This window comes from Rattus rattus, chromosome 8, assembly GCF_011064425.1.
Source record: "Rattus rattus isolate New Zealand chromosome 8, Rrattus_CSIRO_v1, whole genome shotgun sequence".
In the NCBI taxonomy this organism is placed as follows: domain Eukaryota; kingdom Metazoa; phylum Chordata; class Mammalia; order Rodentia; family Muridae; genus Rattus; species Rattus rattus.
Window position 1 is genome coordinate 91027858 of NC_046161.1, and position 71942 is coordinate 91099799.

Genomic DNA, 71942 nt, shown 5'->3' on the forward strand with positions numbered 1-71942 from the left:
AACGAGTTACACTCTTAGCCTTGAGGGTCTTCTTTAACTACGTTTGTAATTTCACATACTTAAAATTGAGTGTAAACGTTAAGAACTTTAATTATTTTACATTAAAATCGTTGTCAGTTTTCTTTGAGAACTGGGAAAATCTCTTAGGTCCTCTCTTCTGTACCATATGCTGTTTGGTAATTAGAGAGACCCAGACATTTGACCTCTGGAAATTTTCTTACTATTCAGGTCCAATCTAAGGAGCGAGAAACGAGACAACTACACTCATGCCCAGGCTGGCGGCCCTAGTTAAAACTAACGAGTCAAAAAGCAAAAAACAAACAAACAAACAAAACAAACCGTAAGAAGATGGACCGTGGGCGTGGGGGTGGGGGGTAGGAAAGGAGGGAGGGGAGTTAGAGGGGTGGGGCGGGGGATGAGTGTGACCAGAATCTTTTACATATGTTCATGCAATTGTTGAGGAATATGTTAATTATACAAATTCATGTAGAGAAATGAGGTAAACAGCTTCCTCAGGACTCGTTCTGCCTTTTGGCTGGGCACCCCGGACTAGGCTAATGTCCCAGCTAAGGAGGTGGCTTTGGAATGGGGAATGATTCACAGTCCAATGGATTTTGTCAGGATTTCTTCTGTCCACAAGGGCTTTCTGCCTGCCATATGGTTAATGCTCCGACACCCTTAGACGGTCTTCTCCGGAAACAAAACAGAGAAGAAAAGAGAACTGAGGTGTGGGGCAGAGCAAGGTAGCTATGCCTGAGCCAACCTTGGTGTCAGCTAGCCTGCGTGTATAAGCTAATATCCTGTTTGTCTTAAAGTTGTGTAAGTGTGCACCTGTCCTTTATGAGGGACCCGAATGTGCATTATTCCGGAGCCCTAATTACCCACACTTTATGGTGAGGGAACGGGATTCAGGAAGGTGAGATGCTTAGACTAACAGCTGGGAAGTGGCACGACCTGAGGTGGAGGCCGGCTGTCGTGACTTTGCAGCTCATTCCGTTTCTATCACCGGATACAGATTCAGTGGCCTCATCTCATCAAGCTTTCATTCCAGCCATAAGTCAGGCTCTCTTGTTTCATGGGGCTGCGGACAAGCCAGCGATATAGACTTAAGGCTGGTGCATCCCCGGTCAGCCAGGCTAAGCTGTCTTAGCGCCCTGCGCTTCCCCTCTGCTTGTTCCGACATTCTTTAGGGCTTCTGAGTGCTTAGAAACCATTAACCTGGCTGGGCCCAGACCTAAGTGGCCTCTAGGCACCCAGGCTTCCGCTCTGGGACACGGATTCAGCACTCAGTTACAATTCTGGGAGGATGCATTCATCTCTGAAGTAGTGAAACTTTTAACATCCGCACCTCAAAGCTTAGGGGGGAAGAAAAGGGACAATTATCCAAACGGAAGTCAACAGTGTTTTAATATTTAAGTTACAAAACATGGAGGTTAATACTCAACGCATACAATGAGACAGCAATGGCGACAGATGGCGAAGCGCGGTGTAGAGGGGAGCTTTGAAACAACCAGGTGCCACACAGAGACCCACTGACTGAAAACAGCTGCTTCTCACTGCCTCTAATTTGACCAGAGACTTCCTGGTGGGTGGGCACGTGGAGGGGCACACCGTGGCCATGGCCTCAAAGGGATGACCTTCCATTCAGACCCCATAAACCCTAACAATCTTTATGCCTAGATTGCTCATTGTACCTCCTTTCCCCTCCCCCATCCCCTTAAATTGTTTGGTCTGTTCATGCTTTACCCCATTTCAAATATTGAGTTTCAGGAGGGCCTTCTTCAATATAAGCTAAAACCACTGGTGTCCCAGTGGGTACGACTGTGTATTATCCCAGCTCTTGGTTAGCACAGCTCCTTAGATGGTCTGTGCAGACCAGAGCCATCCCTGAGTATTCCCCCAAAACCCCCCCGCCCGGTCACTTAGATATGCACTATTAATGTAAGGACTGCCCCTTTTCTCCATAGCAACCCGATGGCCAGACTCTTACAGCACTAGGGCTGTTCCAGGCTCAGGTGGGTTTTAGAGAGCAACCTCTCCATTTCCTGGGAGTATTCAGGCTGTACACTGAGATGGAGTTCATGTTTTCTCCTTAACAGGGTAGTCTTACAAGCACAGAGAAGGGTGTGGTCTGCATATTAATGCCTGGCACAGCTGTCAGAACCACAAAACTGACCGCAGGGCCCTGTTGACTGGCCAGGACTGTAGCTATGTCCAACACACAGGATCACTTTTTTTTTTTTTTTTTAAAGAACCAGTTTTAAGCTACTTTCTAGGATTTGATTTTTTTTTTCCTTTTAAACAAAGGCTGTGTCTGTGGGTATTAAGGTTGTGGAGACCTCAAAAGAAAGCAATTAGGATCAGTTGAGCTTTTGTTGAAGTTTGGATTTATGTAGGATCTTACACTATAGACAATGTCAAGGGGTGATTCTTTTCCCAGATTTTTCTATATGTAAGGCTGAAACTAATTCACTGAGATATCATACCATTTTTCTAATACACTATGTAATATTATACGTAGGACTCAGGTTACCAAAAGAATTTATTTCTTATTCTTCTAGGAAGAATTTCTGACTTCTGAGAGGAAGAGGACTTCCAGTGGAAAGTTCTGGAATGGTCTTGTTGGAATCAGCAGATGCCAAGAGAAACAGACAGGACTTGTTTGCCTCCTTTGAAGATCACTGTGGCTAATAATGTTCTAGATCACCATGTATGAGGGGTTCAGATGACAGACTGGGGCGACCACAACCATCTTTCCTCTAGCATTCTTTCTCTAATCGGTGTTCATTATTATCAGTGAAGTTGGTAAGGCAAAATTGAGTAGTAAATAATGCCTTTTAATCTATTTTTTTCCCTTTTAAAATTTCCCTGGGGGGTGGGGTCAAACTGGGAAATAGATCATCATCAGGCTTAAGTTTCTAGAAATTATCAAAGTCGAATTACATTCCATCACCAGATTTACTATGGTAAAAAAACAGAGGATTGGGAAGGGTGGGTGTGACAGTCTCTTAACCCGTAAATGGTAACTCGGTTGTTTTGTGATGGAGTATTTAGAGACAGAGACGTGTGGCCAAGACTGTCTAGCCTCCCCACGGATGAAATTAAGGCTTTACCAACTTTCAACCATCAGTCAAAAGCAACAAGGGAACAAGGTAGAATCTCTTGCTTTGGGGTGAGCTCTTCTTGGGGAAGGGTTTCTTCTGCACACGTGTTGGGGGGTCTTAGAGCACTACACATAGTCGTACTTGGTAGGATGAGATTGTTCATCGTCTTCTGTGCGGGCACCCCCATCGTATATCTTCTTGTTTCTGGCGTTGGACCCAAAGCCAGTGCTGGCCTTAAAGCCTCCAGGCTTGTAGGCAACATTTTGGCCAGAGGCGTGGTAGGACACGGCTTTGAAGCTGAAACGAAGGGAAAAAGCCCATGAACACTGGTGCAGTTAGTAGGAGGACTGACTTTCCCATTTCCTCCTGACGGCTTCATCTCAGCAGGGGACAGTTCAGTGTTTGAAGAGGTGTGGCAGTCTCCGTCAGACTGAGGTTGTTGGTCACCATGTTTTTAGGGACATAAGCTTTCTGTGGTGGAGCAAAATTTCTTGCTTTTACATCAGTCCTTCAAAAATGAGAGGAGACTTGGTAGGGGGAAGGGAGAGAGGAAGGGTGTCTGGGAAGGTGATGGAGTACATTCATGAATGCACAAGGGAGGACCAGTGGAGAGAAAGGGGGGATCAGCAAGGAGGGAGGGGAGATGGGAAACGTGGGGTGATTAGAGAAATAAGGGCAAAATTGGGCACTTGTCTGGAAATGCCATAATGAAACCTGTCATGATTTTATGTTTCGTGCAAACTTAAATGAGATTGGCCTGTTCTTGTTCTTTTTTCTCCTTCTTACCTTTTCTCTTTTGCCCTTTTCTATCTTTCTTTTTTCTTTTCCTTCTTTTCTATCTTTCTTTTCTTTCTTATCTCTTTTCCTTTCTTCCTTTCTTCCTTCCTTTCTTTCCTTTCTTTTCTTTTCTTCCTTCCTCCCTCCGTCCGTCCGTCCCTTCCTTCCTTTCTTCCTTCCTTCCTTCCTTCCTTCCTTCCTTTCTTTCTTTCTTTCTTTCTTTCTTTCTTTCTTTCTTTCTTTCTTTCTTTCTTTCTTTCTTTCTTTCTGACAGTAGCCTACATAAGACAGGTTGAGCTTCTAACTAGCTGTTTAGCTAAGGAGGACCTTGAACTCCTGACTCCCCTGCCCCCACCTCCTCAGTGTTGGAATTACAAGTGTGTACCTCCATGGCTTTGTTTGTTTTTGGTTCTAACCTAAAAAACTAATAAAAAATTCTGTCTGTCTGTCTGTCTTATACACATATATGCTAGAGCTGTAAGGAGATGGTTGTTATTGACTACAGAGTTGTTCTGTTGTTAAAATGAAGGTGACACTGTCCAGTGGGATCTTGTTTTGATAAAGGACCATGGAATCTGTCGGCTGCAATGTGCATATGTGTAACGTCTAATTTGCTTGTCTTATGGACAAGTTATCAGAGTCTACTGTGGTGTGAATTTGTGTCCTCCAAAATTTACGGGAAAATTTAATCCCCCAGTGTGATGGTGTTAAGGAATGGGCCTTTGGGGCGGTGGTGTCACACAGCTTTAATCTCAGTGCTCAGAAGGCAGAGGCAGGCAGATCTCTGAGTTTGAGGCCAGCCTGGTCTACAGAGTAAGTTCTAAGACAGCCAAGTCTACACAATGAAACCGTGTCTCAAAAAACCAGGGGGAAAAATGGGCCTTTGGAAACATGATTAAGCCATGAGAGATCTGTGCTTTGTAAAAGGCTCCAGGGGTCTTTTCCTAACCCTTCCGTTTCTTCTCCCGTGTAAGCAGTCTTCCTCTCCAGCAGACAATACGGGAAGGTCCCATCCCAGCAGCAGAGACTGGGCTCTTGCCAGATGTCCATCCCAGTGCCTTTGTCTTGTACTTCCCATCACTAGAGCCATAATAAATACATTTTTGTTTATAAATTAGCTATTGTAGGGTGTTGTGACAGAGTCCTAATGCTCTCCATCAGAGGGTGGGAGAGCAGAAAAGACCTGTTGTGGTTACAGGGCTGGTGAGTAGTTAGAACCACCACACAATCCTGTAGGTATAATATTTTTGAGCATTGTCTTAAGGTTATCCTTGTGTTACTCAAATGTAGATTTCTCTATCTCATATCTTGTTTCAATCTGGACGCGGCATTGTAATGTCTATGTCAAGAATCTCCTGTTTCAAGTTTATGTGAATGCTGATTACCCAATGGCTGGGAAGAAGAGGGAATAGGGACTTCTGTCAGTCAGGGAGAAGGGAAGAAAGATTGGAATGAGACCCTATGAGGAGAGAGTCTGAGAAGACACTGTGGGAAGAAATATCTGAAGCAGAGGGAGCTGGAACAATATTAAACAGCAAGCATCTTGGGAATGGCTGGGCCATAATCCAATTAGCATAGGGGGTTAAGGTAAGTCATTCAAGGCCCAGGTATTGAAATCTTAGTTTCTCTGTGTGGTTATTGGGGTCTAGCAAACGTAAAAAAAATACAGCCGCTGGATTAATTCACTGATTACATTTATATTAAAACAATTCATTTACCCAATCTGGTTCTACCAATCCCAGGTCCTTGACAAAAGTTCAGAGCAGAGTTTCTTCACAGCAGGGCTGTTGATATTTTTTGAGCAGATCCTTTGTGGTAAGGGTTGCTCCTGTACATTGCTGGATGTCCACCCTCGACATATATACCCACTAGAAACCAGATTCCTTTTCCCTATCATTGCCAAAGCAACCAAATACTTTTAGATGTTGCCAAATATCTCTGCAGGTGCTAGTGACACAAAGATCTTTTCCAGGTTAGGATTACAGAGTTAGGAGGTATTGGAACTGGAAGGACCTTAGAGGGGTTTACTCCACCCCAAGTTTCAAAGAGTATCCACATTAAACACTCCCTGGGGGATCTTGTTCTATTTCTTAGGTTCCCTATAAAGGAGAAAGTTCAACCATCCCAGTGGCCAGTATCAATCTTCCGTGTATGTGGACCAGTTATCTGGCTACAAAGTATACATCAGTTTTAGCTGCGACGAAGGGAGGACTCACTTGCGGTCATCAGGTGTCAGGCCACGGCAAGCGATGCACATCATCACACCTCCAATTAGTGTGAGGCCTCCAGCGATCCAGCCCACGAACAGAGCTGCACCAAAAGTGTACCTGAGAGGAGAGATGTTGTGAATAGAGTTGACTAAACCTGTTAGGTTCTTCCCCTTCCTTACAGTTATGCTCGTTCCTGTTTAGTCCCCATGTTGTCTCTCTGCTGTTCAATGAGAGAGCCTGCAACACTTGGCCAGAGGTGCTTAAGAGTGATGGAATCACCTCAAGTTGCTTCTGAAGGAGTTTTGGCATTTTGAGTTCCCATAGTGGACCTTATTTCGGATGGCGTTACATAGAGACTTTTCCCTAAGGGCTCAAGCATTAAAGACTGGTGTCCAAGGCAGTACTATTGGGAGATGGCAGAACCCTATGGAAGACTTTAGGTCATTGAGGGTATGCTTTCAAATACCCTAGGACGAAATTTGAGAGTCTCAGGCAATCAGGAATGACTTGCTCTGCAACTTCCAGGTCGTTCTTTTTTCTTCCTTCCTTTCTTTCTTCCTTCCTTCCTTCCTTCCTTCCTTCCTTCCTTCCTTTTCTTTTTAAGAATATTTATTTATTTATTCTCTAAATATGAGTACACTGTAGCTGTCTTCAGACACACCAGAAGAGGGCATCAGATCCCATTACATATGGTTGTGAGCCACCATGTGACTCCTGGGAATTGAACTCAGGACCTCTGTAAGAGCAGTCAGTGTTCTTAACCACTGAGCCATCTCTCCAGCCCCAGAGTGTTCCTTCTAACCAAGAGTCTATGGGAGAGACATGCAGAAGAGTAATGGCAGCTTGTGGGACCATTTTCCTCCTCAGTCTTGAAACAAAGCAGACATATGACTGGTACCTGGAGTTCCAGAGAGTCAGATCATGATGGCTGCATCCTCTCCATACCCTGTCCTTTCCTCTCGTTGGGTGGCTGGAGAAATACCAGTCACTTCCTTGCACAGGGATATATGCCACCCTCCTTTGGGTTTTGACTGGTGCTTACTGATGAGATGCATCAATCTGATACTTGGGCTAAACAAATATAGGTATTGGTGTTGCCAAATATAGGTATTGATACTGCTTTTCCATTAAACATTTTTCTGGGGCTGGGAAGAGGGCTCAGTGGTTGCTTTTCCAGTGGACCTGGGTTCAATTCTCAGCACCCACATGGCAGCTCCGAACCATCTGTAACTCCAGTCCCAAGGGCCATGACACCCTCTTCTGGTCTCCTCAGGCACACAATGTGGTATGTAGACACACACAGAGGGAAACACTCATACACATAGAATAAAAAGAAATAAAATCTCAACAATTAGAAAAGGTCCTGCTCCCTTTCCTAGGTCTCCACATGAGTGGTGGAGTTCGTTTGTCTCTTGCACTCTGCCTTGCGGTGCGTTTGTCTCTGCCTGGACCATAGCAGGTGTTCAATATGTCTGCTGGGCAAATGAATGAGAGAGAGAGCAAGGCAGCAGCACAGGAGGAAATAGCATTTTCTATTTCCTTACCTGAACTGCACCATGCTCCCTTCTTTCCCCACTCCCACAAAGCTGCCATTATAGACCGTGGGTCTAAGTTGATGCTCATTTACATCCTGGGTTAGCCAGGCCTGTCGTATTGCCACCACGATGGAGCCTGTCTAAGCCTGCTAGATAAATACTGTGAACGTCGCTGCATTTCAGTGCAAATGCCAGATCAACCTCAAGCCATATCAGCAAGGGTATTTTATAGAAATGAAGTTTATGAATTTACAGATCAATGTTGAGTTACGATATGGCGTGGTTGCCTCTGATAAATGCTTGCTATTCCAGGCACTGACATTAAGCACACGGCTTACTTGTCCTCTTACAATATTCACGGTGGATCACAGGGACATGGACTCGGAGGTTACCTGGTCTGAACGGTCTGCACCATCCCACCCATGCCGCTGTACATGTTGGCCGTGGACATCCAGAAGTTGGTCACCAGCATGTTGGCAAACACAGACACACCAATGATTGCACAGACTCCTGCGGGTGAAGAGCAAGAACTAAGGGATCGCACTGTTTCTGTGGCAGTTTATGCTGAAGTGAGACCAGATGAAGACCGTAGGATATTCCATTCCTGTAACAGAATGGTCAACCAACCACTGACAGTTGAGTTCCTACTTTGTGCTAGACAGTGGGCAAGGTCCTCCTCTCATATTTAATTCTGGAAGGATCCATGTGTGTGTATGCAGAAAGAGATGATTCCACACACCTTGGGACCAAGGGTAAATAACCCAAGTATTTGGGGGCTGATCTTTGGTTACCGGCAAGAGCTTTCCCCTTAAAACCACTTTCAAGAGTCTCACCGAGAAAATGCTATTTTTAAGGGTCCAGACTCATACTTGCCTTGCGTCAGTGGCAGTTAAGAGGGACCTTAGAACTGGTTATAGTTCTGTGGAGTGTAATTTGGTTTACACACACTCAGATCTCAAATCCCAGGGTGAAACACCTTGAGCTCTGTTCAACAGTGGGGAGGGGCCACGTTTCTTCTATCGGAATAATTTGTTCTGGGCTGGAGAGATGGCTCAGTGGTTAAGAGCACTGGCTGCTCTTCCAGAGGTCCAGAGTTCAATTCCCAACAACCCTATGGTAGCTCACAACCATCTGTAATGAGATCTGATGCTCTCTTCTGGTGTGTCCAAATATATATGAATAATTTGTCCTACCATTTGCAGTGCATGAGAGGGGGAATGTGTGCTTACCTGAGATGATGAACATAATCCCAGAAGTCAGAGTCATCTTGGCCTTGGCAGAGTCATCCATGCTGCCAATGCGAATGCACTTCAGGGCGAAGATGGACACGAGGATGCCGATGACCCCCAGAACAATGCCCACGATCATCAGGGCTCGCACTGCTTGCAGCATGGCTGTAGGGGAAGGGGCATGACACAGGCAGACCATAACTACACGGATTAGGTTTTATTAGGTTGGCAAAACACAAGCAACTCCAATTAACCAGCGCTGAACATTTGGGGACTTCAAGACCATAAACTGTTTTCTTTGACATTGTGCAAATATATGGAGTTGTGGGAAATGTAAGAAGGCATCCCTTGTAACTTTTCTGAGGGATGAAGGACGTGCTCAGAGATTCCCATAGAATGAGAGAATGATGGCTGTGTGCGGTTAAGGGAGCTCTGGGTATTTATTAGCAGCATTTCAAAATTTTATAATCTGAGCCCAGAAAGGGAAAACATTTGTCTAACTCGACCAAGAAATTATTTATTGAGCTGTCAGGAAACTCAAGTAACCCAAACATCGTTCTGCTTGTCTTTGCATAGGAACCGAAAGCAAATTGTACAGAGACTCAGCACTAAGCCTGGCACAAAGAAATCTGGTACCAAGACTATACCGACAGTGCTTTATTTTCTCTGTATGAAGCCTTTCAACGTGACCACAGTTCATCCACAGTGTCCCCTTTCTAGGACTCGATTGTTGCTGTAGGTCCTACTGGATCCTGCTATAATGACCTCACCTCCAGACATGCAACACAGTTTGTCACTGAAAGACGGCGAATCATCTCAACAGTCACATTGGGTATGGGATGTCAGTAATGAGCACTTGATGAAACATCAAGAGACGTGCATCAAGCTTGCCCATGCAGGAATTTTATAAGGAAGACAGATTTGTCCCTGGTGTCTTCCAGTAGGCAAGTCCCCTAGAGGGGGTCAGTCTGGTGGAGTTCAGCTGCTGAGCTCTGTACCGTGTGTACATATGTTTCATATGTTTGGTACATCTAAGACACCAGACACGATTGCTTTATCTTCCACACATAGCCCCTTCTTCTCTCTATTACACAAAGCATGAACTGCCCTGTCTTATACCAACCAGTGCTTAAAAAAATCTTTTAATTTTAAATGCCTTAGGTTGATGTCCTGGAAAATAAAGAATCACTTGATTGAGTGTCACGGAAATGTTGAATTTTTTTTCCTACTTCTTCTCAATTTAGGAAGCCGGACTGTTTAGACGAAAAGCAAACAGCTTGTAGGACAGCATGACCCACTGACCCACTTTGAGTTATCTACCAATCCCAATCTTTCAGGCTAATGACTTGTCTCTTCACCACAATTACTTAATCCAGCATGGGCACGTGACTGGAGCGTGGCAGATGAGACCTTCACGTGCGATGTTCGTACTTTGGACACAAATTGGTCTCTCTCAAGGGGTGTAATACGTGGTCCAGGGACGTCAAGGCTTTCACCAGGTGGAGAAGCTGCCACATAATGACCAGAGGGTGACAGTTAAGAGGGAGGTACAGAGTTCTGACAAAGTCTGAGCGGTGGGTTACCATTACTTAAGAGGGCTAAATACCTTCTTTTCTTGGGATCAAGGAGTTATTCTGACATTGCTAAGAAACATATTTTAAGCTCATTCCTGTTGAGACTGTTAGTTGAAATCAAGAGAGTCTAAAGTATGCGAGATATTTCCATCACTGTAGGTCTTTACAGCCCAATTGTTAGACAGTTTCCAAAGCATGATCACTGCTGAAGGTCCTTGCTGATGGGAGGGGATGTAACGTCACCGGATATCACAAGCACAGGCCCAACATCCTACACTGCACTGAGATGTCAGAGGGCAGATCGACCTTTTCTCTCTTGTTTGAAACCACTGAAATTGTTTCATAATGATATAACCAGGAAATGGTCATCTCTGAGCTACTAGGAACCTCCCAAAGTCTTTATCTCACTTCTTAGGGGAGGGGGCAGATAACTATCTGTGAGTCATTTTTCTGGGAAATATTTCTTCTTAGAGAAGAAAAACAAAGCCCCAAACGAGGGTCACCCTACTGTTTATACCCAAGGCACCAATCAGGAGCCAATTAGAGATGTATAAAGAGTTCTAGGCCCTACAATGTTCTAATGATGAGGGGGTCACCTGAAAGAGATGTTATTCTTAGTGTCAGTGAAGTTGGTTAATAATTTCGAGGTGAAATTCAAATTTGGAAGTATAAAAGAAACAGCAGAAAAGCTTCCTGGTGGCCTTCTCGCCATGACTCTGGTGGCCTTCTCTCCATGGCTCTGGTGGCTCTTTCATGGCTCTTGGTTGGCTGAGATGAGATCGCACCAACCCCAGCTCAACAGTGCAGACCTCCATCTACCTTGTTCTAATTCTCCTCTCCCTCAGGAACTCGAGGCTTATTTTTTAACTTTGCTTCTCTGCTGGGTGGAGTGTTTTATAAGTCACCGTCACTATCTGTGGTCTCGCTAGCAGGTACATTTCCAGCACAAGTTTCTGTGAGCTGTCATTCTGATCATTCTCGGGAGAGCTAAGAAGTTTGGCATCCTGAGGTTGCAGTTCGGTTCTGTGTTAGTGCAATCGACAACTCCAGTGGGACACAAGGAACACACGAGCGTTGGAGGGGCACTAAGACCTGTGTACTTGTAAAATATGATGTTGCTCTTCTGCCATACCTATATTCCAGAGCCATGTCCAGTGGTTTTGCTGGCCCTGCAAGGTGCTGGGAGCAAACACATTGTATTCCTTATCAACACATGTAAATGCGTTGTGTATTTGTTTCTGTCTTTGTGCGTCTAGAGGCAACACAGATGAACTATTATAGCCATGAATTAATGACGACTCGACATGCTCGTCTGCGAATTGGTTCACTCATCATGCTTTAGGGATTTTTTTCTTTTGCTTTTTTTTGTTTACAGTTTCATTGTGTTTTCAAGGATAGCCCTGAACTCACTATGTAGCCCAGGTTGGCTTCGAATTCTCAGCAGTTCTTCTACCTCAGCCTGCCGAGTATTGGGATTACGTGTGCTCGCCATCATCATGTACTTAGAGCTCAAATCCTTTGCAAAACTTCCCCCAATCACTGTGGAGGAAGTGAACTTTCCAGAGAAATGACCTGTCTTCAAGGCTTTGGCGTTCTGAGATTAGTTATTTCCACAGTCCTAAGCCTTATATTTTTCCTTACCTTGGGAATGCTCTAGCTGAGTAAATGCCAGAGAACGCGGAGATAGTAGCCCATGGCATGGGTCTTTGCACACACAGTTGAATGGCACAGTGAATTTGTGGTTCAGAACTGTGACTCAGAGGACATTTGTGAGATAGCCCACACCCTCCGGAAATAAATATCCTCAGACTGTTCTGCTTTCACAAGTTACCATCAGGAAACTGGACGTTTGGAAAAAAGGACTGGAGACGTCACCTCTGTCTTGCTCCCCTTGGCCTCTTAGAAGTTTTCAGTCTACCCAGGATCCTACTAAAAGTTTTAAAAACTGCTCTGGCTTTCATCTTTCAAATCCTAAGCTACTAAAAAGTACAATATAATTTATTCATGTTGAGAAACACTTGGCCAAGCATCTGGTTGAGATAAAACAACCAGAATCAACTGAGCACCAATGAACTAATCAAACAACTATGAAGGCCATCCTTTTCCTGGTCCGATGAAAGTTACATTTCTTCCACCCTCAGCAAGGAGGAAGCCCCTGACTCCATTGAGTGGCTTTCATAATCTGTTCCCAGGAACATACCCCATGCGTGCTGTGCCAGGGGGCTTCGCTCATATTATTGGATGAGGAGCAATGTGGGGAGGGCTGGCAGACAGAAGGTAAAAATGCCATGGGAGTGACTGCTAGTGTGCCCCAGGAACCCTGGGGATGGGAGCCCTGGGCAGACAGCCACATCAGCTTTTGTGCCAGGCTTTTGAGTTCTTCCTTCTTGTTTGCTCTCTCTTGACCTGTGATGTGGGTAGGACTTGCTCTGAGTAAGAGCTCCAGCATGTCCCCGAGCCCCTTCTTGTTTTTCAGAACCTCTTCGTTTCTTCTGTCCCCTCTTCTTCTATGGCGTTTGAAGGGGTACAACATTGATTTGTGACATGGGGTTTAGGAACCTGGGCTTGAATGGATGGAGCAAAGTCTTCTCTGCTTAGAAACTCCTAGTGTGATGGAGGCAGGTGCCAGGAAGTGCGTAGACAAGTGATGCACCATCTTTAATGACCTTGGAGAGACAGGAAGGTGATCTGAGCTTCTCTTTTAGACTGAAGAGTCTTCCTTCTGGAATCCAAGCCCTTCTCCATATACAGAAAGAGGAAAATTACCAGGAACCATAGGTTCCTCTTTTTGCCAACGAGTCTCTTATTTGATATTTTGATCAAGCGACACAGGCTTGTGGAACGATAACGCGTGAGTCAGTAGGCTCTGTCCTCTGATCCCCTGCACCAAAGGTGTGACTACAACATTCTTCCCAGTGAATAATTAGCCTTATCAGCCAGAAGGGCGGGCAAGACTCTGGGCTGATAAAAGCAAACAAAAAGGTTGGAACTCCGAGTTCCCTCCCTGTTGCAAAATATCTCATTCAGAAGAGTAGCTGTGGGCTGATGGGTGAGGGGGCACCGAGGTGTGGGTCTCAGTGCTGGTTGCAACTGAGCGTGCTCAGAACCTTCAGAGACATGACAATGGCCTGGCCTCATTCTGAGCCTGTCATTGGGTTGTTCCACAGTGTAAGACTTTTAGAGTACAGCGTGACAATGGTCCTGAGGGATGCTCAGAGAAGAGAGAGTGCCCAGAGCTGTGCACACTTAGCTGGCATCAGAACACCTCTGTGAAGACAGTAGTTCGCTGAGAACCAAAGACCACGGGCTGGGACTTGGAGGAGCAGAGAGAGAAGCCACAATTTCAGGCAGCTGGGTCTCTGGTTGGAGACAGGAAGGGCTAGAGGGGGAGTCCACACAGGGAAGTCTGTGGCTGACTTCAGAGGGGAAGCTTCAGAACAAAGCAGATCTGGGTTCTCCCAAGAGCTCCAGGAACCCATAGGAAGGCCCTCATGTCTCTGAAATTCTGCCGCACGGTGATGCCAGCTGAGTGTCCCCAGGTAAGTCATTTGACCTCAAGGATGCAGGTCCCTTGACTCTGGAGTTTGAAATAAAGCTGCCTCTTGCAGAGAGATGTCATGAGGACTGGGTACCACTTGGTATCTTCATTAAATTAAGCCAGGCTTGATAACTATCAGCTTACTTTCCCTAACAGAACCGTTTCCCTGGCAACTCAACATGACTTTGGCTTGTACAAACTACCCAGGAACATGTGACAGAACGGCCAAGACTGTGTGATTGCGATGGCCGAGAAGAGGGAGGCTGGACCTAGCGGCAGCCAAGGAGGGTTAAAAGCACAGGCAAAGTGGGGGTCAGGGACACAGGACCTGGCCAGCAGTGAACGGAAGAGCAGAATGAACTCAATCCTGAACACAGTAGGTATAAATAGTATGAAGGGTTTCAAAGAAGCATGGTTATACTCGGCCCTTCCTTCCTTTTACTGTGTGAGAACTCAGCAAAAGGTTACTCTTTCAGGAGGAAGCAGATCTGCTGTCACCTTGACCTTGGACTTCCCAGCTTCCAGAGCAGTAAGAGATAAGCAGAGCGGCTGTTGTTCCTACATCTCCCAGTCTACAGTACTTCTGTCTTAGTATTCTCTCAGCCTTTCAGAAGAGACCCAGCTGTATAACTCTAGGGATGCGCCTCCCACCAAGAAATGATGCTGTACCCTGACCCCACTTTGTGGTAGCTGGCCCTGCCGTGGGGACCAGGACCACCAGGGCAGCAAGCTGAGCATACATTCTGGTCCTTAAGCCTCAGCTTTACACCTTGAGAAATGGGGGCAAGTGGCCTCATTTTAGCCCACGTTACAGGTCCTCAGGAGCTTTGTAGACATGGGCTCAGCTCCCCGCGGCATCTCCTTCACTTGTGCGACGATGTGTAAACATTGGAGTGCTTGTCCTTGTAGTAAAAGACATCCTGTGCTTTTTCCTTTTTCTTTTGTTTTTACTTTGAAGGGAGGGAAAACGGCTTGTTTAAAGACCACGAAGCACTCCACTCCCAGATCCCAGCTTAACTTTGTGACTGACTGATGGAATCTCCCATCTCCCAGGACCACGTTTTTCTGTTAGCAACTGGGAATAGACAGGCTGGTATCCTATGAGCATTAGACTTCACAAGGACACATTCAGCCAAGGGCAAGAAGAAACGAACGGACAATTTTAGAAAGATTCCTCAGAATAGTCATAGTTTTCCCCTTGCAGGTTTTTGGGTTCAGTGTTAGTTGACTGAAACCTCTCATTCTGTGTCTATAAGTGTGATCCCCTGGTTGATGGGAAACTCTCTAATTCTCCAGTGGTGGCTGCTTTTAGGCAGTGATGCGGAAGCTGGGAGCTGAAACTTCTCATATGGAAAACCCCAAGGTTCTTAGTGCTGTGGTCGGGCTGAGAAATACTGAAGGAGCCAGCACACAGATGTGACAGGGATGGAGGAGAAAGATCAGCACCCTAAGTCATCTTTACTCTGAATATTTTGGGTGTATAGCCACAAGGGTGATTTAGCAATGCCAACATCTAGCTTTTGTGAATAGGTGGCCTAGTTAACATACATGTCTTACAGTGTGGTATTTTTAGAGTTGGGGAAAATTAAGCCAGGAGATTTTAGGGGCCAAGGTATCCCTAACACACCTGCCTCTAACCCCAGGCTTGCCACTGCTCCAAACATGGTCCAAATGTTTGCGAACATCTCAAGCAAGCAGTATCTGACCTCACCTCTTCATGGTGGCTGTGGCGTGGGGTTGGTAGTAGTTGCTCTCTCTCTCCTGCTTGCTGAAGGATGTTTCCTTTGCTGTTGCCCTGTCTCCAGAAAGTAGTGAAAACAGTACATGTCTCACCCTCTGGATAGAGGCAACACTCTTTTGTGCACAGTTAATTGTGCTACAAAAGGGGAGTGGATTATGAAGTATCTTTTACGCTTATTGTCCTCAAGTGCAGACCATCTCTCTTCAGGTCTCACAAAGCCCATTCCCAGCTGGAACTAGAACCAGGCCAAGCAAGAGGAAGGAACAGTTTAGAAAAGTCATTCAGACTTGTGGCTGTGTGGCTATCCGTATGATTTTGGCCACATTCCATTTCCTTCTTCTCAGTTTCTATGCTTTAAGAATACAGCTATACCTGTTTCCCTGTAAGAGAGTCTAGGTGCAGCCCAGCACACGACTACTCCCTTTACTTCTGGGTACTACATGCTGCCTAGACTGGAACACAGCAAGAGGAAATCAGGTATCAGGTACGCAGAGCCGATGAAGAAGAGCAGTAACATCCAGCAGCACAAAGTGCATTGCTATGGGACCTTCCATTCGTCTTTGCAGTCCTTGCTCACTGTGTCCTGAACTCAACATAGCCCAGGACCTCCTCCCCCTCAGCAGGTTTGAAACATCTCAGGGCTTTTATTTATGGTGGTAACTGGGCTTCCTCTTTAAAGCTGCCTGTCTGACTTGACATGGAATACGGTACTGCCAAGTTTCCCTTCCTTCCATCTAAGTTTTTGAGCAAGAAGCTCGAGTCTTTGCTCCATGGTCATATTTATACTCATCTGATGTTAAGTCCTAAGGGATTTTTTTTCTTCACAGAAACTCCTTGAACCCTTCCTCCTTCTGGATTCCTGGCCTCTCCCATCGAATGTCTGCCCTCTGAAATCATACTCTTGTATCAGACAACAACATATCACATGCAGAGGAAGTCAGCAATATTTGCTGAAACTATGAGTAGAAATCCTTGGTATGCCTTCTCTTGCAGGCTTCTACAGCTTTTGACCATTGTGCAGTCGAGGAATTACTTGCTTTGAGGAACTGAAATCGGCATGGAAGTGAGGCTCAAATGGAGAGCAGTTGGCTAGTGAGTACAAAGGCCTGGCCCTGGGTTCCATGTCCAATAGAGCAAGAACCACAATCAGCTAACAAAGGAAACAAAAACAAGACAAAACAACAACAACAGCAGCAGCAACAACAACAAAACCAATGTCCTGGAAAGCTGAAGGGGGTGTTGGGAGGTTAGCATGGTGGGTAGATTGCACCTCAGATAATTACTACTCAAAGGACCTCTGTGGCTGAGGTCATTAATGTTTATCCAAATAGCTGTAAGCCCCCACATCTCTCAACTTCCAGGGCCATGTGTCTAGTTCTAGTCAATGCTTTCCATGTGGAGGTGACACGTGCCACTTTCAGGCCATGTTCACAAGCTCCTGTGCTCCCTTTACGACTTTCTCTTGCCTTGGCTGAGTGGCATCTCTATAATCTTTTTCCACAGAACTTCTTGAGGGCAGACAGCAAATTCACATTGTGAGAAGCTACTGAATTGTGTAGTGTGGTTGTCACAGCAGCTAGCGTTAACTACTCCTAACTGTTTTTAAAACTAGCCCCTGCAATAGACAGTAAACATGCAGAAGATGTTTATTGATAATGAGACTGTGTGATCAAGTGTCTGCTTCAGAAGGAGGAGGACCAGGTAATTTTCTACACATGGGGACACAACATCTGAAGCATAGTCCAAAGGCAAAATCAATCTTCTGCCTTTGGGGAGAGGAAACATCTTATCTGTAAGTTTTTTGTGTGTGCAGATGGCTTGCATAACCATTGAATTAAATTCTTATTATTCAGCTCAATCTAATTTATCAGCCGTTTGCTGAATAGCCTCCCTCCCAGGCCCTAGGTTAAGAACTGGGAGGAGTCTCTTGCTCTGGTTCACAGCGGTGTTAGCACACAGCTGAGTGAGACAAATGTGTAACTAATGAAGTTAATAGTCCAAAGTTCAGACTCCGACCCCTCCCCCAACACTGAATAATCATTTTCTTACTGCTCCTGCTAGCATCCATGTCAAAGTACCATCAAAGCCACTGCTCTTTCACTGACAGCTACACACTCATGTCCCCTCCACCAGGATTTACAGGTGGCCACAAGGCCAGTTTTGCATTGTGTACTCTATGCAGGAACTACTGCTTAGATTCACGACCAGAGTCAAGCGGCAGGAGAGTTCAAGGCTCTGAGCATCCTCTTGGGCTGCTCTGGCTTGTGAAGCCTATTAAATTTAAAGATGTGGGGAAGATTCAGACAAGATTTATGGAAAGGACAGTTGGGGTGGAGATTCTGGGCAGCTGGATCAGAGAACACTAAGAGGAGAGAGAGAACGGGATGTAGCAGAAGCCCTAGAAAGGCAGAAGGGGGATGTGGAAAGGCTCCTGTGTTAGACTCTCATGCCTACTCACCAGTCAATCAGGAAACAGATAATCATGGAAATTGCTTGGGGCTTAAGATGTGTAGGAGGCCAAGGATTGGAAGAATCACCCCAAACCCTGTGCTGTGGTCAAAGAAGCAGATAAGTTAGAACACAGGATCAGAACCAGACTGAGGAAGGGGATGAGTTTGTCTAGAAGTAGTGGGAAAACATAATCTTTTAATTTGGTTGTCAGTGATTAGGAAGGAGACAGAACTTGACAATAATAGAAACAAGAAGACATTTTCCAGGAAAGGAGGGCCGGAGCCCAGGTTAGCAGGAGAGGTGGAGGATGTGAAGAGAGGGGTGACTCAGCAGGGCGGAATCCTAGACAGGAAGACAAAGAGCCCCCAGAGCATGGGTGGAAGGTAAGTCTATGGGGGTGGGGAGGGGATTCTCAATATAGGGAGAAAGAATCCCATGGCAGAACGGGATCAAAGGTGCTGCAATGGCTTGAGCCACATGGGCGAGCAGGGCTTGGAAGGTCCAGAGCAGGCATTGTGACAGAAAGCACATGATCAGCAGTGTCTGTTGGGTGCTAGAAAGAGAGTCCTGAGCATGGGACAGACACCTCGGTAAAATGTGAATGTGATCTCAGTCCTTTTTGACAGGGGTATAGCTAGTCATTTAGCAATCCAGGTTTTGCATGGCTTCCCCATGGCCTATCCCTTCAACATAATATGATCTCTCCCAGCCTGTTTTCCTTCCCTCTGGCTATTTCTTCCTCTCTTGCTTCCCACTCAGGTTTCTCATCCAGTCGGTGACCATGACACTGCGCTGAGTGGCTTTCCAAGGCCGAGTCCACCCTGGCACTTGTCCACTACTCCTCAAAACAAAGATGGACTCATTGAATTGCTTTTTATAATTCCATTCCAAGGGCCCCACAGCCCCTTTACATCCTGTAGGTTTGTTTCATTTATCTCTTTACAAGGGGCTTGTTTCAGAGACTCAAAGCCACACCTATACCCTTGCTCGCTGTTTTGTTAAATACAAACTGAGTCCTATATTATCAAGGACGCAAAGTCCCTATGATGCATGAAATACCCATCTGTATTAGAAGCAAAATTCATCTTCATCTTCAAAGGTGAAATGGTCTCACTTACTATATTCTACATTGTTATAATATGATAATTTGATGACTCTTGTTTTTAGGGCAAGTATAGTAGATCTTTTAATTGCAAATGCAGAAAAAGGAAATCATAATTTAACGATCATATTTCTACACCGCACACAGATCCCCCTTTTACAAGAAAATTAATCAAATTGAAAGTACAATTGAAGTCACTCTCGATAAATTTCTCTGTCTATAACAAAATACCACCACCTGCTTCCTACTCTCACTTATGTTCAGGCAGAAGTGAGCCTCCTGCTAACGGAAGGAAGCCATTTATGTTCTCCTTAAACAAGGTTCGAACTAGCCTTCACCAGCATGTCCTTATATTAGAACCATTCTCTTTGGCTGCTGTATGAATTCTCCTATCTCCTATGTGGCTACTGCCCCCTTTGATGCAGGGCCAAATTCTCTTATTCACACCTTTTTTTGGGAGCCAGGGTCACACCCGGAGCTGGATTGCTCAGTCCTGGGAGTTCTTGAGACTGCACAGCCCCTCAGCCTCTCCCATCCCTCGATCACCTCACCTACCTGGAAGACCCAGGATGGTGAAGTATGGCCGACACTCAGTGAACCCCGAGCTCTGTTGCACGCAACTCCTCCAGAGCCCTTCATACTGGAACACGGAGGTGACTGGGTTATCATACAGGTCCTGAGTGCTCCACATGTCCATCCCAGTGGCGGCTATGCAGCCGGCCAGACCCAGGAGGGACAGGAGGAGCCCTACCACCTGGCACGTGGTGGTGGCCATGGCTTCAGCTGCTGGTCACAGGCTTCCAGGAGCAAGCCACCACCCTCCTGCTGGGAAAGTGTACGGCCTCGCTGGGGAGCGCTCTTAATCAGAAGCTCCCCTGAGCTCCGTGTTTGCTCATACTGTTTTCCTTAGATAGTTCGGTTTCACTCCTGCTTCAAGGGCATGGTTTTCATTTGTTGGAGAAGTAGCCCCAAGAGGCACTTGTCTGGCTGAGCTTTGCCACCCGGGTGTTTGGAACGTGGAGCAGGCTAAGTGGACGGACTCTACCCCTCCTTCAGGCCCTCCTGTCTCTGGCTTTGCCCAGAATGCACCATCTAGGGGAAATCAAAGTTTGTCCTCTCCCGTGACAGAATGAGGAGAGACCACCAAGGCTGACTTTATCTATAACAAATCTTCCCCGGGACGTACCCATTTGCTTCTATCGTAGTTCCCATATTCTCCTCACACTTCTGTCAGCTTTCTGTTCTGATTGCAAAGGGGCAGGGCAGCTGGTAGTATTTCATTCGTAAAGAGAAGAATGAGGTAGAAAAGGAATTTGTCCAAATCTCTTCTACCACAAGTACCGTAAGAGGCAATAGCGGTGGTTCCTAGCCTTCGCTTCCAGACCAGCGCTCCTACTCTATCTGCACCCTGAGAGGCCGGAACAAGCAAGTTGAGAACGGGATGCCAGGTTGTAGAGATGTGCCCTCGATCTGCAGGTATTGGGGTGGCCCAAGGAACTGTCCCTCATAAAATGGAACTATACAAATACCAGAGAGGGGGGAGGGGGTTGTTGCTGTAAAGATGGAAGGAGGGGTCCGGGCTGGGTGGAATTCCCGATCTGGCTGATGCAGACACAGGAGTTGCTGCCTACAGCGTCTGCAGCTCTGAGTTTGGTGATTTGGCCTTTGTAGGTCAGTTTTTTCATTCGTAGGGAACTAAAGAGAACATTCCAGGGCCCTTTCTGATCTCACTAGCTTCCAGGTACTGTATAAAAGTCTCCACTACAGTAGGCGAACTTTTTTTTTTTTTTTTTTTTTTTTTGGTTTTTTTTTTGAGCTGGGGACCGAACCCAGGGCCTTGCGCGCTTCCTAGGTAAGCGCCTACCACTGAGCTAAATCCCCAGCCCGTGGGGAACTTCTTTGAAGCTATACGATCAACTAGAGAGAACGAACGCTCACTGAAGAGGTCAGAGCCGAGTGTTTGCCCTGCAGCTACATTTTGTTGAAGAATTTATCAACCCATAGCCTGATGTGGGTCCTGAGTGTTTGACTTCTGAATTCAGAGACATTTTAATTAGAACGTCTCTGGGTCTTAAAATAAGCACGCACACACACACATACACACACACACACACACACACACTCCCCCACACTCCCACTTCTCTAGCCATAGCAAGTTCTCCAGGAAAGCCAGTCCGTACTTCAATGTTATCTTGGATGCACCCAGCCCCTACTCCCAAACCTTTAACTTTATAAACACAAAAAATAGTTAATATGGTTCATCTTTCTGGGCAGCCCTCTCCTTGATCGCACACTACTTTCCGTGGTTGGTATTTGTAGAGACCGAAGCATGACCCAGGACAATCCGAACGAGGGGATAAGCCAGTCGTGACAGATGAGGAGCCCTGAGTCCTGCTGAGCTGAGCTTCAAGGCCAAGACAACTGTCGATGAGATTGGCCTCTGCTGGGGGACTGAGATTGATCAACGAGGTTGAATAGTGTTGGTGGAATGGATTCCCGATTAACTCTTGGCATTGCTTCTGGAGGCATTCCCAACCTTGGTTCTACCAGAGGCCAGAGCTGTCATTCCCACAGAGCTCTGTGTGTTTGGTTCTCACACTCGTTCCCCCTGAGCACTGGTTGTAATGCTACCAAAATAGGTTGAAAACATAAAAAAAAAACAAAAAACAAACTTTTGATTTATCTCTTCTTATTTGTAGCAGTTTCTCTATGATGTTTTACACTGACTTGAAGTTGGGGAGGGAAACTTATTTAGGTAGTATGCTTTCTTTCTTGCTTGAAACGTGGCAATGAATTTTGTTTTTGTTTTTAAGGAAAAATTAAATTTAAGTGATAAACTAAAGCTAAATCTACTTACATGAAATCTGAATGAAAAGAGAGAAATTGTGAGTCTACACACTGTAGAGGATATGTTTAAAACACTTGGAAGGTGAACATTTGGTGGGAGCAGTTTCTGTGCTCTGACCACGGTTTTAGCCGTCTCTGCCAGATAGTGAATGGTGGTCCACAGACGAGAATCTGAGTTTCTGTTCATGACAACAGGTGCTGTTAAAATGGATCTCGTATCTGTCTGAGTTCAGTCCCTGTTTACAGTAATGACTTCAGTACAACTTTGTTTAGTAATCTTTAGAATGGAGCGAGATGTTTTGCTGACGTCCTCGGGGAAATCACCCCGTGTTCGGCTTAAACACAACTCCTTGCCACTTCAGCCAGTGCCTTTCCAGGCTCTGATGTCATTTTGCCAACTGGAGAAATGATTCTCCCAGTTTTCTTAACTTTTCCAGCCATAACAGCAACGGAGTAATTTGGCAAGAATGGTGACCCAGAGAGCAATGAAAACGTTATAGGTAAGTATTAGTTCAACTGTCTAGAAGAACAACGACACACTTATTAATTTCAGAACACTACTACATGGAATATTGAACTAAAAGTGATTGGTGTTTATAATAGATGGTTTAGCGTCATTTAAACAAATCACTCACATTTTAAAACTCCAGATAATCTATTGGATATACTTTCTTGGCAGTTCTCCGGATGAATAATTTTGGTAAGGAGATTACAATTTACCTGGTCAAGAGAGGATATGTTTGATAGTTTGCTATTCCCACTTAGTTGTGCTTTGTCTTCAAAGCTCTCTCAAGTATACTTTGTCTAACTTACTAGTCCTTTACGTAGACGCACTGCTATTCACATGAAGATTTTCTGTTCTCTGCACTTAGATTTTTATCTTTAACTTTCTTTTATAGAAAAACAATGTAATGATAAACACTTAATATATAGCTCCCCCCCCCCCCAGCATTTCTGGTCACTCTTTTAACAGACTCTTAGGAGAACTAAATTACCAGAGAGTGTGAGGTATTAAAACAATATCTTCTTTATGTAGATTGGTATTTCCCCATACATTTTATTCCCAACATTGGTATTTAAAGAGATTGTTCTAGGGGAGAGATGGTTCTGTGGTCAGGAAGCCTGACTGCTCTTCCAGAGTGTCAGGGCTGATTCTCAGAACACAGACGATGCTTCACAATTGTCTGTGACTCCAGTCTCAGGGATCTGATGCCTTCTTCCGGCCTCAGAGATCACTGAAAGCACACTGAGCACAGACATACGTGCAGGCAAACAACTCACATATATAACATAAAAACAGAAGGGGAAATAATTCTATACCTTCACCAACACTGTGAAATCAGTAAGTTATTTATGATCATTTGTTTTAATTTGTGTCTCTTTGCCACCAGAGTTTGAGCACTTAAAAGTTTATTTTATTATATTATTGTGGGTTTGGAGTGTGTGTGTGTGTTCAAGTGTATGTGTGTGCTCGAGTGCGTGTGTGTGAGTGTGTGTGTGTGTACACATGAGATACATTTCTGGTGGTCATTTCTCTCCTTCAGCATGAGACCCATGGGTTGAACTCAGATCGACCATATTTGTATACTAAGCCCTTCCACTACCTGAGCCCTTACCACTGGCCCTGAGTCCCTGAAGGTTTTTTTTTTATTTTTAATTTTATTTTTTTTAGAAAATCTTTTGAGCCAAGCGAGATGAAGCTCACCTTTAAATCCAGCCCTTGGTGGGGGTTGGACGGGCTTTAAACTCAAGGCCACTATGGTTTATCAATTGAGCCCTAGGCCAGTCAAGGCCACGCAGAGAAACCCTGTCTGAAGAAATTCCCAACAACCACAAAATCCTTATGAAGCAGGTTTTTCTTTCTTGGCCTGGCAGTCGGCGCTGCTCATTCGTTCACTCACTAACACGTTAGCATTGCTCACCATCAGTTTCCGGGAGCTGTTTGTTAATTGTACGCACTGCACTGCAGGAAGCACAACAAACACAGTTTTCATTGCTCATTGGCTCTTTACCTTCATTTCCAGTTTTGGGAAAAAAATGTATTCTATTTGTTGTGTCTTTCAGTGTCTGGCACATATAATGTGCTCAATTAAGTGTTTGCTAAATGATGTCGACAGATGAATTGATTTCTCTTTCATGCTTTCTTCTGTTATTTTTTTTCTTAGACTGATCTTTTCCACCCAGGAGGCAAAAGCATTATATGTTATTTTATAATTAAAAATATTTAAGGAGTGGTTAATGTCGTTTTAGATGTAACTAATACTGAACTCATCTTGGTATGCGGTGGTTGATAATTCCATTTTCTTCCCCTAAAACCCACTCGATAATTTCTGCAGCCCTTTTTGAATAGCCCCCTCTTTCCCCTGTGTTTTGTAAGACCTCCTGTGCCTTCCATTAAACCCACATTCATGTCTTTTAGATTTTGTCCCGTTAACCTGTTTGTTCATCCTTGCTGCAAAACCCAACTGTAATTATGGAGGCATTAAAATTGGGTGGGATATCTGGTGTAGAATGATGAAGACCATCACTTTGTTATTCTTAAACAAAAACAGTTAGACATTCTTCATTCCCATCTTCCTGTTGATAAGTGCTCGGCCAGACTCTCCGAGGGAAGCCCCTGCGTCTTTGCTCAGAAGTCCTGCCATGCAGAGGGGCCCAGGCTCTGCGGAGAGCAGCTCCGGGAACCATGACCTGCCATTTACACTGCAGGGCCACTTGGCAAATGCTTTAACCTCTCTGTGCCTCCTCAGTCTGTGCAGTGGAGGAAACGAGAGCTCTTATTTCATAGGATTGTTGAAAATATTAAAGTACAGGCTATTTAATTCAACGAATATACAATACTGGAAAATATATACCAAGATATACCGATTTCTTAAAATAACACCCAGCACATAGCGTGAGACGTCCACATTGCTGCTTGCTGTTGGTTGAGGACAAAGAAATGTCTTAATGACACTCTCACTGGGTTCAGTCCCCAGCTCCGGAAAAAAAAGAAAAGAAAAAAAAACACTCTCACCAGGAATCTGAAGAATTTAAGAAATGTCACTTTGGCGAGACATTCTTACTTTTCCCATTGGACTCCTGTCTACTGTTCATAAGTGTCACTCCTTAAGTGTTGTGGCCTACGGCTGCGCTGTGTGGCTCCCTCCTCCCCTGACCCCTATTATGCAGAGCCTGTTTTTTTCCACTCTCTCATACCTCACTGTCTTTTCTCAGACAGGAGTCTCCCTGCCTGGAAAACTCTTCGCCTTTTGTCCTTCCTTCCTTCCTTCCTTCCTTCCTTCCTTCCTTCCTTCCTTCCTTCCTTCCTTCCTTTTTTTCTTTCTTCCTTCCTTTCTTTTCCTCTTTCTTTCTTTCTTTCTTTCTTTCTTTCTTTCTTTCTTTCTTTCCTTCCTTCCTTCCTTCCTTCCTTCCTTTTTTCCTTTCAGAAATGAATTGCCTTTAATATAGCCTCATGAAATAGTTCACTAAAGGCATGAGTACACACATCTAGTACATATGATCTAAACTTTTAAAAGAACAATGACATACAAATAGTGAAAGGCTATTGAAATATTGTACATTGAACATTTTGCATTATTACTTTTCATTAACAAAATTTATTCTTTGACACTTTCATATATTAGAGGCAGACAGATCTCTGTACTTTGAGGTTAGCCTGGTATATGTGGGAGTTCCAGGCCAGTCAGGGCTACATAGTAAGAGCCGGTCTTAAAAAAAAAAAACCCGTCATCCTCCCCCAAAATTTGTATTCTGCTTTTTTTTTCAACATCTCCACCCCTGTCACCACTTCCTACAAACCCCTCTGGGATTGTTTAATCCCCTATGACTTCTATCTGTGTGAAGGAACCCAAGGGTTTGCTGTTCCTTCCTTGTGTCCCCCAAGAAGGAATCTCGTCTACACCCAGTCATCTTGGAACAGGTTGACCTCTGGCTGTGAGCCTAGTGAAATGGCTCTTTTTCTAGGAAGGCAACCGGCAGTCCTATGCCTAGAGTTCTTTTAGAGTCGTGGTTCCCAACCTGTGGGGTCACAACTCCTTGGGGCCAAATGACCCTTTCACAGGGGTCACCTAAGACTATCAGGAAACACAGATATTCACATTATGATTCATAGCAGTAGCAACATTATAGTTATGAAGTAGCAGTGAAAGTGATTTTATGTTTGGGGTCACCGCAACACGAGGAATTAAGGGGTCGTTGCAGCACGAGGAAGGTTGAGAACCACTGTTCTGGAGGGCTGTGTTGTGTTCAAGTGCTTTTTACTGAGCCAGAGACTACGTTTGCATTCCCAGTGGAAACTTTAAAACATTGGCACCTTCGTTTCCGGGACAATGAAAAGGAGACAGTAATGTCCTGGGTTCTCTGGCTAGCCACAGAGAGTTTCTGTTTCTTTCTTTCTTTTTTTTTTTTTTTTTTTTTTGGACACCCTGCCCTCCTGTTTCTATCTCTTTCTACCGGGATCAGCGAACTGCTGTCCTTGATTCCCAAAGAGCATTTTGGCTGGAAAGGCTTTGCTCACCCTGCGGCACCCCAGCCTACGCTTGCCTGAAGGCTGCCTGGCAGTCAGTCTGTCAGTGCTGTCTACATTCACTTCACAACCTGCTTTTTTTACACAGACCCAATTGCAGCGATTGCCAACAGAAATACAGGGTATGGTGTAAAGAGCTCTGTCCTTCTAACTCTAGAAATAACTGGAGCTATATTTCAGGAATGCCGTGGCAGGCTTTCCTCAGATGAGCAAGCCCAGTACAAGGAAGTACCAGGTTCCGGACAACTTATGGCCACAGACATTTGGTAGAACAAACCTATTCCAATAGGGTCTCCGTATCAACCACTGGGATGCTGGTTCTATATGGACGGGGAAATCTATGAAGGGACAAAGCTCTGTATAATTGCCATCTTCTCTCGCTTCCTTGTTTGGGTATTTAAGTCTTGGCCCTGTGGTCAAATGGCAAGTCCTGCGTGGGGAAATCCCTGTGCTGTTTCTGATCCTTCCTACAACAGTCAGCTCAGACCTATTCCTTTAGTAAAACTTCCATGTGCATCTGTGGGAGGAACAGATAAGCAAAACTAAAATGACATCTCCCCTTGACTGTATTAGTGACAGTTCTTTTCAGCATTCTCTTCTGACTTGAACTTCTTTCCGAGTTGAAGAGACCAATGCAGTAGGCACAAACCCTACAATCTTATGTGGCTAACATGCCAATTGAGGAAGGGACTTGGTAGCCACAATAGCTGCCCCTCGTGGCAGAACTCAATGCCAGGCAGATAGTTTTGGACCGTGTGGGTCTGCAGTCTTGTTCCCTGAGACCAATACTTTCTGAAGGTCAGAGTCTCCCTGACCCCCAAGCACTGGCCCATCCAGTGCACCTTTGAGAACCATGCCTCTTTCTTTCAGGTCTTTTTCATGGCCCATTTCTATTCTGGTTGTTAGCTTCAGAAATTCTGGAATTGGGGGCCAGGCACAGGAGGCCTCAACAGAGAATTGTTCAGGAAATATGTGGTCTCTGAGTCAGCAAGGGGACTCTTGGCTCTAGAAGGAGAAAGTGTCGAGTATCTCGGTCTCCTCAGTTCTATTCTTGAGGGTGATTGAGACTATGCCATTGCTCATGTAAGAGTGACTAGAAAAATGTGTCCTTGGGAGAACTAGATACCACAGACTAAAGGAACAGAAGTGTCTACAGCTCTAGAAAGTTCCTCTCCTTACACTTCTATTCTAACCATTGTGGTAGTGGCTATTGCTTCTGTCAAAGTGGAATCTTTGCTTCTCTTGCTCCTTGGTCCCTCTCCAGGTATCTCAGGCACAGGCTGCTGCCTCTACCCCTAGCCACCGCATGAGTCAGATACCTGGTCCTTACCTGGCAACCCCAAGAGGGTGAAGTAGCCTCGGCACTCGGTGAAGCCAGAACTCTCTCGGACGCAGGAACGCCATAGCCCTTGGTAGTTGAATACAGCGGTCACTGGGTTGTTGTATAAATCCTGGGTGCTCCATTGGTCCATACAAGTGGCTGCAATGATGCCGGCAAACCCGATCAGTGAAACCACAAACCCCAGGCCCTGGCAGGCAGTCACCGACATGATGGAGCACGGTGTCCACACAAACGGAGAAGACAAGAGACAGGCAGGTTCTGAGGGCACGGAAGTATAGGGATGGCGTTTTCTCTGAGAGGCTGGTGCACACGTCACGAACTGACCGTGTAATGGAGGGGGGGACTTACCAGTGCTGCCTGGGCTTGCCCTACTTCTTTATCTACCTGAACGAGATAATTTCCACAACATGGTACCAAGAGCCATTTGTTTTCCGCCATATGTACACTCTACTCACTGTTTGCCTTTGAAGGGAGTTTCTGTTCTGATTAACCAGGTTCTCCTCAGTAGAGGGTGAGCAACTGGGGGTGCTGCTTGGGAGGTGTGGCATTTTGGTTAGGAGGGGATTACAGGGACTGAACCAAAAAACCTTGAAGATCCAGAATTCTCATCGATGTGGCTCTGCAAGGGAAGACATCAGTCTCATTCCAGTACTTTCTAGAACACGGCCATCTTAGTTAAAAACTTTGACAAGATGTATTGCAATAAAATTGATTCTCATTCTTTATGGTCATTATATTAAAAAGAATCAAAATACTGAATTCATGAATTCTGAAACATCGCCTGTAGGGTAAATACACCCCTTATGAATCTCTGGTCAAATTTTCAACAACAATAGATAACCATATTTTATGTGTACCTCTATTAAATGATACATAATTTAATATACAGTTTTGATTTATTAGCATTGAAATTATAGTCAATGGTAATATAATTTATGCCTACAATCTCACATATGTATTTTCTCCGTGGGGAATGGGGTCGTCTCCTGATGCTTATCAAAAGCAGAACGAACTTCAGTACTTTCTATGGTGAACCATTTAAAACAGCAAAATCAACAGGGAGTGCAAACACGAGAAAGGAGTCAGTAAGTACACTTCAGAGAGGATGCTTATTCACAGTATGGGAGCAAAACCAGAAGGTCTGAGTTAGCCTGCTTCTCCCTCAATGGAGAGCATGCAACTTGGGGGATCCAAAGCCTTTCCTTCTGCACAGGCCTACTTAGGGCTGTGGAGGTGCCATGAGCATTAAATTTAGTTATAAATTTTAACAAAATTTGCAAACATGGAATGTGTATATAGTGAATATCAACTCCAGCAAATGTTTGATGGAACGGACTCGTTAATGTGGCTAAGTCATTTGCAGCTTCGGTGGCATCAGAGTGAATTCTGCACGAATCCACAGACAGGGCATGGCAGAGAGACGAGAGCAAGGTTAAGTTGCAAAAATATCTCCTGGAGCTCGGAAGTCTGGTCTCAATGCCTACCTCATTGCTTAGCATCCAAATGTAGACAACTGCAGCTCCCTTGGCCTCTGTGAGGCTCATGGCCTCCCTCTGCAAGACGAGACAGTCATAGTGCCGGGTTTTCTGGATTGTCTTGTAGATTACACGTGAGAATAAATGTGCAGTGCAGAGTGTCACACACAGAACACTACTCAGAGGCACTGGCTAACATCAAGATCCCAGAGACACTGATGATATCCCCAGCAAACGCTTTAGCCACTGGTAAGGACTGTCATGCCTTATTTCTTCATGTGATTCACAAGTTAAACCGCAGTCTTCTCTCACAAGATGCCTCTGCTGACATCTGAGAGTAGTTTTATTATTTCTACATTTTTTGTTGGTATGTGTATGCAGTGTGTGTGAACACTGTGCTCAGTAAACTCTCGTTCCCCCTTGAGACAGGGCCTCTCACTGAACTTGGAACGAGGCTGGAGAGCAGCAAGTCTGTCACTCGTTTGTTTGTTCCTCTTATCCCTTTGTAGAGCTGGAGTTACATGCACGCGCACAGCCCCGCATAGTTTTTTATGTGAGTGCTAAGGATAGGAACTCAAGTTGTCATGCTAGCACAGCAGGAGCTCTTGCCTGCAGAGCCACCTCCGCAGCCCCATTTCTATTTTGGCTCTGGGTTCAAAAGTCAACGCTCCTCTATGAACTCCTATGATCTGTTTTACACAATTAGTTAACATTTCTGTGCCCCAGGTTTTCTATTTCTATTTATTTAGTTTTTTTTAAATTGAGGGAGCCCTTCATGTAACTTAGGCTGATCTTGGTTCTCCATATAGCAGAGGATGACCTTGAACCCCCTGCTCCTCACATCGACACCTTGTAAGTGTTGCGATTACAGTTGTGCGCTACCACGTCTGGTAAACTTCAGTAGTGGGCGGGGCATTGCATTTAGAGGTGGCTACTAAAATGTAAGATTTCTAGGTATTCTGACGAATTCTGGGGAGAATAGAAGAATTCTCTAGGGTATGAAATGAAGATTCAAACCAGTCTCATTTAGGTCTCAGGATTGGAGAATTCCCAAGGGAAATCTTGTATAATATGTTAAAGGGTCTTCAGGTCTCAAAGAGGGACTGCGTCTTGGTGACTGACTCTGCCGTGGATGTTTTTCTCCTTGCTTCCTTGCTTCCTTTCTTCCTTCCTTCCCTCTTTCCTTCTCGCTATCCCTCCATCCCTCCATTTTCCTTCTCCCCTCTCTCTTTCTTGCTTCTGATCATCTTGCTATGCTGCCCAGTCTTATTGCCAATATATAATTTTCCCTCTTACAGAAAAGGACCACTATGCCTGATTGAGACTATGTCTTGTCCACAGCATAAAGACACCTTGGAAAATAACAAGCCCAAACATTTCTACATTTAGAGGTCTTTAGCACCGAGTGTGGGCCCTGATATGTAAATCAAAATACCCAGGAGTGGGAATTCCCACTTGCTCTCTCTAGGTGAAGCAGCCATTACAGATTCTTACGAGAAATTGAACGTGTTCTTGTCATGAGCTCACACTGCCAACTCAGGTATGACTCACAGAAACGGCCATCAAACCTGAGTTTCAGTCTAATGTGGGTGTTCCAAGTAATGACTCATTTCACTCTGTTTAGCTTCTGGGAGTAATGAGACAATGCCCCTCATTGACTCTATTTCATCCAGTTCAGGATTCAATTTTTAAAGCCAGGAAGCGGGAATACTGCCTAGTGTCCACTAGGTTTGTTACTACGTTATTGTTTTGTGGAGCAGTTGAGTGACTAACAACATATGAATTTTCAATAAAACACAAGGATAAAATCAGCTCATAAATTCAGGCAAATTTTTGGGAAAGGATTTGAATGAAGTAACATACATGCTCTTGGGTTCAGCAAGAAGAAGATCTGTAAAATTTCAACTATATCTGTAGTCGAAATGCAAACACGGAACACATGAAAATGGACATTTGTCAGGGCGCTGCTTTTTCTGCTGCCAGCATATGCTTAGGCGCTGAGATACAGGCCTTAGAGGGCAGACTTCTTATACAGAGCCAGCCTGTGGCTCTCTGCTTCTTTCCTGCCTGCTCTTTCTCTAACCCCTTCCCTCCAGCTGGCGCTCACTGTCCCAGGAACCAAATCCACCTAAGCGTGGTGACCGGCTGGAAAGTCTGGTTTGTAACACTTCAAGGTCTCTCTCCACTGTGAGAACAAATGGAGTAAAGGAGTTTGAGTTTGCAGATGATTTGGTGGTCCCAAGTCTTTATGATTTTATGAATGAGTATGTTTTCATGTAGAAGGTTTAAGGAGCTAAGGAAAATTGCCAACTCATTTTTCCAAGCAAAGGATAGATCAGTTACCACAGTCGTGAGCGGATGCTTTAGTACAAAAGAGAGGAGACTACAATCTCAGAATAAAAGAATTTCATCCACAGCTAGAACTGTACTAATATTTTGCATTATTTTTTTCAGATGTGGTAGCATGATCACGGGCCACGGTAGTCTAGGGACCAGAGTACGTGCCGGAAGTCTGGAGCTGCTGGGTTTCTGGCTATAGCCAGTGAGATATTTACTGACAAGGTTTGTTGAGTAGCCATGCCACACCATGAGGGCCAAAAATGCAACTCTTGAGTGGAAAGTGAGGGTGGAAGTTTTGGTGGCCCTGGGGGTGGGGTGGGGGAGGTGTTAAGCTTGTGGTTAGGCAAACTTAATGACTCTGTATGATATGGCTGAGGGGCAGGGACAGAGACGGGCAGAGTGTTATCTGGGGAAAACTAATTCATCAAAGATAGACGGGAAAAGAAGGAACAAATCAGGTTTCCATGATCTTAGACGGACTCAGGTAGTGTTCTGTGGACAGGGAGTGGACTGTCATGGGGTGACTGAAGAATTTTAGGTGAATGATTGATCCATTCATGGATGCATTTGTCTAAGAGGTGGCTGTTAGGCTATGCAGTCCACTGAACATTGGTAGTGTGGAAACAAATACAGTGTAGTCTTTGATCCCAGAAATGCATAACTATGTGCAGATTATAAATATGAATGGGCTGACTCGTTTTATGTCAACTTGACACAAGCTAGTGTGATCTGGAAGAGGAAACCTCAAGAGAATACTTTCCCCAGATGAGCTTTGGACAAGACTTTCTTTTTTTTAATTGATAGTTAATGTGGGAGGGTCCAGCTCACAGTGAGCCGCGCCATGACTGGGCTGGTTGGCCACGGGTGTTGTAAGAAAGCAGGCTGAGCAAGCCTTGTGGGGCAAGCTAGCAAGCAGCATCCCTCCATGGGCTCTGTTTCAGTGTCAGCCTCCCATTTCCTGACATGAACCCTCCCTCCCCAGGCTGTACTGAGGGTATTAAGAAAACATAGCGGTTGGCAAAATGACTCGGCAATGAAGGACTCATCAGTGCTCTTGCAGAGGACCTGTGTTTGGTTCCCAGAACCTATGTTGCAGCTCAACTGTCTGTAACTCCAGTTCTGGGTGATCCGGTGCTCTCTTCTGGCCTCTGTATGTACCAGATGTGGTGCAAATATGCATACAGGCAAAAAAATAATGTTTAGAAAAACAAGAAGGGAGGGGATCTTGGAAGGAGGGAGGAAGATGGTAGAAAGGAGGAGCCTGGGAGACCAAGCCGTGAGGAGTAAGCCTGTGTTTAACTGCAACTCAAATGGCAGAGGGCAGAATGCAGCAGACGCCAGTATGAGCACATCACCGGGAACTCTTTGGAATTATAGAAAGGTGCCAATGTTTTGCATCTTCACCAAGCTCCCAATCATAACAAGAGAAATCCTGTTTTATCTAGGTGTATATTATGACATTGCAGAAAATCAAAGATAAAGGGGCATTTTAATGAAAAATAGATTCACTTCAAGGGAGCAGTAATTAGCAGTAATTAGTCTGTCAGCAGTGGCGGACGGAAGACACTGTGGGACAGCATGCTCTCAGAGTTAAAGAAAGGCAGCAGCCATGTAGAATTTTAAATTCGGGAAGCAAAATCTTGCAAAATAGAGACAAGTTAAAAAATGTTTTCAAACCATTGGAGTGAGTTCTCCAAGAGCAGACTTGTAACACAGCAAATTCTGAAAAAAAATGTTTTAAGTCAAGAAAACATTTATAAGCTTTCTAAGTTAAAAGGAGTATAATAATAATAATAATAATAATAATAATAATAATAATAATAAACCACCATCACGTATATCAGAAGCAAAGTAAAAGATAGAATGCTTGCTCCGTAAGGTTAGGACTAAGATATGTCTGTTTTCCCAGAGGTTCTAGCAAACCAATCAGGCACACAGAAGAAATGGCAGGTATCCAGACTGGAAGGAGAAATAAACCATCTTTGTTTGCTCAGGAAACACACACACACACACACACACACACACACACACACACACACACACACACAATATATATATATATATACACATATATGCATGTATATTCACAATATACTTATATGTGTGTATTATATATATAATCCTTACATACAAGGAAAACTTAAAAAGTCCATAAAAAAACCCCAAATAATGGGGTAAGCAACCTTGCAGCGTTCAAGGCCAATATAAAAATATTTATATACTTTGCAATACAAAAACCCAGCAAATAACATTTAGAAAACAGTCCAAGTGTTTTCAGAATCAAAAGGATTAAACTACTGGGCTGGGGGATGGTGCAAAGTATAAAGCACCTGCTTTGTAAGTGTGAGATTCTCAATGCAAGTTCGCAGAAGCCATGGGGAAGTTTGGCCTGGCAGTACACATCTGTACTCCCAGTGCTCTGAGAGCAAGGTAAAATATCCCTGCAACTTCATGGGCCAGCTAGCCTGCTTTACACAGTGGCAAACAAAAGGAGAGACACTGATCTTGAACCAGGTAAATTGAGGACTCACACTTGAGCTCACCCTCTGACTCTCACACTGTTACATGCACACACACAAACATGCATAGATACACATACAGACACATACAACTTCCATACACACACACACATGCCTACATTCACACTCAGACACATACAACTTACACACACTCACACACACACACACATTCACATACGGATACATATGTATACATACACACAAAATAAAAAAGAAAAATATCTTGGGATAAATTTCATAATGTAAGTACAAAAACTCTTACTTTAAAAGATTGGTCTTTATTATTTTTATTTTTGCATATGTGAGGCTTGGGTCCTATGGAAGAGCAGTAGGACTCTGTACACCCGAGCTTTGTCTCCAGGTCCACTTGGACTGTTTAAACTCTTTAAAGTACAAAGCACCATTGAAATAAAATTTAAAAGATAGAAATAAGTGGAAACATCTTCCACTGATTGGGAGATTTAATATTACTCCCAATTGGATTCAATACAATCCACTGAAAGTTTAGCTTCAGGCTTCTACCTTCTGTTTTCTCTTCCCCCTCTCTCTCCCTTCTCTCCTCCCTCTCTCCTCCCTCCCTCCTCCCTCTCTCCTCCCCCCTCCTCCCTCCGTCCTTCATCCTCTCTCTTTTTCACTATGTAGACCTGGCTTGCCTGGAACTCCCTATGTAGACCAAGCTGGCCTCAATGTACAGAGAGCTCCACCTGGTTCTGCCTCTTCAATGACGTTTTCATCGGAATTGACAAGGTTATTCTAAACCTCAGGGACTCTAAGATGGTCCATGAGAAGGAAGAATAAAATTATAGGACCTAACCTTTCTGGTTTGAAAACATATTCCGGATCTACAGTGATCAAGACAGCATGACACAGATAACAAGAACAGACACATGATTCAAAAAATGGGACTCAGTTCGAAATAAAGCCTCATATTCTGACCAACTGAGTTTTGAGAGAGTTTTGTAAGACAATTCTGTGGAGAAGAAGCATAATTCCTTTAATGAAATTTTAATGAAATGGTGGGACAGCAGAATATCTGGATTTAAAAGGATAAAGTCATATCCCTGCCTCACACCACACGTGAAAGTCAATTCAAAATGGACCAAAGAACTAAGCCCCAGAGCTAAAACTACAAACATCTTAGAAGAAAACATTGACACAGATCTTCATCTCAGAACAGGGGATAGTTGTCTGGGTATGATACTCAAAGTATAACCCACAAATGATTTTAACAAAATCAAACTCTGTGTGTGTGTGCCTGTGTGCCTGTGTGCCTGTGTGCCTGTGTGTGTGTGTGTGTGTGTAAAAATATTGTCAAGAAAGTTAAGACTATGAGAAACCTTAAGAATTTGGAATAACACTTCACTCTGAAGCATGAAGATAAGCTAAGAAGGTGTATAGCTGGTCCTCTTTGGAAGATTTCCATATGTTAAACACTCCGGGGAAAAGGTCTTATGCAGTGAACACATTTTCACACTTCCCAAATTGTTTGTAGACACAAACTGAGAAAGAGACTTTGCCCCACTTTTGATTAATTGGAATGAAGCAAAATTTTAAGTATAAAACCTATAGCCGTCTTTAGCTAATATAGGGAAAAACTAACTCGGTAACGGTAGGCAGACGAGAGGAGAACACCTGTGTGAGACTCGGTTGGGATGATGACCATCTATGCCCCAGTTTTCCTACCAGCGCCCACTGCACGTCTTATCGGAGCAACGGTAGTATCAGGAAGTTTGGGCTCACTTCCTGCTCTCAGGAATCGCAGCAGAATCAGGCGAGAGCAAACAAGGTGGGAAGGCTAGTTTCTGTTTGACTAGCTGTAGGCCTGCTTGGCTTCCTGCCATCTCCCAATATTCAAGATGCAAACTACAATGCTCACTTTAGGGGAGCTACAAATGTACACAGGGGTTTTGGAGTCATGGGAGAAATTAAGACTCCAATCTGATTTTCCCCGCACGCAGACTTACTTTAAATGCCATATTTATTTCTTCCTTATCAGAAAGGTCAGACAAAACACAGAAAAACAAAGAAAAAAATAAAAGTGTTTTTTTAGTATCCAAATGAGGATGACCAGGTGGAGCCCAGAGGATTTTCGGGGTATGGAGCTCATTTATGTTGTGTTCTGTGGTGGGAGACACCTACTGCTAAATATTTGTCTAAACTCCAGAAGGCGCAACTCTAAGCCTGAATCCTGTGGACTCTGGGTGATGATACGTCAAGGTAAGCTCATCAGCTGTGGGAAAAGCACCTCTCAGTGGGGACCAGGGACAATGGGGGAAGGCCGTGCACTGGATAGGTATGGGATGAGACATGTATAGGAAACCTCTGTTCCTTCCATTCAGTTTCACCACACACCTAAAACTATTGTAAAGATAAAAACAGAAAAAAAAATACATATAACATAAAAAATATATATTTTAAAATTCTAAATCATAAAAGTACAGAAAACAATGTACAATTCTCCATTTAGGAGTTACCACTCCCAACCATTTGTCTTCATTTATCTCCAGTCTTTCCCAAATATTGCATACATTTTTACATAGCAGGACTGAGATGACACATACGGTATTTAATTGTGCTTTTTAGAATTTAACTTTATGTTTGGTAGAGGCCTTGCCTTTCTTAGGAACTCATTGCCAGAGCATATTTTAACACTATGCCCTGTGGCACCACCAAGTCTGTTTGCTGCTGTTTTCCACTGTTGGATGCTTAGGTTGTTTCCTGAGTTTGCTTCTTCTGGATAGCATGAGTTTTTGAAAGCTGGAAAGTCTGAACCTTCAAATCTTGAAGGGTAGACATTGAAAGCTAGTGTTCAAGATGCGAGCCGGGCTTTACTATTTCACACAGCACTGTCTGAGGAACGCGTAGCCAAGGAAGTCCACCAGAAATCATGGGGAGCACTCCCTACGACTCACTCTATTAGGCTCTTATACAGTTCAGGACCATCCGCCTAGGGAATTGTGCCGCCCACAGTGGGATTAGCTCTTCTATGTCAGATAACAATCAAGACAATCTTTTACAGACATGCCCACCAGCCAACCCGATAAAAACGATTGCTCAATTAGACTCCTTTTTCAGATGATTCTTCTCTGTGTCAGTTGACCTCAGGGGCTTCTTTTCTGTGTCAGTTGACAATGCTAACCAGGACAGAGAGGCAAGAGAGGAAATCGGTAGGATAGAGACTCAACATCTAGCATTGGTATCTGAGGGGAGTGTGGCAGATTTTATGGAAGTTAAAAATGCAGCTGAAGGAGGAACCACCTTAGGTAGGCACAGGCTGTCTTGGAAATATCTTGAGCTGTGTGTGTGTGTGTGTGTGTGTGTGTGTGTGTGTGTGTGTGTGTGTGTAGGAGTTCCTCAGTTAGTTGTAGGGATCTGGAGGCACAGGCTTTTGAGTTCTCAGCACATGGATGAAACCTGATGAGAGAGGCAAGATGATCATCAGAGTAATGAGATGGCGTAGGAAGAGAGTACAGAATTGGTTCTGTAGAGGGCCCAGGTCTAGTCTTTGGAATAATATCGACCCTTAGATGGCAGGAAAAGTGAGAGGCATCAGCAAGGAGACTGGGGAGGTTGGGCATAGAGGTAGGAAAAAAAACTGTGGATGTAGAGTCACAGAAGGTAAAAGAAGAGTGCTAGAAGAAAAAGAGGAAGAAGAGGAAGAGGAGAACAGAAAAAGGAGGAGGGGAGGAGAAGGGAGGAAGAAAAACAGGAGGAGGAAGAGGGAGAAGAAGAAGAGGAAGAAGGAAAGAGAAGAAGAGAAAGAAGACGGAAGGAGAGGAAGAAGAGGGAAAAGAAGGAGGGGAGGAAGAGAGGAAAAAGAAGGAGAGGAAGAAGAGAAGAGGAAAAAGAAGAGGAAGAAGAGGAAAAAGAAAGGAGAGGAAGAAGAGGAAAAAGAAAGGAGAGGAAGAAGAGGAAAAAGAAAGAGGAAGAAGAGAAGAGGAAAAAGAAGAGGAAGAAGAGGAAAAAGAAAGGAGAGGAAGAAGAGAGGAAAAGAAAGAGGAAGAAGAGGAAAAGAAGGAGAGGAAGAAGAGAAAGAAAGAAGAGGAAGAAGAGGAAGAAGAGGAGAAAAGAAGAGGAAAAAGAAGAGAAAAAGAAGAGGAAGAAGAAGGGAAAGAAGAAGGGGAAGAAGAGGAGGAGGAAGAGGAAGAAAAAGAGGAAGAAGAGACGAAATACACTCTTTGCTGCTGGAGGCCAAGCGGGTGGAGGACTGAGAGTATCTTATGGGTTGATTGACAAGGACGTTCACTGTTACCTTTTTCAAGGATGCTTTTACCATGTAGGGAGGATGCTGGAACCTAGAGGAGAGGAATGTGTAGGACAAGAGAAGGGAGAAATTACAGTAGAGACTTTTTTAAATCATAAATTTGTTCAGGAAAGAGCAGATGAGAAATAGGATCATGACGAGGAAGAACATGGAGCTGGAGGAAACTCTGGAGAGGGAGTCGGAGGCATGGCTAACATGTGTAACTATGGCTGACTGGAAACCGGAAGAGAAGCAGAGATACAGGAGGGAGGGTCACCGAGGGCTCGAGTCTCTATGACGACAGGATGAGGTTCAGACAGACGGGCATTCATACACCCCACTCACTCGAAGTGACTTATTTATCGTGCTTTCGTTCCAAGTCTCCTCCTCTTCTACTGATGTTTACAGAATTAGCTCCTCTCAGAAGTGTGCTGGTGAGATGACGCAACGGGTCAAAGTACCTGCTAAGAACAGAACTCCATCCCAGCAGGAGAGAACTGACTCCCCAAAAACGTCCTCTGACTGCCACATGTGTGGAGAGGGTGGCATGTATGCACCTGTCCACACATACAATAACAGCAAACACAATTTAATAAAAAAAAAAAAGCTAAGCTCTCCTCTCAATCACCCTCAGTTTGTTCTTCATCCCTTCACTCACTCACACGTCCATACATGGCTCAGGTTCTCGAGCAACCATTATGTTTGGGGATGAGAAGGCAGTGGGCTCAGAGTCTGGGATCTGAGGTTGTCTGCTTTGCCCAAATGCACTGGGGGACCCCATCTTTCTTCTCCTTTGTACCTCACTTAGCTGGCGCTGTCAAGCTCAGTGTCTTCAGAGTAGGAAGTTTGCTAGCCCGCAGAACCCGGTTCAACAGCGCTGGCAAGACCAGAGAGCCTGCATTTCAAGTAAGCTCCCAGGTGAAACCTATGTTCTAAGTAGCAAAGATGTGATTGGTGCTGTGGGAGACAGGAAGGTGGCCAGATAAAAACACGGGATGGCTAATCCAAAAACTTGGATACCAGATAATAAAGACTTTATTATAAGTGTACTACGAAATTTAGAATTGGATGTATTTATACTCAAAGATTTATTAGGCATACTAAGCAATTCTTCATTTACAGGAATGCGTTTACTGGAAATTCCTATTTAACAGAGCACCCAGTTATTTTATCCGTTAGGCATGGTAGCTTTATGACTTAAGTTTCAGATATGAACTACATTTATGACTATATGTTTCTAATGGCTGTATTTTAAAAGGTAAAAAAGAAGAGGAAAATTAAGGAACGTCATTTATTAAACCCACCATTTAAAAAAAACCTTTCAACATATAATCTATACAGAAACTCTTTTCCAGTCCCAAGGTTTTGAAATTCAGAAAAAACTCTGCATTTCCACTCTATTAGAATGTTTATTCTTTCCTGCTTTAATATTTAAAAAAACTTGAAAATAAAACAAATAAAATAAAATAAAACATCATATAGTAAAATTAACCAGACTTTATACAATTTAATGAATTATATATGGTTAAGATTGACATTAAAAAGGAATCTGTGAAGTTTCATGTTAAATTTGTGCATGTAGTCACCACCAAAACAAATAAAATTCATGACAGAATTAGAATTAGAAAATTAGCCTTGTAGGTATAAACTTGTGTCCATTAAGTTAAGTCCTTTACCTTATATTTAGCTTTTTCTCTTGGTGCCTTTTTCTCATGTTATATTGTACCCACATGCACATTTCTTTTACACATCTATATTACTTATAGATAAGACACACACACACACACACACACACACACACACGACTTGATTCTGCATAGGTTAGAGAACATGTAGCTTCTTTCTAGATTGTGTGATGTCATGTTTAAGATGATATATTTTAAGTCCATCTATATTTCTGCAATTTTTTAAGCTTCAGTTTTCTTTAGGGACGAATGGTCGTCGATAGCTGTTCCTGGCTGCTGGTGGCAGCAGTGGACAACTGAGATCCAGTTCTCTCCCGGTTAGGTGGAGTGCAGTGGCCTGTGGCTTGTTTTAAAAGCCCTTAGGGGATTCCAATTCACTTTTGCCTCCAATCTCCCAAAGCTGCTAGGAGGCACGCATTCCGGTGGTGGCAGCCGCCACGAGAGGGGGCCAGCAGTTCTGAGTAAAGCCTGCTTCAGCTCAGCTCCGGGTTACAGAATCTCATAGCTTGCGTTTGCCACGCTCGCTTTCCTACCCAGGGTTTTCCAATCTGGGCCACTCTGGAGGAACTCTGTTGTTTGTTGGCTCTTTCTGTCCGTATCTTGATCATCTCCTCCCACTTCCCATCAGCCCAGTGGGAAGGTAGGGAAAAAAAACCCCCAAAATTTGCTCACCATGAAGCTCCTTCTTCCAGCTGTGAGCCGGAAGGGCAGCGGATGACACAGTAAGATGGTGAGGTCCCTGAGCCCAGCTACTAAATCACACTTCAGTTCCCCTTCCCTACAAAGGCGATGGGGGTAACTGATTGCCTCGGGTGCAAATTCCCAAACCTCACTGCTCCTCTAGGCCTGGAGTCCGTTCCAGCTGAGGGTACTGGAGTAGGATTAGGAAGTTCTGTGGAGGATCCTGAGTGGCAGCCTGTGCTCTGGATGTTGCATGAGAATCGAAGGAGGAAGGCACAGGGGACTTGGATCCTCGGTCCTGGGTTCAGTGACTTGCTTTCCTGTTTCATTCATGTCTCTGAGCCTTATTTATGCTGTTCAGTAAAGGAGATAGACAGACAACGGGTTCAGGAGGAACAAATGCGCGTAAAGCTGCTGACCGACCAAGGAGGGGCCTCATGTCTCTGGCCTCTGCCTCAGAGGCAGAAATGACAGTACGATTCTCCTGTTTCTGGCACAGGTCTTTCTTTCCACTTCTCAACTATTCATTGTTATCCATTGTCATCTCTTTGTCCATTGTTATCCATTTGTCATCCTGCTAGTTGCGGTGTCTTGTTTTGTCTATTAACCAGAGCTGGCCACATAACCAGGAACCCTGCCTCCAGTCTTTGGACTTAGATCAAATTTTATCTATGGCGTTGTACTCAAATTCTGGCTCATTTGACTAAGCAAAAGGCCATTGTCAGAACCGTGGTAAACATAGCCTCCTTACTGCCCACAAGGAGTGAGACAGCTGCTGTATTCATGGAGCGGAAAGGAGGCTCAGGGAGCAAAAAGGTGTGTTGGGGGGGTGGGGGGTTGGGGGTTGGGGGTTGGGGGGTGGGGGGGGGGGTGGGGTTGGGGTTAGGGGTAGTGGTGCTAATTTCCTGCAAGGGAGAGCAAAGAGGAGAGCCGCTGGCTCATTTTCAGTTGCAGGATTCTGGATGAAACTGGTTTGCTATTCAGCAAAACATCAGAAATTAAAACAAAAGACAAATGTCAAAGTGGCCCACAGATTAGCCCAATCAGACTTGGAATTTCAAATACTATCACGGAACATTTTAGTTTATTATTTTTTATTTTTATTTTTTAAAGATTTATTTATTTATATATAGGAGTACACTGTTGCTGTCTTCGGGCACACCAGAAGAGGGCGTTGGATTCCGTTACAGATGGTTGTGAGCCACCACGTTGCTTGCTGGGAATTGAACTCAGGTCTTCTGGAAGAGCAGTCAGTGACCTTAGCTGCTGGGCCATCTCTCCAGCCTTTGGTTTATTATTTATTTGTTTATTTTGCATCTCAGGACAATTTGCATGGGGCCAGTTTTTCCTTCCACTGCTTGGGTCCCAGGGATTGAATCCAGGTCTTGTGACAAGTGCCTTTACCGGCCGAGTCATCTTGCCAGCTCTGTTCTGTCTGTTTCTAACTGAGGTCATAATTGTAGTGTAATCTCAGGGCTGTCTAGAAAGCCTGAGAGAATAAGGAAATCACGAGGCTGCTGTGTTCACTTTTAGTCGGTGAAGAAATGAACACCCTCTGTCCAAATATCAAAATGCCAACGAAGACAGAAATTAAAATGGAGTGTGTGTGTGTGTGTGTGTGTGTGTGTGTGTGTGTGTGTGTACTTGTTTCTCTGGGTGTACATGTGGAAGCTAGAGTCTCCATCTTACTTTTGGAGATATTGTCTCTTACTGATCCGTAAGTGAACTCATAGATTTGGCTGGTCCAGCAAACCTCAGGATTTCTCCTGTCTCTGACCACCCATTGCTGGGATTGCAGGCACGCAGCCAGACTCTGCCTTATATGTGGATGTTGAAGGTTCAGGTCTTTATACACGGAGCCATTTCCCCAGTCCCTGACTGCATTTTTAGCATGTCAACTACAGCATCTATTCAACATGTTGGCCATACATCCTATACCTTTTCTTTTTTTCTTTTTTTGCTTAGTAAGTCATGGTATAGTTCTAAGATTTTATTACATAAAGATTAACCTCAAACTTTCAAGAAGCTTAATATTATCCCAACATTTGAGTGTATTTTTTAATTTAATTACTGCTGTATTAGTGTATGTATGTCTCCAATATTCTCTATTGTAAATGATAATGATACAGGTATCTTAGAACATTGATTATTTCTAGACTGTTTTATTATTTTCTTAGAGTAAACTCAGTGAGGCAGAATATTTGATATGGACATAAAACAAGTTCAGATCTAAAAGGATCATTTTTCATTCACTTCAAAGTCAAAACTTTTCAATATTTTTATTGTTTCAGGAACAAGCAGGTGTGGCCACGCCCCTCCTCCCCAACTCGAAGCTTTTGATTTCCTCGCTGACAAACATGTCTTCCTGCCAGAGTAGACATTTTTATTTTTCTCCTTTGATTTTTGTATTCATGTCACTGAGTAAAATTTTAATCAGAATGATAAATCCACTGCAAGGTTGTATTAAGTATCTTTTAAAAGTAAAATTAATATCAAATGGGTTGGCAGAAGTAGTTACCCCGAATTATATATAAAATGAATTCTTACAGTTCAGATTTTTAAAATACTATAATCTTTTTTATTAGTGCGGTAATAATATCATACGATGAGTTTTGACCATATTTATGCTCTCCCCCAACTCCTCCCACATCCATCTCTCCCCCGCCTTCCCTCCTTAACTTTGTACCCTCTTTTCTTCTTTCACCCGTGAATTTGTGCTGCCCAGACATCTCACTAAATGTGGTTGACCTGCCAGTGGCAATGTTGTTAGAGAAAATTGACTCCCTTTCCCAGTAGTTATCAATTGCCGATAGCTCTTTGCTTAGGGGTGGAACTCTATGTCTATCTTGTCTCTCTGTGCTCTGATTGGTTAGGTCTGCCTCGGTTTGCATGGGTCTTGTGCATGCGATCACAACTGCTCAAACATAGTTTCAAACCGACGCCTAATAACTTCCTGTTATACCCATAGATTAGTGCATCAGTCAGCCGTCCTCGGAGAAGGCTCTGTTGCCGTAGATGACGATTAACACAGACCCACAACTGGCCAAGAGAGTAGGAGACTGTAGGATGCTCAGACCTTAGGGATCATCTGTACTTCACCCCCACCTCCCAAGCCTCAGGGATCGTCATCAAAAAGGAGGCAAAAAGAGTATAAGGACCAGAGATGGTGAACAAATACCAGGAAGGTTAAAGCGGTTTGAATCTGTATTCCCCTGATGGTTAAGGATGGTAAGCATTTTTTAAAGTGTTTCCTGGCCATGTGTGTGTGTGTGTGTATGTGTGTGTGGTATGTGTGGTGTGTGTGTGTGTATGTGTGTGTATGTGTGTGTGGTGTGTGTATGTGGTGTGTGTGGTGTGTGTGTGGTGTGTGTGTGTGTGTTTTCTTTTGAGAACTCTAGTTACATAAGCCACTTTATAATTGTTTTTGGGAGTTTAGTTTTCTGATTTCCTTGTATGCCCTAGTTATGAACACTCTTTCAGCTATCTATCTGACAACTATTTTCTTCCATTCTGTGGGCCTCCTTTCATTCAGTTACTAGTTTCCATTGCTGTACAGAAACATTTTAGTTCTACTGAGATGCCTTTGTTGATGGCTGGTTTTATTTTCTGGGTTCTACTTTTTCCTCTGGCAGTTTCTGGATATCAGGTGTTATGGCTTGTTTATGCTTGGCCCAGGGAGTGGCACTATTAGAAGGTGTGGCCCCGTTGGAGTAGGCGTGGCTTTGTTGGAGTAGGCGTGGCCTTGTTGGAGTAGGTGTGGCCTTGTTAGAGTAAGTGTGTCACTGAGTATGGGCTATAAGACCCTCATTCTAGCTTCTTGGAGGTTCAGTCTTCCACTAGCAGCTTTTAGATGAAGATGTAGAACTCTCAGCTCTGACTGCACCGTGCCTGCCTGGATGCTGCCATGCTCCCAGTTTGATGATACTGGACTGAACCTCTGAACCTGTAAATCAGCCCCAATTAAATGTTGTCCTTTATAAGACTTGCCTTGATCATGGTGCCTGTTCATAGCAGTAAAACCCTAACTAAGATGTCAGGTCTTATTTTACTGATTCAATGTGTCAAACCATTCCTGAATCTCTGGAATGCAGTCAATTTAATCACGGTAAATAATCTTTTTGATACGATCTTGATTTTGGTTTCTAAATATTTTAATGAAAACATTTGCATCTTTGTTCATCAGAGAAATTGCTCCGCAATTTTCTTTTTTGCATACATGCTTTTATCTGACTTTAATATCAGGATAATACTGACTTCATTAAAAGAGTTTGGAAGCATTTCTTTCTTTTCTATTTTTGTGGAATACTTTGAATAATATTGGTATCATTTCTTCTTCAAAGGTCTGGTAGAATTCTGTCATAAATCCATCTTGTCCTTGGATTTTTTTTAATTGGTTGGAAGAGTTTTTATTAATGATTTAGTCTCATAATTGGTATAGGTCTGTTTAAGTTACCTATTTCATTTTAATCTAATTTTGGGCATCTAGATTCTAGAAATTCATCTGTTTCTTTACACTTTCTAAATTAGATTTAGATTTCACTGGTATCTCTTTGATATGTCTCCATTTCACCTCTAATTTTGTTAACTTAGGTTTTAGCTCTGTTATTTTCTTGTGAATTTGGCTAAGGGTTTGTCAGTCTTGTTTATCTTTTCAAAGAATCTTTCACTGATTCTTCATATTGTTTTTTTTTTCATTTCACTTCTATTTTACGAATTTCTTATCTTACTTCTTCCTATCTACTACTTTTGTGTTCTTAAAGATTTTAAAGTGCATCATAAGTCATTTATTTGAAAAATCTAATATATAAAAATGATTTATTTATTATGTATGTATGTATGTATGTATGTATTTATTATTTATTTGTTTATTTATTTATGTGAGTACACTGTCACTCTCTTCAGACACACCAGAAAAGGGCACGGGACTCGTTATGCAGGTGAATGTTTTGCTCGCACATACGTCTGTGTATCACATGCATCCCTTGTACCTATGGAAGATAGAAGAGGGCTTGGGTTTCCTGCAAGTGGAGTTGCGGCTGGTTTCAAGCTGCCACATGGATTCTTTGCAGAGCGGCTGGAGCTCTTGCCTCTGCTCCATCTCTCTGGCCCCAATATTTTTTCCTAATGCAAACTATTACGACGATATTTGCATTCTGCTTCCATTTCAAACAGAAGGAAATGTTCATGTGGGTTCATAAAATGGCAGGACTGTAGTAACACCCTCGTTTAACAATAATGCTGTTGTCGGGCTTCCCAGTCTCTGGCTGACAGGTGGGGACACGCAGTGCTCTAGACAACCAGACATGCTCAACTGTGCCTAAAGCAAACACATGTGATCCAGACCCTTCAGAATGTACGCCTGAAACACATATGCCCAGGTCTGTCTGTGTGCCTTAGGGCCAACGGGGAATATTCTTAATTAACGTCTCAATAGAAAATGCTTATTCAGAGAGAGATAGTAGAAGCATGCCAATTTTAAACTTATGCATGTATTATCAAAAAATTATTTTGATGTTAAAACCTCAAAAAATGCTTTAGGGAGGAATATTTATCAACGTCAGCAATGGAAAGACCACATGAAGACAATACAAACCAGAGCTTAAGTGAGTGTGATGATTGCCTTTAAATGCTCTACAGGGAATGGCTCTCTGTCGCTTCTCTGTCTTCTTCAGTCTTCAAGAAAACCCAGCAGTCTCCAGGTTCCGTACTGATAAACTGAGCCTGAGTAAACATCGCCTTTATTTACTAAATGTAGTTTTTTTCTCCTGCACTGAAGGCTTGTGCATCAAGACCTGCGCCCAGTTATTTGCTCTTGTGGAAACTGCTTCTTTATGCTGTGGCTTTCCCTCTCATCCGAGCGGTGGACCTTCCTCATGCTGTAATTTTTCCTGTTGGGATAGAAGACGTTTTTAAGCACTCACTTTGAAGTGAAGGATCATTTTGCGAATGAGAACCAAGCAGAATACAGACCTCCCACCTCATGGGTAGAACCCCAAACGTGCAACACTGATGTACACTGCAAAACACGCAAGGGATGTTCATGTTTCCAAGTTCAGCACCAACTGGCCTCAGGCGGCTTTTTCCTTCTCACCTCCCTCCCTTGGTTTGGAGCAAGACATACCTTATCATCTTTCTCTTTTCCTGGCTTAAGACTACTCCCGGGAGCTAAAATGGCAGGCAAGCAGTTGGCTGTTAGGCTTAGGAAAGCTTCAACCTGAACGCCTGTGGCACAGTCCTAAGGGTTCTGGAGTTGTAGAGGAGGGGCTTTCTTGGGGGAGCAACAGCCCCTTCCCCGAGTAGTGAAATTTCAGCATGGCTTTGCTAATGGCTGCTGGTGACTATGGGTCTTCAATCAGGACAGTCTCTGGTGATGTTTCAGCACACAGTTATCTTCCAAAGCCTTCAGGGAAATACGAGCCATGTGCTATCCCACTGGGTCTGATAAGTCTCCAAAGCCTCCCTGGGTGTGATGCCAAGGAGGCACTGCAGGAACTAAAGGAGGGTTTTTCCCCCCCGAGATCTGGGGGTACATTTATCTTCTAGCTAATGTCACAGTTGGTGCTTTCTTTTGCCAAGTTTCATGATAACTGGACCTCCTCTTCTTTTATAGCCTCGTAATGAGATGAGAGGAGGATTTGCAACCCCCTCCCCGACCCCCAGAATCTGGTAAGCAGGAAAGAACGCTAGCTGCGTATCCATTAGATCTAATGAGCTAGATTCATTTCAAAGGCATCCTGTTGACCTACCACGGGTCCTTCGGAAGCTGTGACCTAGAAGAGGCACCAGAGGCACCGGGCCTTTTGTCTCCAATGGCTGGTGGGAGGCAGGCTGGGCAGCCAGGATGATGCCCTGCTGGACAATGGGGAGCATTGACGAAGTGCTCCCATTTATTGGCTGAGCGACCGCATCAGTCATTCATTCACAGACACAAGGTCTAAATTGCAGAACCAATTAACAGCACTAATAGCCCTTGCCTGAATTAATCTTTGAGACAAAAGGGAGGAGAAGTGGAAGTGCTATTAGCAAATCAAGCTGTACCATCCCGGCTTTATTGCGGGGATCTCGGTGTCTGTATGTGGCCATTGTGCACTGACTGCAATTACAGCCCTCATTTAAAAATGATTAAGTGGTTATAATTATTTTTCAATTAAAACTTATATCTTCCATTTATGCAACATCTCAGACTCCAATTAAACTTCTTTTTAAAATTGCCACTGAGCCCAAAGATCCCTGCTTCGTCTTCTGCCAGGAAGCCTTAAACTTAACCCACTGAGGGCTCTCATTTCCAGACTTCAGGAGTCCATGAAATGTAAGCACCGAGACGAAAGTTAGCAACAATAAAAGTCAAAGTGCCTGTGTGAATCGGCCACCCTGTCTCAAGAGGACCGAGATACGGTGACACCGAGAACAAGGTTCTTACCACTGACCAGTGATGCCACTGGACGAGCTGCTCCCTGAGACTCTGCTCTTAGAGCAGCTTCCCCATTACGACAGAGACACACGAGTGTATGAACAATGTAACCTGTTTTAAAACTTTTTATTTTTGTGTGTCCATGCAGTGGCGTGTAGGCGGTAACTCAGAGAGCAACACGAAGGGAACAGGACCCTGTTCCCACCCAAGTGGGTCCCAGCGATCCAACTCAGGTCATCAGGCCTAGTGGCAAATGCCTTGCCCACATCTTACTAACCCGAGATGTGAAGTTTTGAGCATCTCGGTGCATTTGACAGTACGGTTAGAGACGTTTCAGGGTACTCCCTCTGAGACGCCTAACCTTGGTCATCAACTAGGTTGGGTTGAGAGACACCTGGGAAACTGGTAAGACAGCAGGGTGTGTCTGTGAGGGTGTTTCCTGGGATGTGGAGCACAGAACTAAGTGAAGACTCACCCCGAATGTGGGAGGTGTTAGAAAATAACTGGGGTCCTTGGTGGAGCATAAAGTGGGAGGGGGGGAGCTTGCTATAGGCAAGACTGACTCATTCTCAAATGGGTGCATTTTTCTGCCCCAGCCAATGGACACCAGATTCCAGATGCCTCAGCTTTTTTGTTTGTTTGAAAACTTTATGATCGTTTTACTATTTTATGAGTGCAAGTCTTTTTCCTCCCGCATGTATGTCTACCTACCACATGCATGCCTGGTGCCCACCGAAGCCAGAAGAGGGAGTCAGTTCCCTTAGAACTGGAGTTGCAAGTGCTTCTGGGTCACCAAGCGGGTGCTGGGAATGGAATCAGGTCCTGTAGAAGAGTAGCTAGCGCTCTTACTCCCCTGAGCCGTCTCTCCAGCCCCAGTTCTTCCGCCTTTCAATGTGGACTCCTGGTGGCAACTTTCCAGGGTGCTTACAGGCCTTTGACCTTGGACCCAGGCCGCATTATTATAGCCTTTCAGTTTCTGAGACTGGAAAGATTTTGGTTTTCTTAACTCTCCATACTGCAGACTGCCACAGTGGGGCCCTTCAGTCTCTCATTGTGTGAGCCAGGCTGCATGTGTATGTATGTTGCTGTGTGTGTGTGCATGCAGTATATGTACGTGCTTATGTGTGTGGTCGTGCATGTGTGGAGACCAGTAGTTAAAGCCAAGTGTTTCTTGATTGCTTTCCAACTTGTCTTTCTTTGTTTTTTGCTCTCTTTTTTTTTGAGACAAGTTCTTTCATGGAACCTGGAACTCATTGACTAAGGTAGGCAGAATGGCCAGTGAGCTTCAGGGAATCTCCTGTCTCCTCTCTACACCCCACATCCCCCCACATGCATCTGCCACCACTCCTGGACATTTTCTGTGGGAGCTGGGGATCCATTCAAGTCTTCATGCCTCTGTGGCTGATACTCTACTGAGCTCTGGCCTAGACCCCTCAATCTATTAAATTCTCTCATGATTACACCTATATGTATTGATTCTGCCCCTCCAGAGAGGGCTAATATGCCTCCCAAAACTCCCTTTATCTTGTGCTTGTCTGAGGCAGATGAGGTAGAAGTTATGTATACATCATGGCCCATTTCATCTTCCTGGCCTATAATCAGTGCATTTCTTGGGATATGACCCTCCTGGGGATATCACGCATCTTGTAATGTGGTGTTGGGAATTCTCTGAGGTTTAGACACTCCAGTGAGGACTGTTTAAAAGGCCATGTCACTAGCTTAGTGATGACCAAGAGCTATGGGAAGAAGTACCTGGGCTCAGAGAAGCAGTGAGAGTGGTTAGTGTTTATTCTACTCCTGACTGCCCTCGGTTTCCTGTTTTAGCCATTTGGGGGGGGGGCTAGCAATCTGAATTTGGTTCTCTGCTGTTGAAAGCATCTGTGTCACATGTAATGAGTTTTAAAAATTGGACAATTAAAAGAAATTATTTCTAATCTTCTTCCTTTACTATCAAAGTCATCGTTTGTCTAGCATAATTGTGGCACTCACAAAGAAAATTATGCCTCGAGATAGAGGAGGCAATGACAATATTAAAATATGGAGCTGGCTACATGGATCAGACTCTGACCTAGAAACTCAGTGAAAGCTCACAGCCCTTTCTGCAAGATATTTCTCCTTTTCAAAAGTGAAATGATCCAGGCATGGTTGTCCATGCATCTAGCCTAGCATTTGGGGACTGAAGCATAAGAACTGCCGAGAGTTTGAGGCCAGCCTGGGCTACAGAGTGAAACTGTCTCAAAATAACAATTTTTAATATTTATTTCAATAAAATATACCACTTAATTTATTTAATACTGTCCATGTCTCCAAAGTGCTTTTTTTTTTTTTTTTTTTTATTTTTTTTTGTGGCTGTAAAATATCTGATCCTGGTATAGGGGTGCGGTAGAAAAGCTGAGGCAGAGGGCAGAGTGTTTAAGGCTAGCCTGGGTTACATGGAAGACTTTGTACTACATCATCTTAACTTTTGAAGACCTGAGCACTCGGGAAATAAACCTAGGCAGGGTAATCAAATTAACCAATAAGTGGGCTTGAAGAATGTTAATACTTTCTAACTGTGAAAGGTGTTTCTGGTTGTTAGACATCTTCAGTATCTGACTTTCCCACAGCCACAGGTCAGCAAGCTTGTGCATTCTCCTGGCTGTGTGGGCTGCAGTTAGGCTCACAGGAAAGAACTGACGGTTTTACCTAGCTCTCTGTGTTGGAAACTAGGTAGAGAGTGGCCAGGCAAAGAAAGCAATAGCAGCCTCTGGATTCAAAGGCAGAGGAGGAGTTACATTTGAGGCAAGCCAGCAACAGAAGGGAGAAAGGAACAGGCTCAAGGGCCACCGGGTTTAATTAATACTTTTAATAAAGCACATTAGACTTTCGTTACCATTTTTAGTAACTAAGATCAAATACATTTCTGCTCTTTTAAAAAATGTTCTTACTATTTCCTTCTGAATCAATTACTTTGCATCATTTCTTTTTAAAAAAAGTAGTTTTATAATATACCTACAGTGTAGATTAAAAAAAAACTTTCAATTGGTTCTTTGTGAATTTCACGTTATGCACCCGGGGATCCCATTCATCCCCCCTCCCCTTGTACCTGTCCTCCACCCTTGCAACCTCCCCCAAACAGAGGACAAAAATTCATCGTGGAAGCTATAGTGTGTCAGTGTGCCCCACCATATCCCCTTTGGATCACATTTCTTTGCTTGCAAATGTTGTAATGAGTCATTGGTCTGGTGCGAGGCCTCTGGCTTCTGCTACTCTATCAATACTGGATCCTTATGGGGACTCACTGGATCCTCACCGGGATAGCATGTTGTTGCCCTGTGTCATGGAGACCCTGTAGTTTTGGATCTGTAGGACAGTCCCTTCATGCACTCCAGCAGTTTATTGATGGGGTAGATGTTGAATTGGCTGAGCCAATTCAAAGCCTGGGTGTAGGCCTGAGAGGTATGTGAACTGGTCATCCTGCCTACTCTCACACCCCTGGGGATGGTTCACCAGCAACCCCCACAAATCCGGGCCAGCTTTACTCCATTGGCCCAGGCGAGGTGCAGAGTCCACTCTCCCGAGTGTTGTAGCTGGTGAGGGCACCAGTCTCTGACTCTCATGTTCCTGAGCCAGTTCTTTTTCATTAGATGGCAAAGGATGAGGGAGGGGGGGAAGGCATTTCTTCCTTATCCATGCCACTGCCCAGCAGATAAGAGGAAGGGATGGTTCTCCTGCACTCAAGCTCTCGGGACAGCCGTTATATCCAGGGCCAGCTCTACTGTGCTGCTCAGGCAAGGGGCAGGGCTTGCTCTCCCAAGTGTTGCAGCAGGTGAGGGGCAGGGCCAGATCTCCTGTTCTCGTGACCCTGTTGGGGCCAGATCTCCCATCTGTCATAGCAGCAAAGGGCAAGGGTGTGGGGGAGGACATCTCTCCTTTGCCCGAACTGCAGCCCAGCAGACAAGAGGCAGGGCTAGCTTTCCCACACTCATGCCCTCAGGGCTGGTTCACCTGAACCCTCATATCCAGGGCCAGATCTTCCAGAATGCCCAGGTAAGGGTTGGGACTGGTTCTTCACAGCCCTCAGACACCAACAAGTCCCTGGGTGACACCCCAGACCAGGGACATCTGCCTGACCTTTGGTGGTAACAGACCCCTGCTACTACTGCCGGGCCACAGACCCAGATGTGCCAGCCTAGGTCTCACCACGGTCCCCTGTGGCATCCCTAGCTACTCAAATCGGGCTGCTCTTAATAACTCTCAAGTCTCCAGTTCTGCCTCTCTTCATTGTGCCCACAACCTTCTGCTTCTCTTTCTCTTCCATTTCTCCTCCACTGACTTGCTCCTCTTAGCGGTGCCTGGGGTCTCTGAGGGTCTGGGGTGTCTCAGGAGTGCTAGGCCCCACTATGTCATCCGGCAGGGGACATCTCCAATATGGTCTGCTCCCGGAGACCTGCCTGGGGCCAGACTGGTGGTCATGCTAGGCTTGGTCTTTTCAGGGAATGTTAGGTTACTAATCATTCAGATGTTGGTAGGTCAGAACGCAGAGTGTAGGCGTAGCCTCTCTCCTCTCTGCCACCTACGGACACACATGTGACACAGCAGCCACCCCTGCAGTGCCTCTAGGGGCAGACAATGTAAATGTTTTAAAGTTGAATTTCCAAATGGGACTGGGGATCGTTCTGAGGAATTTGCTTCAGGATACAATGCTAACTGGTGTTTCCTCCATAGTGGCACCAGAACCCATTGTTCCTAGTCATGATAGCTATTTAGAAAGTCTGAAATCTTAAGGGACAATGACTTCCCTCTATGCTGGGGCCCCAGCGGCCCATCCTCTACCTGCCCTGTCTCTCTTCTCCAGTCTTTATGCTTCTTTATGAATGTAAGGAGGCTTTTGTCACCGCCTGCTAAGTAAGACCTCCTGCTTTCTACTAAGTAAAACTTCTGTCGGGATATTGATTAGGCAGTGATTAGAATTACATCTAACGTATGGGCTACTTTAGGGGAAGACTTGCCATCTTTATGGGATTGATGCCTCCCTCCCGTGACGGTAGAGAGTCTCTACTCCTTCAGGTCTGCCTTCATGAGCTTCAATAATATTTCAGATTCTCCTCCACAGGATATACTATTTGTTCCAAGGCTCTTTGTACAGACTTTTATATTTCGACACCGCGGATGAGCTATCGCCCTATTACGTTTCCTAATAAATTATGACCGCATAGACTCTCTATTGATTTTTCTATATGCACTTTGTCTCTAGCGAGCCTGCCGAATCCTCTTCATTTGCAGTGTTGCCATTCACACCCAGGGCCTGGTGTGAGCACCGAGCTATGCCTTGAGGACCACCGAATTCTCTCGTGGGAGGGAGCGCTGTCTCCTCCTCTCAACTCTTCTATGCCATGGAATTAAGTTGCTGGCGTTCAAGACAATGATAGAAAGAGCAACAAAGGCGCTTTGCCTTGTTTTTGTCTTAAAGAGCGCTCTTCTGATGTCTTACCCTCTAATATACTGTTTATTTTAGACATGGATAAACGCTCTGTCTCATGGAATAAATGATCTCTGCTCCTGAAAAGGAAAAGGTTCGGTTTCTTCAGACTTTATCCTGTGTTTATTGAGATGATCTCACCCCATTCTCACCTAGCGTTATAAACTCTCCTCACCCTCCTGGGATACACTCTACATTATAACAATATATTATAGAATTAAATTTAATGACTTTTAAAAAAAGACTTATTCATTTTATGAATATGAGCACACTGTAGCTGTCTTCAGACACACACCAGAAGAGGGCATCAGATCTCATTACAGATGGTTGTGAGCCACCATGTGGGTGCTGGGAATTGAACTCAGGACCTCTGGAAGAGTGGTCAGTGCTCTTAACCGTAAAGTCATCTCTCCAGCCCCTAATGATTTTTTTTAACCTAAGATATTTTTCATCTCCTTTTACAAAGTGATTGATCTATAATCCCCTCCCTTGCTTTCTCTCTCCCTTTCTCTTGTCATTTCCTTCCCTTCTTTTCTTCCTTCTCTCATTTTAATATAGAAAATATACTGATCTGCCTCCATGAATTAATTCCTGTCTTTGGAACTGTGGTCATTTAGATTGTTTATTTAGCAAATGTTCATCAGATGTGCCAGATCCTGTTTTAGTCACCGAGGACACAGTGGCCACCCAGCATGTATTTGACAGGCCTCACTCTCTTGCCTCCAGGTATTTGGGAAGGGGCAGAATCTTTTGATTACTATTCAGTTCTTTCCTAGTTTTGTCCACATATTCTATTCTTCTTTTTCTCTCTCTCTTTGTCTTTCTGTGTGTATGTAACATACATGTACGGGTGCCAGAAAAAGGTATTAGATCTCATGGCATTTGAGTTACAGTGTTGTGAGCCCCACCTCTCATGTGGGTGCTGGGAACTGAGCTCTTTTGTTCCCTTCTGGATGTTCAGGAAGCACGATGTATTGAGTGTGACCTTTAATGTCTTCTGAAGAGAGAGTTTCATCCTGCACATCCCCTCCACATTCTTTCTCACACAGTCTGGTTAAAAGCTTATTGTCACACTAGAGTTTTGTAAGGAAGGGTGTTCCAGGTCTTCCCTTCCCTCCCTGCTCCCACCCCAACCCCTGCTGTGCTTCTGCTGAAACAGTTTCTGTTTCTAGCATCTTGAAATGACTGGGTCACTAACCACCTGATTTCCAAGCTGTCCGTTAGGAAACACGTTTCTCCACACCACTGAACAGAACTAGCGCTCACAGAAGAATGGCTGAGTCCAGGTCTGGGGCCGAAAATATACAAAACGATCCTGGAGCATCTGTCACAATAGATAACAAAGACCCTACCCAAGATGAACTGGGCCACGACAATAGGATCCTGGTGCCTAATTAAAGGCTTTCATTTTCTCTGGCCAACAGTGAGACAATATGACCATCAGAAGAGAATAAAATCGGTGCAGGACTGAAATAGATCTTGTTTATTAAACCCCATGAGCTAATAATGATATTAGAAGTATTCCTTACAGTGATATTTAATGTGAGGATGTTAGTTCATTATTCAAAAAACCCTTTCAATGGGGAGAATGTAGCATTTGTTTTGATTTCCTTACCCAAGCTGTCCCCAAGGGAAAAGAGTAGTGGTGGCAAGCTGTTTTTGGGAAGAATTTTAGTTAATTATACATGGGACATCTTTTCTTTGCAGCCCTTGGTGAATTTTCAGATGTAGGTCATGATCCTTAATGACATCAAAGCCTGCTGCTTTGGTACAGGGGAGGAGGGCATGCCACTGCCTGAGAAATGTCCAAAGCAGCTTTGAACCACAATTAAACCACAAGCGATTGCTTTTAGGAAGGATAGGAAACTCTGAATGCTCTCAGTGGTTCCGGGGGACTAGAATCAATGAAGCACAGGATGTAAGAAAATTTGGAAGAGAAACTGTTTTTGTGCTCCTTTTAATAAAAAACTATGTATGTATGCATGTATGTATGTATGCATGTAAGTATGAGTGAATGTATGTATGTATGTATGAATGTATGTATATGTATGTATGCGTGCATGTATATATGTATTTATGTATGCATGTGTATTTGTACCATTTATCTATCATTTATCACGTGTGTGTGTATCGTCTGTTTGTATGTGTGCTATGATGCATGTGGAGGTCTAATGACAATTTTTGGGAGTCAGTTTTTTTCCTTTTAGAACATGGTCCCGGGGAAATCAAACTTAAGTCATCAGGTTTGACAGCAAGTGCCTTCATCCACTGAGCCATCTCACCTGCCCCTTGTAGACTTCTTCAACAAGTGATTATCAAGGGGGGAAAAAAGAGAAGGAAGAGTGGAGTTTATAGATACCTACAGACATATAAATCAATATAAGAACCAAATCTTGTTCTGAATCCTGATTCAAACAAATGATACAACTACTAGACAATTATTAGCTGTTTACATGAAGGCAATACATATATATTCCCCCAAATTGGTAAGAGTTAAAGTTGGATAATGGGTAGAGGTCTATTATAAGGTCCTCCTTAGTTTTGCTAATTTTGAATTTTCCTGTAACTAAAAATTGTGCGTCCAGTGGGGCTAGGGCGGCAGCTCAGTAGCAGAGCTTGCCTAGCAGGCTGGCCCCTCCCTCTGAAAAGGCTAACAGTTGCTTATCTCAGCCTCCAAGTGCTGATTCTGCTCCATGCCAGCTCTCCCACACAGCGTTTTCATTGGCCACTTCTAAGCATCTTTAATTTTCTTTTCAGCTTTCTCTTTAAATTATGGATTATTTAATAATGCACTTGTGGACACACCGCGTGCACACATTACTATTGGATATCACCTGCTGTCCCTTGTTTGTTTCCTGTGTTACATCAAGAAGCCTTGCTCACACTGTGCTAGTTTAACTCTGAACTATTAGGGGTTTCTTTTGCAGCTTAACATAAGCTCAAGGTGAATCATGGTAAGAATAATTTTAAACAATTATTAAAAATTTAATTTGGAAAGGGTGTGTAATATATATATATGTGTGTGTGTGTGTGTGTGTGTGTGTGTGTGTGTGTGTGTGTGTGTGTGTGTGTGTGTGTCTCACGCAGAATTGTGAGCCTGCAGTTGTATCTATTAGATCAACGTTGTGTTGCTGGTTAGTTATAAATGTTAAAAGTTCACTCTGTTGTTGACAGCTGTGTTAACTTTTCCCGCTAGAAGTACAGATCCTTTGGTTTTCTTTATTGCTTCATAGCTTTCTAATTTGCACACTTTGATCCTTTGTAGCTCCGTTTTGCTGGTTGGAGCCTGTTCTGGCTATCAGTGCGGCATGTCTCATGGCATTCTCGGGCACCATTCTTACTATGTCCCTGGACTCTGACTCAAAAATTTGGGCAGAGAACATCAAGGATGGCTGTCTTCCTGCTCCAGCATAGAAGACACAGATGGTTGGCGTGGCCGGAAGCTCGACTCACCTGAAAACTAGGTCTAGGTGTAGGGCTTGAGCTAGAGTGGTAGAACTGATTCCCGGGTCACTGGCTGTGGTGATTCCATGGGTGTGGCCTTGGCTGTGACGGCTGGGCTCTTGGGGGAGCATCTCGGAGTATGTGTCTAGAGAGCAAGCATTTCACAGACTGAGGAAGATATGCAGACTTCCTCTGATTTTGCCCTGCTAAGGTCTCATAGCCTTGTCGCCATCATATCTTACGTTTTCAACCATGTGAGAGTCAACTCCGAATCCCAAGGAAAGAGATCAGACTTTGTCTCTTCACTGGAAATGGCAGTCACAGTGCAGAAGAGAAGTGGACGGGAGATAGTCTGTGGCCAGACCTGGAAAAGGCGATGCACCTCTGAGCCTATTGTTAGCTGCACATCTGCAAACTTTACCACCACACACGTACGTTTAGATGGTCCTTTATCATTTTATGCCATCTTCCTCTTTACGTTTTAAAAATGCAGTTTATTTCGCTTACCTACATTTTCTGTTCCAAGTGATCAACTACTGAGCCACATCCCGAATCCCATTCTTTGGGGGATGGGATATATGATATATATATATATATATCATGATATATGACATGCATTTTTTTATTTCTTTATTTTCCATTTTTTTTTACGGTTTTAGTTTAGATTGGCCTTGAAAACGTTCATATAACTTTCACGATTAAACTTTCATGATTAATCTTTTTTACATGTGTTGTGGTCCTTGTCATTTTAGAACCTATTCCACCATCTCATTTCATCATCTGCAGAAGATGCAGGAGGCGAGCAGCTTCAAGGCAAACCAGGTGAGCGAATCTGCGGAAGGAAGAATTGGGCTGTTCCAGCTACTCCTATTCCCGTTCGCCAGGGCCTGAGAACTACTTTAAAAAAGAACGACTCTATTTGCCGTGACGTAGGGAAATGAGACTGTGCAAATGCTGACGGATGAAGGTTGGTTATTAATATTTACCCCTCGGCCACCAAACAGGCATGATAGTTAACGGCATCAGTCATTCAAACAGTGGTTGTTTGTTGTAGGTTGATTAAATATCATTCTAGTGAGGGAATACAGTGACGTGTGCACAAAGAAGGCTCTGTCCTGTCCTTACAGAGACTGTGGTAGAGGGGAAGATTGGCAGTGAATAAGGCTCATAGTAGGGCCGTTGTAGAAGTTAGTTCTTCCTCCCAGATATAAGACTCAGACTCAAATATATCTACAAATACCCTGGCCGTATAGCTAGGCTCTTCTCTGCCTAGATCATAACGTAAAATAATCCACTGATTCTGATCTACATTCTGCCACGAGGCTGGTCACCTGTGCTCAGGTACCATAGGTCTATCTTGTCACATCTTCCTGTGCGAATCTCTCATGCCTTACTTTATCCCAGAATTCTTTCTGCCTCCCGGATGTTCCACCTTCTATTCTACCCTTTCTTACAGGCTGTAGACTTTTTAACTGACAGGCGATGCATCCATACAATACACAATATAGTCTTTCTACAGATCCTTGGGTTCTTTAGAGTCATAATCATCAATGCACTGGAAGGAGAATGGTTATCACACTCACTCTCCTAAAATATAGTTAAATTTAACAATGGGTTACAAAAGAGCAAACTCCCCTGGTTCATTAGGGCGAGCTACTAATGTAATCACATGGTCTTTAAATGCAGAGAATTTCCCCTGGTTGGTGACAGAGAGGAGACGAGCAAGGGGGACTGAGAGATGAGGCAGAAGTCCAAGAGACTCTTGAACCAGGAAGAGCTTGATGTACTGTGGTTGGCTTGGCAATGCAAAGGACCCTGAACCATGGCATTGGGGGTTTTTATTCTACAATCACTGGGGATTTAATTCTACTCCCTGGGAGACCGCAGGGGGACTGTAGTTCCAGGTGAGAGCCTCAGTGTGTCCACTCACATTTCACCAGCTGGCCCAGGCCACACTGTCATGCATGAACTCAAGAGGGGAGTGTGTGCACTCCTCCTGGCAACCCGGCCAAGTTTCTTATCTGTAACGCCATAACGACTGGACCCATTTCATAAGATCGCCAGGAGAACGGAATGTGTGAATGCTTAGAATTGTGCTGGACACATGACCAAGTGCTCGTTAAATGTTGCAGGTCAATTTTCTTCCTATGGAATAACCACTCTAGATTACACAGTTGTATTGACTGACACACTCCATAAGCTGGACTAGCAGCCTCTGAAGTATCAAAGCATGTGACAGGCGGCAAGGACTATGGAAGTGGACGATGACACAGGTGCCACCTGCAAAGTAAGGAGACGTTGCAGATCATTTCGTGTCCCAAGTCCTAATTCATGTTAAGACATACTAGAGAAGGTTTTAAATTCTTATGAAGATTCGACAAGCCAATAGACCTACCTATCTGGTTTGTCTTAGGTCAACTAAATGTAAAGTATTATCTAACTCAGGAGTTCTCAAACTGTGGATCGAGACCCCCTTTGGGTGTCAAACAACTCTTTCACAGGAGTTGCCTAAGACCATTGGAAAACAGATATCTACATTATGGTTCATAACAGTAGCAAATGTACAGTTACGCAGTAGCAACAAAAATGATTTTATGTTTGGGGTTACCGCAGCACGAAGAAGTGAATTAAAGGGTCACAGCGTCAGGAGGGTTGAGAGCCACTGGTCTAATTCATGATGGCAGCTGTGAGATTTTATTCTTTGCTTCAAATTAGCCAGGTGCGAGTCTCAATTGCTGAACTATATTCTGACATCCTAATAATATGTGAAAATAAAGCTTTCCAGTTCACTATTGAGAGAACATGGTCCTCCCTCGTCCCTAAGAACAGCAACTTGTCTTGTAGCCACTAGAGAGCAGTAGCGACTCACTAATGGTGTGCGGGGAGCACCTTCCTGGGGAAAGCAAAGCCAGCATTAGAGACAGTCTGCTAACTGATGAGGAAACTGAGTCCCATGGAGGACAAAGTATTTTCTGAAGTCCATTCAGGGATGAGTGGTAAGTTTTGGCATTGAGTTCAAGTTTAGGTTTGTGATCACTAATTTAAAACACATCGTGACACAGAAGATCAATCTATTTAGCCATCTGAACAGAAATAGTACACGTAGGTTAAAAAAAAAATAAAGCCCAGGTTATTGATAAGAAAGGAATAGTGATAAGATTCAGTGTGTTACTTATCCTTGAATGTGCTCAAAGGTATCCTGGGACATCCACTACAGGGGTAGGAAATTGTAAGGACTTCTAAGAGGCTGTTACCAGAGTAGCATCAGAAAGCCAGGGCGTTAGGAAGGGGAGGAAGAATTTGGAGAATTGGAAAGATCAAGTCCAGAGCCAGGCATCCTGGTATTAAGGATAATTATGGCCCAGAGCAGTCAGGAATAATGACACATGCGCTGCATGCCAGGCAGTCACCACGGGGTTGTCAGCATGGCCTGACCATCAAAGGACTGCAATGAGAATCTGGTACTCTGTGGTCTTGCAAGAGATATGCAATAGTTGCCAACTTGATGCTAGGAAGAGGGGAGCTCAGATGAAGGACTGCCTCCAGCGAACGGCCTGTGGATGTGTCTATGGGGTATTTTTGCAGTTGCTGATTTTGATGTAGGAAGACCCTGCCTACTGTGGGTAGCGCCGTCCCTAGGTAGGTGAGGTTTGGCTGTAGAAGAAGGGCAGCTGCACGGGAACACAGAAGCACGCCAGAAAGCAACACTCCTCCATGGTCTCTGCTTCAGTTCCTGCCTCCAGGTTCCTGCTTCGAGTTCCTGCCTTGGTTTCCCCTGTAGTGAACTGTGTCCTGTAAGCTGAAACAAAGTATTTCTTCTCCCATTCATTTTGGTCATGGTATTTAGCACAGCATCAAAAAATTAAACAGGATTTAAGATAGCATTTCTGCACCATGGCCAGCATTCTCTAAAATGGGCTAGAGTTACTTGTGAGCATCTTAAAGCAGGAGCAGGCTTAACCAGCATCCATCTGTATCAGTTAGGGCTAACTTTGGCTATTAAGAAAACAGAGACAGGCTGGAGAGATGGCTTAGTGGTTAAGGGCACTGACTGCTCTTCCAGAGGTCCTGAGTTCAATTCCCAGCAACCATATGGTGGCTCACAACCATCTGTAATGGAATCTTATGCTCTCTTTTGGTGTCTGAAGTGTAGTTTAGTTGGTAGAGAACTTGCCTAGCATGTATGGAGTCCTGGGCACAATCCCCAAATTGCATAACCCAGGCCTAGTGGTGCACACCTACAATCTCAGCACTTGGGGGAAGACAGGACGATCGAAAGTTGAGAAATCCAAGGTCATCCTCCACACTGCAAGTTGGAAGCCAATCTGGACTACATGAGACCCTGTAAACAGAACAGAACAGAACAAAACGAAACAAATAAAAACAAAACGACAGAGACCTCCACTAACAGCGATATAAATAAAACATAAAATATTTCTCTCGATTGTTCAGAGACTGGTAGGTTAGCCACGGCGCACACAGTTCTGCCTCACAAAATGCCACGAGCCTCAGCACTTCTATTTGTGGTCTTGTACAGTGCCTGGGTTCCCACAAGTACCTCACGCCCCAAGAAGGCTGCTATAGGTACTAACATTGCATCTGCATTCTGGCCACAAGGCAAGGATGACAGTAAGTGCACGCTGTCTGCTGAGGGAGACAGTACTCAGGGAAACACTCGTGGGACTTCTGTCAACATTGCACAGATCAGAACTTGACCACGCAGAAACGAGTCTTGCAAGGGAGGCTGGGAAATGCGCGTCTAGATTGCGCTTCGCTTCCCTTTAACGATCTGAAGGCGGCTCGACCTTTTCTTTCATCCTAGCCTCCTCCATATTCTCCAACCTCCCACGTTCTTCTTCTTTCTCCTCCTTCCCTTTCTGTCCAGAGAATGTGCCTGGTCCAAGAAATAAAGATATGGCCACTGCCCTCAGTCTGTGGGGGAGTACAAAGTAAACACATAATCTCCAAGGGAGCTCTAGGCTGTTTCCAGAAGCATGGTGAGCAGCCCCGAGAGAATGTAGGGCTTGATTTGAGGACTGAACAGCGGGATGGGTGCGCCCTTGCTCCACATACCCACAGCTTCGACTTATTTCAAACTTGGCACTGGGTTCTATAAATAACCTAGATGTGACCTAAAGTCTATCGAAGGATATGCTTGACTCAGATGGAAACCCTGCGTCATTACATAAGGTCTGGATATTTGCTGGGGAACCTGAAGCCACGCTCTTGCTGCTTCCCAGGACAACTAGAGTTATGTGTGTATCCGGATTCTGGGACACCCACAATTTATTTCGAAGCATTTAACTTCTAGATGACTATTACACAAATATTACCAGCTTGACATTTCCTTCGTGCAAATGGCTGTTTCTGATGTGTCTGAAGACAAACTTATTTCAGTGGGAAACTTCCAACCCAAATCTTCTCCCCACGGCGTTAATTTGCCCCACAAACGAGTACAGGCCAGGTGTCTGGGGACTCGGTTGATCTAGCATTGGATCAATCTCTGGAGAATCTCAGGAAGGGCTGTGCTGCCGGAAGTCGAGGAGCCTGCTGTGCATTCCGTCTCTTCTCGCCGAACCCACAGTTTAGAAATTTTTAAACAGTGATAATATTTGCAGTTAGAACTCAGTGTGCCGAAAGGTGCCGTCTTCCAGGCCTGGCATGTAATGGTATGTGGTTGTGCAGAGCCCCCACATTGCCAGCATCCTGCCTGCTTCTGAACATTTGCATGTGTTTCACCCCTCCAGGCAGCAGGAGCCGCATACTACCCTGGCGTTCTCCAAAACAGGGCTTGTGGAAATATCAGTTCTTGCCGTGCATCAGCTGTTTGGCCTAATTTCCCCATTTTTTTTTTCTTTAGGGGAAATAAGAATCCCAGCTATAAAGGCTATTAATCTATCTCAAGTTTTTTTTTCATAAATATCTGATATGGAAACGTTAAATGGTTGATTTCTTCATAGTATATGTTCATCTCTTTTAAACCAGATTATTATTTTCATGTCACTTAAAGCATTAGCTTATTGGCACAAATTAACTATTGTTAGAAGTGTGTAGCACTTGCAAGCATAAGTACCATGCATTCTACTGTGACATAATGTCCTTGCCTTTTCTAACACTCATAGTCAAAACCAATGGATAAAACAATCTATATGGCAGATGGACTTTACAAGCTGGTCACACCCTCTCAGAAGAGGCCACTGATGCAAATTGTTCCAAATTCTGCAAATTCTCCTTAACACCTTATGAAAGAAATCACATCAATGCTAGTTTTTGGAAGTAACACGTTGGTTAATGTGGAATAAGTGAGTGCCTCAGAAATCATGGGACACTAAATATGGGACACTTGGTTAGTTCTAAGTCCATTTCCCCTTCTTATTGATGTTGCCCAGGAGTCTGCTGCCCAGAGTCCTCACCGAGAAGGGGATGAAGCTTGGTCAGAACCTGGACAGCTTATTAACCAACCAGGACGCTGCTATGAAAAGCCCTTCTCGGTCAGCTACGGCCATCAAACTGCAGTCCTGCCTGCTTCACACATACACCGGAGTTAAAGCAACGCCTCTGCGTGTTGCTCAGATTACGTCAAGAACTGCTCAACTGGCATCTACATAGTCAGCCTGAAGGATAGGGAGAAGTCAAAACAGCACACGCCCCGTGACCTCTGATGATCTGAAAGTGCTTCCAACAAGTGTTCTTCCAGGTGTCTCCATGAAGTCTTCCTCCTTTTCAAAAACACCCCAGACCCTGTAAATGAACCTGGAAGTGAGCATGCCTACTTTTTTTTTTTTTTACCTTGTCACAAGCCTATATCCAAATCACTGAGAGATGCTGCTGCTTGCCCACAAAGCCCAAAGCAATCGAATGCTCATCACATCCTCAGTTAATGCATTTGACGTGAATGGCTTTTCAGTGGAGCTGGGCTGTGATCGCAGAGCTGTCTGATAGTGGCCATGTGTGCACACCACTCACTTTATGCTGTGTTTACTACCTATATTATTCTGTTAAAAAAAATGAGTCTTCTCATGTTGAAAATTAACTTGGTCTTAATGGAGAAAGTCTAGTGGTCACAAATATGCTACAATCAATTCAGCACTTCTGTCTCTACAGAAGCGTCTACAGAGCAACAAATTATGATCATAATTATGGTTGTAGAGCATCAGAGTGCTTGGCAAATTCAGGTAATTCTGTTGAGACAAATGATTTGGAATTGGCTTTGGCCTTAGGTTGAATTACTTGTGGTTTCATCTGGTACATTGCCATGTTGTATATACATGAGAGGGAGGGGCCTTAGGGGCAGCATTTTGGTCTGGATGTCAACTCAAAGAAGGGAAAGAAAATGGTTATAAATGCAGGGTGAGATCCCTTAAAAATAATTGCCTTGAAAAGAACTCTGCTGAAATTCAACACATTGCCTTTCTGTTTCAGGTTATAGGACTCATTATTAGACATCTTAAATACATGTGGCAATTTGCACTTGTAATCCCAGCCCTTGAGGGCAGAGCTTGGAGGATCGTAAGTTCAAAGTCAGCTTGGGATACATAGATGCATAGGGATAAAGAAATGAATGAACTGGTTTCTATCACATCAATACCATGCTCCTCACTTCTCTTTCTCTTCTACGCACGCGCGCGTGCGCGCGCACACACACACACACACACACACACCTCTGTATCTCTGTTTGTCTCTTGTCTCTGTCTCTCTGTGTACAAATGACATCATCGTGAGGACTAAGGATGAACAATGAAACACCAGTGCACAGTGCAGTCTGTGTCTGCAAATGGCTCTGTCTTTGCTCAGTACCATTTTCAGTAAGGGACAGCTGACGTTAGAAATTCCACTGAGAGATGGCTCAGCGGTTAAGAGCCCTGACTGTCCTTCCAGAGGTCCTGAGTTCAAATCCCAGCAACCACATTGTGGCTCACAACCATCTGTAATGGGATCTGATGCCCTCTTCTGGTGTGTCTGAAGACAGTGACAGTGTACTTATATATAATAAATAAATAAATATTGAAAAAAAAAAAGAAATTCCAAAGCAGAACTTACCAAACCACAATGCATGCTGGGAAGTCAGGTGACTAGGTGGCTTGGTACAACCCATTCTCTCTCTTCCACATTTCTATTTTTTCCCCGTTGCAGCTCTATCTTCTTTCTCCATCCCTTTTTCCTCTCCTTCCTTGCCTCTCCTACTATTTCCCCATTTTCTTGTAAAAGCTGTGGGTTCAATCCAAGCAAAAGAAATAAGGAGACTGGAGTGAGAAGTTGTTTATGCAACAGGCTTGACTGATTCAAAAGGTTGAAGCGAGGATTCGGTTTGACAATGGCACACGGAGATGGCTTTCTGCCATCAGAGGCCAGGACAACATCTGGTCTAGCAGGAGGCAGACTGAAAGGAGAATGAGATAGTTTGTCCCCAAAGACAGCAGAGAGAATGACAAATTCTTATTTAGGAAATTGATGTGATAAGACTAGTATTCACGAGGGCACTGCTGGCTTGGCGATATGGCCCAGAATGTGCACGGCTCTGGACTTCATCCTCAGGAACACACACACACACACACACACACACACACACACACACACACACACACACACCCCACACACACACAACCACCACTACCACCAACACCCACAACAGCCGCATTCCAATACTGAATGGCACAAGCCAGTTTTTCGTTTCCAAGATGCAGAGCCACCCTTCTGTGCCTGTTGTAGGTCACAGAATTAGCATGAACTCTCATTAACCAAAGGGCATACTGTTGGTAACTCCCGATGCCACGGAGAAAGGTTTCAATGCCGTCTGATAACATCTGCAATAAGACCGAGGCAGATGCCTGTAGGAAAGGGCTTTCCTCAGGCATGTACTGTTGGAGTTTGAAGGAAGGGTGTGTGTTGAAGATCAACTGTGGAATAGAAACCGGATAGGCCAAGAGAAGAAGGTAGCAAGCAAGATGCAAGCAAGAAGGTTAGCTAGGTAGGGTGGCAAGAGAAAAGCAACAGACATATATTTTGGTCTAAGAATGGGCGGCTGGGAAGACATGTGGTGCTTGGCCCTGGGTGGCTCTAAGAAAATGCTGCCTCTTTTCTGCCCGGATCCTGCAGGCAGAGGATGTGGTGCTAGAACCTGGGGTGAGCCTCAAATGACTTCTCAAAGTCATTTTGGACTCGAGGAGCATGCTGATTACTTCTTGCACCTAGTTCCCACACCTTAACTTTTCAAAAATACCTCGAGCTTCTTAGAGAGCTAAATGACAAACCCAGTATATCTACCCCTTGGCCAGGGGTGGTGTCCTGGGTGTTTGTGGAGAGCACTGAGACTCCCTTAATGGGAAGAGAACACAACCTGCTTTTGGATGCATTTGTCTTAAAAGTGTGAGAAGCTGATTTTTAAAAAAGTGTGATCGCTTCCTTCATTTGTTCAGAGGCTATATTCTCCGTCTGCCGCGTGTCTTAGTTAAATTCTGCTCTTTCTGCCTGCGTTGGATGTCGGAACTCATTAATTGGAACGAGCTTTGTTCAGCAAGCTCAGGCTTCCTTCTTGTCTGCCCTCTTCTCCAGCTACACCTCTCGGCTTCTGAAAGCAAGGACAGGTCATTCGCTCTTGTCCTGAGCATTTTGATGAAGTGTTCTCATGAATATCCCTGTGTGTGTGTGCACAAAGGCATGAAAGCTTGTTTTTAATCGCAAGTGTTTTGTTTCCCTTGATTTTTAAACTTTAAATGGAGCTCACACTTCCCCTTGGAGGCTGGTGTTCCAGGCCCCTTTATGTCTGCACGTCCATGTTTTCATGGTGCAGTATAATAGCTTTTGTTTCAGAAGTACAGGGCAAGAGGACCTCGAATGACAGAGGTCTGGATTATATCCATAACGTGAGATTTGGATGGCAAAGCGAAGGTTAGGGGACAGTGACAGTGAGTGTTTTCCTTCAGTGAGCCCGAGTCCTTCTAGCAACGTGGGCACAATGGGCGCTGTTCTGAGCACACAACAGTCTCTGGCGACAGAAGCATAGACACACTCACTCACGTCTTACACAATGGGGCCAGCGCTGCAACCTTGCCCAGCAGGGTGGCACCAGATCCTCGGGGGTTATTGTTATGCAGACAAAAAGAACTCTTTCTCCTGTGTCTCCGCTGAGCCTTGTGTGTAAACATTACTGGTTCAGAAAAAAATAGAATTTTGTTTTCCTCATTCTATTCCTCTTTCTCTCTCTGAAGTGAACAGACTAAAGGAAATTTCAGCCTTGGATTCAGATCCAGGAAACCCCGTAGAAAACTTAAAATGAAAAATAAGAGAGAGATAGAGGAGGAAACTGAAAGACGTCCTGGATCCCTGGATCCCACTGCTAGTGACCTAGGGGGATGTAGGTGAGGTTTTCAATGACTGAGTTGGTTAAATTCCTTTCAAGGTGTCTGGTCAGTGTGGGCACAGCTCGCTTTTAAGACAACATGCTTGCACTCAAGAGCCTCTTATTTTCTGTGAAACAGGGACATTGGGTGATAGGTCCTTTATTCTAACTCCAAGTCTAGAAAGATTGGCTCTGTCCATAGTCATGATCACTTGGGAGGTTATAATGATTTTCTTTTCAATTACTGCCCACTCCATTTTAAAGAGGGGATCATTGACTGAAGCAGATGACCACAGCTACTGTGTGGGGTGGACTGAAGCAGGCCTCACATGTGGTTAACTAAAGAAGCCAGACAGCCTTGGTCTGGAGCAGAGCATTCTGGATCTTAATTCCAGCTTTATCACTTAGTACCTGTGAGGCTATCTCTATGTAACTTAGGTGTCCATCCAAGGTCTTGCTTTTCCCAAGTGTAAAATAGGGGTAATAGTAGTGTTTATTTAAGGGCAGTTGCGTAATTAAATGGGAAACATCCAAAGTCCATGAAAGAAGGGCTGGAGAGATGGACCTTGGTTAAGAGACCTGGCTTCTCTTGCAGTGGACCATGTTTGGTTTCTAGCACACATGCAGTAACTCACGGGCAGCTGTAACTCCAGGTCCATCCAACTCCCTCTTTTACCTCCATGTGCACCAGGCATGTACATGGTGTACATTCTTACCTGAAGGCAAAACACCCAGACATGCGAATAAGAATAACAAGAAAAACCAGCCACCAAACAACCCATGAAGGGCTGCTTTGTTCTTCTAGACTAGAGCTGCTGCCGATTTTCCTCCACCCAAACTCCTAGCTGAACTAAAGGAGGCCTAGCCTCTGTCTGTAGCCTGCTCTGTGGTCAGGAAGTCGATCTCTACTGTTTCATTCACACTCTGTATCCCTTTGATAATGTAAGCGGGACAGGTCTGCTCTAGATACCTGAGACATTAATGCTTTTGACCAAATGGAGGGCCTCTCAGATGTTTTCTACCAAGCTGTCTTTCTCATTTCTTGCCAGTGAAATATTTTTATTTTTGTTTTCATTTAAAACATTTCCCTTCAGTCTTAAATCACAACTCTGTCTCAGAAGTAGAGCAAAACTAAGCCAAACAAACAGTCAAACATCCGATATTTTAACAATTTATAAATGATTTTTTTACTTGTAGTGCTTCTTTTTACTTCATGTGAATAGTATTTTTGACAGAATCAAATTTGAATGTGGAACTCTGGTAGGAGAGACTTTCTGCTCATCCTCCAAAAGGAATGTAATCTAAGAAAAAATTACTAGATATGGATGTATATTTATAAGCATATAAAGAAGCTACACATTAATTTTAATGACACATGAACATAAAACATGAATTGTGGCTGAAGTGTTGTATTTGGGTAAGCAAAATGAAGTCCATTTAGCTTGTGGGATTGAGACAGGGCAATAGCTTTGGTCCTGGAGAGCTGTGTGCACATCTCTGGAGGAGACTGGATTGATGGACTTGTCAGTAACAGAAGCAAGAGTCCTTGAAGGATAAGAGAAGGCAACGAATGTGTTACTAGAGTGTTCTAGATTAAAAACATCCTAGTTGTGTGTGCCTGACTCAGGGTGACTTGGAGTAACTGTCATCAAAGTTGATTACATGGAAACTCCTAGCTTGGTTCCCTTCCTTACATTTACTGTGGAAATGGAATTAAGTGTTGGCATGGGTCACAGTTGGAGGTCAAAGCATCACTAGGAGTTCCTGGGGGGGGGGCGCTACATGCAATATTTATGTAAAGAGGCAAACGGACCTCTCACGTTCTGTATCAGTTGCTTGGTTGACACATGATTTATGCTTTTGAGTTTCAGTTCCATTATCTGTAATCTGAGATTGATAGCAGCAGTTGCCTCCTGGATTGTTGGAAGGATGGTTATGGAGTCCAAGCTCAGTGTTGGACATGTAGAAAGGCTCAAGCAGGACTCATCAGTCACCACCATCAAACAGAGAAGCAGCACCATCGGGGACCGTCTCTGGTATATTCTCGTGGACTGATTAATGGTGGCCCATTCCATCTAGAACTCATGGACCTCCTGCTTGGTAGTTTGCCATTTCTAATACCCTACCAAACGATCCAGGGACAACACCTTACTGGAGCTAAACACTTCTACTTCAAAGATTTCCCCTTTAGAGTCAATGGATTAGGCTCATGTTTGAAATTAAAACATTATCAGATAAATGTAGGCACCGAGTGCTGGTCAAGAACGTGCTTGACTGTCAGCATCAGCCACATGAACCATTTTTTACTTGAGAGGTTGATTATGCATCATGTTGATTTCAAGCCCAGAGGCCATCAAGGGTATCCTTGATGCTAAAGATATCACCATTTTAATGATCTCAGCTGAAGAGCATTTAAAAAAAAAAAAGAGTGCTGCGCTTTCAGGCCTTAAGACTTATTGCTTGTATTTTCACAGCTTTCTTAAAGTAAAAAGGGGTGTTGTGGAAAATGATAAAATTTATCATTTATAGCGAAATATTAATGTAGCAGCAGGAGATTCGATGAGGCCATCTATCTATGAGCATTCAGACTTCAAAGGAAGCATAAACATGAAATTAATGGTTTGTCTAGTGTAAGAGACAAATAAATGCAAATGTGGGCTCATTAATATCAAGTGGATGACTTCTTGGTTTATGGGGTTTGGATTGATTTTGTCAAAGGCCAATAGATTTATTTTAAAAAGTCTTTGGAATTTAGCATCCATACACCCATTATTGAGAGAAATAAACCTCACAGCACTCCTGCACGGCTTCTCTTCCTCCTCCTCCTTCGCCCATCTTGGATGTTGCTTTACTGAGATAAAGTTCTCACATTAGGACTTACTTTCACACTGAAATATGTCCCTTGTAGGAGCCGCTATAAACGTCAGCATTTTCCGCAGCATTAGTTTATGGGCAGAGTGAATTTTAATGGCATCATAATCTCATGGCAATCAATTGCGGTGCTTGGGGGGGAAAAAAAAGCTCTGGTGGTGTCCATTAAATGGGCTTTGCATCACTTTTAATGCCCTGAAATCTTGAAGTCTCTCTCTGTCTTGCCTATTTGTATATAGACAAAGTAGTTTTTCTTTTCCTCCCCATTTTAGGCTGCAGCAGCATTAAATACTTTTAGCTACAGTTTAATTCTCTGACGAGGAGGCAAAAATACCTTCCTTCTTTCACTTGAACAAAAACAGGTACAGGTCTGTTGGTTCTGATACAATGTGGGAAACCAGGGCAGGGTAGGGTTTCGGTGGCTTTTTAACTTAGATCTAGATTGGCGAGTACCTCCGTTATGGGGTCGAGCTGTGGTGGTCCAGGTACCGTGAAGAAACCAAACACAGCAGCGCCTACTCTCTCTGACCTCTACTTCGAGATGCCCATCTTCATCTCGTGGACCCCGTTTCTGTTTCTATCATTTCTCGCAAGTGAGGATCCTAGCAACCATTTGGGTTATCAGTTACTCGGTTGAGTCGTCTGTCTTCTTCTCCTTCTGCTCCTCTGTTTTGTCTTCAGGAGACAACATGAATCACGTATCTACTGCTTTTCTCCTGAGGATATTTTTCCGGTTACTCATGCGTTGGTGACACTTTCTTGTTAAACAATAACCTGATCCTCTTTAAGCATTCAACAAGTGAATGTGGGCTTGGGGTTTGAGGTTGGTTTCTCCCTCAAAAACAAAGAAGAAAAAGTCAAGCAAAACAAACAAAACCCCACAAAGCCTTCAAAAGCAAGGGAAATAATACTAGCCATGGGGAGTTCAGCCCAGAGTCTAACACATGAAAAAGAATGACGATAGGCAAGGGGCGACAGCCTGGAGAGGAGCGGAGTGAGCTGTGACTGGACTTCCTGTCTCCACTAAATGGATGATGAAAAAAAAATGTACCAGGCGTTAAGCTACCAAGATGGAGAAAAGGGGGTGCCACAGGAACAAATGTTGGGCTCCTTCCATAACCATCACAGGAGAAGCATCGGAGTCAGAGGATGGCAGAGACAATCCCTGCTGTAGAATGACTGCAGCAAGATGCACTAGCTGGCACCATTCCCAAAAGCCACGGCCTAGAATGTCTCTTCCACCCTTAATTCTCCCCTCTGTCAGTCTAGCTCACCCATCCAGAGCCCCGGCTTGACTGAGATTGACCTCAAATGCATGCTGTGCTCTGTGGGACTTGACACCCGAAAGCCATAGTTGATTTTCCTTTCAGAAGAAACGTTTTGCAGATACCAATTGTTATTAATTTTTAAAGGTGAGATAAAAAGGAATGGGTTTTATTATGGGATTTCATATGCATGTCCTTTCTTAGGATTTCATCTGTCCATCTATTTATAG

The 71942-nt window shown here is 44.1% G+C and overlaps 1 protein-coding gene and 1 non-coding gene across 3 annotated transcripts; both read right to left on the reverse strand.

Moving 5' to 3' along the window:
- Positions 1 to 2524: 2524 nt before the first annotated feature.
- Cldn18 (claudin 18) lies at positions 2525 to 28186 on the reverse strand. 2 transcript variants are annotated; one of them, XM_032910216.1, is made up of 5 exons: positions 19817 to 20068; positions 8856 to 9020; positions 8019 to 8136; positions 6098 to 6208; positions 2525 to 3401 (listed from the first exon to the last, which is right to left on the reverse strand). In XM_032910216.1, the coding sequence occupies exons 1-5, from the start codon at positions 20034 to 20036 to the stop codon at positions 3230 to 3232; spliced, it is 786 nt and encodes a 261-aa protein (XP_032766107.1). In that variant the 5' UTR covers positions 20037 to 20068; the 3' UTR covers positions 2525 to 3229. The 2 variants fall into 2 exon arrangements, with proteins under 2 accessions (XP_032766107.1, XP_032766108.1); XM_032910217.1 differs by lacking the exon at positions 19817 to 20068 and adding an exon at positions 27967 to 28186 and having other exon boundaries at positions 3230 to 3401.
- Positions 28187 to 52809: 24623 nt separating this feature from the next.
- On the reverse strand, positions 52810 to 52941 carry LOC116908390. Its single transcript, XR_004388935.1, has one exon. It is a non-coding gene; the product is annotated as a small nucleolar RNA SNORA17 (small nucleolar RNA).
- Positions 52942 to 71942: the final 19001 nt, after the last annotated feature.

Excerpts from the sequence above, each read along its gene's own strand:
- Cldn18 (XM_032910216.1), bottom strand. The coding sequence starts at position 20,036 with ATGGCCACCACCACGTGCCAGGTGGTAGGGCTCCTCCTGTCCCTCCTG. Across the intron at positions 9,021-19,816 it reads CACCATCCTGGGTCTTCCAG|CCATGCTGCAAGCAGTGCGA; the intron begins GTAGGTGAGGTG and ends CTTCCCCTACAG. Across the intron at positions 6,209-8,018 it reads GTGCAGACCGTTCAGACCAG|GTACACTTTTGGTGCAGCTC; the intron begins GTAACCTCCGAG and ends CTCTCCTCTCAG.